Here is a 69567-nt window from a genome sequence, read left to right as displayed (position 1 = left end):
CTCTGGCCTCCAGGGGAAGATGATGAACTGGACTCCCAGCAGAGGGACGAGGAGGAGGGTGGCTCTCACTGCCTTCATGTAGGCTGTGGACTCGGCACAGTGGGTCTCTTTCAACTTGGTGATAAGAACCCGGACGATGTTCAGGAGAAAGAAAAAGTTGACCTGGGTAGGTTGGATAGGCAGAGAAAGGGACAGAAATCTGTCAGGATTTATTAACATAGATTATTTGACGTCAGTTAAATTGAAGCGACCAGCTTTTCATTTATTTCTGACTGGCAATGACTGGCCTGAAGGTGGCACTATGACAACACAAGTTACACGTTGAGGGACAAAAATAATTTTGATTTGAGTTTTTCTCATCTATTTTCTTGCAACACATATGCACGTATTTATGTCAGGTTAGGTTACTCTCAAAAAGTAATTTTTATTTTTTATTTATATTTGGGAATATGGATCTTCCAGAGTGCCTACAGTTTGTTATGAGGTTTTGGGAGTCTTACTCGTAACTTGATCCCGGTTCAGGATTTAGTCTTGACCTCAAAACTCACTGCCGCCAGCGTAATTGAAATGACTGTATTTGCATCTGTGCCAGTGTTTGCATCTTGAGTTTGAGGTAAGAGCACTGTTCAGACCTCTGTTGTAAGCTTTCGATAAGCAGTTTAAGAAAGATAAAATCTGTAAGGAACACCTTATGTGAGAATACACTGCAATTAATTACTCACAAGGAGTGCAGCTTGAATGGGCCCATGAATGATATAGAGCAGGTGTGTGTGAGCGCTGATCCAGCACCTGAAATAAACACAAACAGAGAGAAATTGTGAGATTTTACAAAAAACAACATAACGCTTGTTATCCTGAATTAAAGCTCGATAGAGGCAGACTCAGAAAATAAAATGGCTTGATGAGGCAAAATCAATGTTACAAATCCTCTCTGCCTAAAAACAGTGCAGAAGAAGGTCACACACACACACACACACACACACACACGCACGCACGCACGCACGCACGCACGCACGCACACGGCCACGGCCTTGATCTGGACTCGTAGGACTTATTTTATCTGACTACAGGAGACCAGCAAACTCGCTACGTCTTACTTGTCGTTAAAAAAGAGCCCGCGGGCCACAGCATACGTGATGGCAGGAACAATGGGAAAACCTTTGGACAGAGAGAGACAGGAACATCAGCTCAACCTACTGAACCTCTACAGAGACATGAACGGTTCATGTCAAAGGTTACACAGCCAGCATGTGCGGATTGAAAATAGAGGTTTATATTTGGTCATTTTGTTTTAAAGCTGGGAAAATGATTTTATTTGTATAATTTTATTGTGGTAATTGACATTTTGTTGAAAGTTCATATGCACTTCTCAGGTAGCTTAGCTTAGCATAAAAACATAGGAAAATAGCCAACCTGGCTGCCTGAAAAAATAAACAAGTAAAAAAATTCACAACATTTCCCACTAATGACACTGGCCCTAGAAGCTAAAGCTCATTACAGGCACGTTATACCTCACAGATATAAAAAGATGTGAGGCTTAGAGACATAAAAGAACTAATACTAAAACACTACATACACAAGAGCTGGATGCCTGGATGAGAGCTGAAATAAAAAGGCCACTTATCTAAGTGCATACAGCCTGCAAGGTTATATTTATGTATTCAATTATGCGGGAAATATGATGTTTTTTCAGTACAATAGAAAAATTCATGACTTTGCAGATTCCTTGATTAAATGCATGGTGCAATGCATGTTTAAGCACAGTGGTTTGGAAGACCTTACACAACTGTTAACCTTGAATCTTCCTCTAGCTGTGACCCCGTACTAAACTTTTGTAGGTGGCATTTGTAGCGCTCTTTCTAATAAATGATAGCCATAATAATCCACTGGAATGTCTGGAATGTCCACTGGAATTGGTATTGCAATTCCTTCATATTTGTCTCTCCTGCCAGCACATCCTGATGGGCGATGCTGTGAAACTGCGCAGTGAGGAGTGAACAATTGTAATCGTGATGAGGGGGGGGGGGGGGGGGGGGGCGATACATAAAGTCCCACTCACCTGCTTCTTCCTGCACCATGATGCTCATTTCTGAACCACGAAGCACTGATATTGAGACGTGCTTTCAGTGAGGGGGCGTTTGGGGACAGATCGGGTCACCATGAAGCCACACTCTCACCATCCCACGGATGCCCTGTATGGCATTGCGCTTTTTGTAAATAAATGCACTATTTGCCGTATTGTCAAAAGCGTGTGTTTGGCAATGAAGTCCTTTACACACATCTTTATTGCCTTCCCTGGCCACAGAAGAATGTGTCACATATGCCCGTATGAATGGGTGATTATGTTTGATGTGCAGTACTGGAAAATGAAGAGGCCAGTTTCTGCAGGTGGAACAGAGTCAGTAGCTGTCCCACCCTGAGTCCTTTCCATCACAGGCCTGCCTTGCTTTAAAACAAGTTCCTCAGCTAGGGTGAAGCCTGGTGCTATAACTCCAGCAAATCAAACCCCACCGTGACTCACCCCATCCCACGATGTAGTACCAAAAGAGCTTCTGTTCCCCGACAAAGACGGCCACGATGATGAGCGTGTGGAGGTAGATGCCCTCACACAGCATCCAGAAGTAGTTGGAGGTAGACGTGTACTGAGTCAGGACAGCCAGGACCTTACAGCTCACCTGAGGGGACAGAAAACCGGCCCACAGTTTTGAGTGACGCGCAAAGATTTGGACTGGAGTTCGGAGCAAACACGCCGTTAAATTGAGTTTGGGATTCTCTTTTGGTAAATTACTCACAGAGTCGCTGGAGTTGGCTTGGTTATTGGCCAAGTTAAGCGAGAGCCACACCATAGTAACGATGGAGTTCAAGATGAAGGAGAGAAACATGTTCTTGTGGAGGGAGATTCTCTGGCAGCTGAGACTCCTGAAAGAGACATTTTTATTTTCAACATTTTTGGACTGAAACTGCACTATGATAAAGACGTTTTTGTCAAAATATCCCCACAATGGAAGCTATTAACTTTGTCTTTGCTCATCACATTTGTTAGATTTGTTAGACACGAAAAGGGTCACCATACAAGTTCACCTATTTCCTACAAACAAGCAGCGTAGAGCTGTTTGTAAGCTTGTCACACGCAAACTGGACACTGAAATAGGAAAATAAAAAGTAAGAGAGGTCTGTTTTGGGAGTCAGAAGATGCACAAGGAAAGCCCTGGCTCACTTGAAGTATGAGAAGATGATCAGACAGATGACCAGGGAGACAATGGACAGGCCGTGACCAACCATGGCCAGGTAGTAGAGACTGATGGTAAACTGCAGGGATGAAGAGCACAATCATAAAAAAAGGAATTCACAAACAACGGCTTTAATCGAAGTCTATCAATCTAGTTTGTTTTGTTCTCTAAAGCGCTGTAGTCTCTTGAAGCACGTATGAGCCTTTTGGGGAGATTCAGAAAAGAGAACACAATCAACTACAGAAGTGTCCATGTGCAGGGTTTGTGGAACAGGTCCTAAATCCCTCGCATGTCCGGGTCATCCTGAAGCAGGATGCAGGGAGGACTCAAGCGCAGAGTTTTCAATCAAAAGTGCTCTTTATTATCAAACCAATAGACGTGCTCCAACGACGAGGGACATATAGACAATGACGCGACCGGGGACAACAGGCACACAGGGCTTAAATACACAAGGGAGGTGCAGGTGATTGGACACAGGTGGAGACAATCACGCAATCACAAGACAAGGCAGGAAGTGAAGTTAACCCAGGACCACAAGAGACATGAAACTTCAAACTAAAACAGGAAGCGAAGCCAAACCGTGACACTAGTCTTAGCTTCCTGTAATTTCAGTTCAGCAACGTTTTTTTTGATCGGCTCTGTTTTTAATCAAACAATGTTGTAAAACCTTCAAGCACATTGTGCTGCACTTAACCGCAAAGGGCTCATGTTCATAAACTTAAAGACGTGTTGGTAACCCTTTGCAATCCGCTCAGGCACATTGTGTTTTACCTTGCGCTTGTCTTTGGTGTAGGCCTCACACTGGGTGTAGTTAGACCACACCCTGTTGCTTTCCGGGTGGTGGAACCACTGGCCATCAGGATTACACACTTTGGTCACTTTCTCTGTGGAGGCAATATGATAATGGACACAAACGGTAACATTGTTGGTGGTCTCATAGAGGTGATTTCAGGTGACTTTCGGTGCGAAATAGACAATAGAGAGCGCAGGTTTTCACTGGATTGCAAATAAACACAAAGCAAAAAAAGAGCAAAATAAAAGGTGAAAAGAAAACAAAAGGCTGTTCATACACTGGACAAACATGACTTAGACCCAACCAAAGTAAAAGTACGAATCATATAAGACATGTACGTGTGCCTCACCAGCTGGGTCAAAGTCAAAAAAATATCCTGGACACATCTGCATGGCCGTCCCTGGAGTTGTGTCCTCCCAGCACAACCAGCCGTCCCATGTCCGGTCACAGAAGTTACCTGCAGAGGACAGGACATTACACGTGGAATGTACACATACAGTTAGCTATTGAAAGGAGTTTTCAATACAACTTAATGGGACGAGTGCAATTTTCTCCCAGCTCTAGTTTGTGACAAGCGACGCACACAATGTTCCCAATAGACCATCTTATTGGTAAATGCTTTGTTTGTTGAACAGTGTCTCATTTACTCTACGGTGCCCTGTAAAGGACCACCTTGTAAAACAGTCTACACGTTCAAAATGTACAGTTTCCATTCAAAAGACATTGGCTGTTGCCTGTTTTTTTCATCATGACAGATTCACATTCTCTTACTATTCAACTTCTCTGCTCCTGGAGTTAACTATCCTTTTTCACTTAGCACATAACTGCGATAGCTGTGTAATAGGTGTGCGCTTTCCGCGGCACAAATGTCAACAGAGAAAGGCAGGAAAGGTAGGCAGATTTCATTTTGAGTCAGCGAGAGGATGGATGGTATATTTGATCTATTCAACCAAAATGGTTTGCTGCACATATACAAACCATGCGTCTAACTTCAGCTGCCAAACACAAAGCTTGTCAACAATGGACGGAAACCTGACAGGGAAAGGGACAACCACGTAGCATTTCAAAAGCAGTGAAGTACGGAGTGGGAGCAACAGGCGCTGGGAAAGAGACAAAGGGCAAGTTTCCTTTCTTTCAAACTCACTTCCTCTGTTATTCTCTTTCCTTCTCCTTCTCTCTCTGTCCTATTGGGTGCACACATTTATAGTAATAATGCATTTGTCTAACTCTCCTCTTTGTAAAATGACCATGTAATATTTTAAATAGATGTGTGTTAAAGTATGAGTTTTTTTTAAATCAAGTAATAGGAATCCTCCTCTGAGGACCATGAATGTCTTTCTAAAAATAAAAAGCAGCAGAATTACCATCTATACACAATGAACACTGATCCCTTTTAACTAGGGCAGGGCTACCGCATTATTTAATTAGCAACAAAAATTACTTGATCGCTTGTTAACAACAATTATTTTTATTATTGTTATTTTGAAAGGTGTTTGCTGTCTTTTTCTGAATACAGACAAACCATGTATCACAGGAGGGGAAGGAGGGAAAGGGAGGGGGATGTTGGTCAGTATTGGCTTAGGAGGGACGTCATCCCACGTGTCACCTAGGAGAGCATTCGGGGGCGGGCCTAAGACTGCTGTGGCGCTCACATGAACAGCAACAGGGACAGGGACAGAAAAATGAACCAAGTCATTTTTTGGCTGAGATTCTCCAAAGGAAATCCAGTAAAAACATAGAATTCCTGCAGTAAATCCCAGCCGTGTCTTTACTGCTGGACCTCTTCACTTCTACAGGGACACTTGCTACTGAACATAGAATATTAAAAGATAAACTGTTGATTTCTGATGAATTAAAAATGCTTATGCAGGTACATGCTCTGTATGATTGTGGAGGCTTCAAAAATCAAACATTAGCGCCATGGCAGTGTTAAATAGCTTTGGTTTCATATTTGATTTGATTACATTATTTTTCTTTTTTTAAGTTTAAGAGTTTTACAGGAAATATTGTAAAAGGAATACGGCTGTTAAAAAGTATGTTATTTTTGTTTTTCATTAGGTTTTTGAACAAATAAAACCACCATTACCATACCATTAATTGTAGCACTTAAATTGCACTTTCTTGTTTCTTGCTTTCCTGGGTTTGTATCCTTATGGTTGAAATGCACTTATTGTAAGTCGTTTTGGATCAAAGCGTCGGCTAAATGAAATATAATGTAATACTTAATAGAAATTAAAAGTTAGAATCGTTGCCGAGCACCAGCTTTAAATTATATCCTGTCTTTAAACATATTACTTATACTTGTAGTGAAAAAGTGCATTTATTTGAATGGAGAGGGAATTATTCCAAAGTGCTTCAGCACTGCCACTCAGGTGTGCACATTTCCCAGAAATGCACATGATTTGATAAACACCTGCCATTTGCCGGAAATAAAATATGGTACCATTTAGGAGACTTATTTTTGCTAGAGGACATTTGTTAAAGGACATTGAGACAGTCTGCTCACCTTCTTTTGTATAGGGTGGATCGTGGATGATCCTCAGGTAACACTCGAACTGAGCAGCCAGGACCTGTATTTTAGATATTCCAAGTCCGTCGGATGTGTCGCTAGAATTCTGCTGCTGCTCGTCCACAGGTGGTACCAACCCCACATCCTCACATCGGGACACCTGGGTACAAAAGACACCCTACTACCAACAGTTCACAGGGGCCTAACTGTGTGACTATTGCACAAAAGAAGGAAAAATGTTTACTGAGATCAGAAGTGAGTTTTTGGGAACACGTGTAGAGTGTTTGGAGGTGCGAAAAGTGAACATTTGGCTAAAATGTCATTTAGTGTGGAATAATACCAGAAAAAAATAACACTGTATGTGAAATCTAGCTTAGTGTACACGTTAGTGTGTCAAAAACATCAACACATTGACATGGCCGCACTCACCTCTGTGCCCAACGCAAGTGCAACTATCAGAGAGAGTGTCACGATGTTCCACATGTTTCTAAAAGGCAAATGAAAACCTGTAAACTGAATGTTATTTTTTTTATGAACTGTAGTATTTTACACATGCACCATTTTACAAACATGACAGTCTGCAGGCCTGCTAGCTGCTCTTGCTTTGCTTCGCTATGCTTTGAGCCAAATGCTAACATCGTCATGCTAACAACAAAGGAAAAACCTGCTGAGTGGTAGTCACAGTTTAGCGTATGTATTATACTTACACAGCAATTTAGCATTTAGAGTAAGAAAAATGCTAGTTGTTTTTTTTTAAATAAAAGTATTGGTGGGAGTGCCTGGTCTCATATACTGCACATATGCTTTATGCATATTCCTTCACCATGTGTGTATTTCTCTCATCTATCAGGACAGGAAGTGTTCCCCACTCAGGGTCAGAAGAAACAGATGTGCACAGTGAACAGTGTGTTTTGTTATTATTTTGAGGTGAAAAGGACAGAAGTTCCCGTTAGCGTGTCACCAGCCAAGTAAGGGTGAAATGAGAACTGAGCATTCAAAGTCATAAGAGAGAGAGAGAGAGAGAGAGAGAGAGAGAGATAGAGAGAGAGAGAGAGAGGGGACTGACACAGTCTCTGAAAAACCATACATGAAACATACAGTAAAGTGTCTTTTTGGTGGGGAGACATGACAGGCCTTATATGTGTATGAGGGAGGGAAACTGGATACGAAGACCATATTGACACCACATAATAACTTTAGATGAATGCAATACATGGATGGAAAGCAGAATTGGGCTGCATGTGAAGGTCTTCAAGTTCAAGGCAAAGAAGCTTATTAAAACCCGGCCGTCTATTTGTAATTGGTTGCAAAAGGCGAGCAGTAATCTGAAATAGTGGTGTTCCCCAGGATATTACATTTACGCTGTGCAGATAACAAGTTCAACAAGTTAACCAAACAGCAATTGTTAGTTATTTCAGAGAACTGTGCATTTAAAGATTTAAAAAAACATATCAAGGACACTACAGACAAACCTATGAAATTATCCACTTTAAGAAATGTCACAAATAAAAAAATGATGCATGGGTTATGATAAGTGGTATGACACCGTCAAACCTGTAGGGTAATATAATATATATATATATATATATATATATAAATATTTTATCGCAAGATATTTAGAAACGTAATGGCTGAAGATTGATTTATATAAGCAGTAACAAAAATTCATGCAAGAACGCTCGTCTTTCAGGATAGAGTTAGTAAAAGAAAATTGACATTTCAGCACACAGAGAAATAATGGAAAAACGTTTTTTTGCATTAGGTGAGTGAAGGTTTGGGGAACCGCTCTGACTAATAATAATCATACATTCTTTACTTTGCCTTTCCTTTTCTTTCCGGAAAAAAAGACAATGCACAGATTTAACTGAAACACAGCTTTTAAATTTAAGTGAACATTCAAAGCTGAATTCAATACATTCTCAGTGAATGTGTATATTGGTTCTTTTCCAGATGGAATGATCTGAAAAGATAAGTTGTTTTCACTCAACACAAGAGGCAACGGTAATCTTTAAAACGTTTGCCGTGGAAAAGTCGCATTCATTTCCTCATGTATCCTTATTCCAGTCTGTGTGTGCAAAGCTAAGCTAACGGGCTGCTGTCTAAAGCGTCATATTTAAAGGTCAGACATGACATTGGTATTGCCTCTTCTCATCTAAGTCTCACCTAAAATGCACATATTGTAAGTCGCTTTGGATGAAAGCATCAGCTAAATGAAGAATGTAAATGCACAGCCTCGTAATGTGTATAATGCAACGCCGCTACCACAGAGACTATTTTATTGTTTTATTGAGCAAAACTACTTGGCTCTCGTGTAACTTCATACCTAGCATGTGCAAATTAAAACTTTTGTTTTTAATTGTAACTGTAAATAAAAAGGATACTTACACACACAAACTGACTTATGGTTTGTCTTTCTGGGAACAATAAAAGCTGAAGGGTAACTGCACTCGTCGTTTTCTCTGTGCCTTATTTTGTCCAGGGTCATCACCTCTGATTAACAATGGAAGTGTTCCACAGCAGCAGATACGGATGAATTGCTAGACAAAAAACAAGCACGCAGACAACATTAGCCTCTCTGGTTTTCATTTCATTTCATTGCATGTCCTGTTGGTCAGCTTCATCCTGGAAAGTGATTAAAGACATTAATACAAAAATCCAATAACCCTTTGAAGTAAAAGTATACATTGCCTCACCGCCAATGATCTGAAAGTAAATCACTAATACTTGTTGGTGTCTCCCAATCCAACCACATTCCTTTAAAGCAGTCTTGATGTATTTCTGCAGTGTGTCGTCAAAGATCTGTCGTCAAAGCTGGTTCCCGGTGCTGGGAGCAGCGCTCAGGGTTGAGCTGCAGAAGTGTCTCTCGCAACCGAGAACCCTGAACACGAGTGATGTTTCGACTGTCACTGTGATGAAACGGAAGGACAGCGAACAAACTCACAATGCTAATCAAAAAGTCCCTGTGGGGGGTTAAATATCTATTAAATGTAAAGACAATGTTTTCATTGGATCAAGGAGGGACACCAGAAACATGTTATATAAAGTCAGTGTGTGAGCCTCAGGATCTTTAGCTTTTTACTAAGAAGCGTTCCATGGGAGACAAACCTCGACTGCGGAAATGAAATGTGCTCAGCAATCTCCTGAGCCAGTCAGTGTCAGAGGTATTATGGCAGGGCTTAGATGTTCTCAGGAATGCCAGAGGTTCCAGTAATGTTCTACTTCACTCTGAAGTGGACATGTGTATATATGGCTGTATATAAAACACTAAGTGCACTTCTCCAGGACTGAATTCTTAGGCTCACTGGGACGTACTTTGGCATAGACAAGATACTCCCTGTCACAGTCAAGTGGGCCAGCAATATCATCAGTCTATATTTTTTTTTATATCGAGACTGAAAGCATTCTTTGTTAAATCAGAAGATTTAGATTTGTTTCATCCCCCTCATGTAGGATTTAATCTATTAAGTCAATGATAAACTGCCGTCATTTATTTGCACACCCAATTTCTCCCAAGCTGCTCCACCCCTCTAAATCAATCAGTGGCGTCCTAGATTTCAATTTCCCAGAATCTCTTTGTGGTAGTTCTCCATTCCAGAAGCATAAGTGCTACCGAACTCTGCATCATTTGCGGATGATTTCATCCAGTATGATGTTACATTTTCTTTGACCTAACTCTACTGTCCCTAACAATGTCATTCTTAGTATAAGTCTCTTTGTTTGGTATCCACCACAATGTGAAAAGAAAACATTGTGGGCCTCTCAGTGTACATTTAAGTCCTTCCACATCCTCAGACCTCACTGTGAGAGTAGTCTTCTCTCATGGGATAATGGGCTGGTGGGAAATCCACATATTGCTGTTTAGCTACACCCGATTTAGCTCCATAGGCCATTGCACCCAGCGAAAGACATGGCAGTGCTGCTGTGACATTTGTCCCGACCCGGGAGGTCATTACGGCCTGAGGTACTAATTTTTCAGAGAAGACGGACTGGGATATCAGCGGGACGGACGTGCAAATATGCCTCAAACATTTTGTAATTAGATGCAGTTGTATCAACATCATATCAGAGTTCATTTGACGAAATCCAGGCACAAATATATTATATCTTTTGGGGAGCACAGATTAAAAGCCTTAGACTGACATGAAAAATAATGTATGAGCCTTGAGAGACTGTAATTTTTCTGTTCTCTGGCAACAAAAGAGAAAAGAACACATTATTATCAAATGATGTACTTTTTAAGGAAACCAGTACAACTCCAAGGAACAATTGAGTGCTGTGCTGCAGATGGGAGTGTCCGGCAGAGATGTGATAACAAACCACAACGACAACACAAGGACCAAGGACCAACAGCAGCAGAATAAACAGCCAATCCCCAAAAGCTGAACCAAGAATGAGAAACAACAGTGTTTGACTCGCAGCAGAAACCCAAACCACAAACTAGGACTACAATAAACAATTATTGTAGTTGTTTCTTGCTGAAATGAATTCCATGGAGAAGTTTTTTAATAAAGCCGGCCAATATCCCAACTTGGGAAGTTGGAAGCAGAATTGTAGAAATTAGAGATTCATGGAAAATCGATTATTTTAGAATAATTATATTTCCACTAAATTGTTTGTTCCATTTCCTATCTCTTTAAACCACAAAGTCTACTATCAGTGGTGTAATGCACATTTACATCATCAAAGGAAAACAACAATAGCTTACAAGAATGCAAAAGTTGGCCTTCTTCATGACAAACGTTTTTTAAAGTGGAACAGGTTTACCATTCTGGTTGTGAACAACAACAACAACAAAATTCCATGTGTCATTATAGCTTATTTACTCTATACGGCTGTTTTGACTGGGGACTTTCCCACACAGTGGTCAGGCCCCTAAAAGGGGTCACAAGATAAATCTGAAGGGATATTGAGGTGTCAAAGAAGCAAAAACACAGTGATATTAGAGCACACACAGTCATTTTAGTGGCCTCTTTTTTTAGTGGAATCTTTTCTTGTTTGTGAACTATTCTACCTCTTGGGCCTTCATATATCAATTGTCTTATAAGTTTTGTTAGACAATTACTGTTTGATGTAACTGCTAACAAGTAGACACTGTTTCATTGTGACAGGTCACAAGCTAAAATATTTTAGAACTACTTGGCTAATCTTTAACAATTGTAGGTATTTCATCAAGGTACCACATGTTTTTTTGGTGTGAAATCTTAATTTGAAAGGTTAAGCATAACACTGTGACCTGTAGTGCCACATTCTAGACTTCTTTGGTGTAAGTTGCTGATAGATTTAGTCTGTAGAGATGTCTGCCTTCTTTCCAATATAATGGGACTACATGGGAAATAATCATTTTCCAGAAAGCTTGACCAGGTTTCACAACAAAATCCACAGACTTGGTTGTGAGCATCATCATAGAGGAGATCTTTTAGTTCAACCATAATCCCCTCCCAAAACTACTCAAAACGTTGCCTGTGGATTACTTAAAACTACTTTTTTTTACATTTTTGCCACACAAGTTGGGTGCCATTTAGTCTTGTTGTGTTGGAGAGAGGGCAGACATCTCTATTGCTGATATCTGCAACCCTTGCACTAAATAACACTCAGACTGATTAATAGCACTGCAGGGAAAGAGGAAAGAGAAAGGATAGTTGAGTAACTACATGGATCTAATTAGTTTCCGGCACTATGACTTGATCTCACCTAGGAACGCTCTAAAGGGGTGGCCTGACCTTGCACCATGCATAACAGATATTTCTGTTCACTTCCATCTCTCTGTGTTCAAGAACACATTCAGCAGCCCATTTACTGTAAGCTGCATCTTCCCCTCAGTCAAAGGGAAGCAGATTTAGTTCAGTCAGTGTCACTCAACGAATCACCGGATGAAGAATTCATGTTGAATTCTCCCTCAGGTTCTGTTAAATAAGCTGCTGTCTGATGGCCCACACACACACACACATATATATATATATATATATGTATGCCTGGGGAGCAGGAGGAAGGATAAAGGTTAAGGAGGATCGTCCTCTGGCGTCCTGCAACCACTTCCTCCCTTCACCCCGTCTGCACGTTCCAAACAGGCCAACAGGTTAAAAATAAGCCATTGTTTCACAAAGGGACATAGAAAGGACTTTGGTAATGAGGAGACATGGTCTGTGTTACACAATCAAAAAGTCAGGATGTTCATCACGACATAATTACATTATTACCTCAGAAATATTGTATATGAAGTAGGTGCAAAATGTATGATTATTTCAATTCTCACTCAGATGGGCTCCACCAGCCAAATACTTTTAACGCTAATTTAAAAACTGTTTGCTCAAAGACCTCCTGTGGTCGTAGTGATTAACATAGACAACTGATCAAGCCTAGTGTTAGAACCAGAATGTAGTGTTTGTTAAAGTTTATCTTCAGGGGAAACACTCGCAGTTCTGACATTGAACACTGGGTAGAGCATTGTGATCAACAAGGGTGTGAGCAACTTGTTGCTGTGTGTCGGAGGGTGTGACTTGCATGCTCAGATTCATTGGCATTAGAACAATACTTATTGTGTTATGGTGGCAGTGTAAACCGTAATAAGTTGATCGAAAAAGCAACAGCGCACTGGTCAAGGATCTGTTTGTAGCCTAGAACTCGCCACCGATCAAAACAAATAAAAGAAAATACCCTAAATATCCACAATGTGACATCGCAAATATTTCTTTATCTGACCAATCGCTCCCATCTTAGAGTTTGAATTAATGCAACGCTCCCACAGGTCTTCATGATAGGAGTTCCAGTAATAACGACGATCCTGTCCTGTTCCATGTAGCGGTTTCATGCGGCCTGTAACAATCTTGTACGCCACGTAAAGGCTGAAACTAGCTTGAAATGAGATGAACGTGAGCCATGCATTGATTCAAGTTATCTGTGCTGCAAAAACAAAACAATTAGTTGTAACAAATGGTTTATAGGATTAAAGAGGTGTAACTATCTGGAACATGAGTTGATCTGCATATGCTGAAACATTTGTTTTCTATGGTAACGTGGTGCTGTAAAATTTGGTCCTACTGATCACTCCCGAGAGCCGTCACATCACACACACACACACACACACACACACACACACACGGATTTACAACATAGAACCGGGCTGTCCACGTTCGAGTGATTAAGGACTCAGTGATTTTCCCATAGCTGGACCCAAATATAGCTCCCCCAGCTTGGAGCAACGCCATGCCTTGTCTTAGTTTATTTCTCGTCCCTGTGGGTTACAAAAGCAGCAGGGCACGCGCACAAGAGAACACAAGCACTGAAGCCCTCCATCTGAGCAAGAACCGACGGCCTCTGCCTTAGGGCCCTGATATGACAGCCCCCCCAACATCAGTCAGTGTGGGAGCCAGCACACCCTGACACAGTTCTCAGATATGGTCAGCCTGACACCACGCTCATCAACAAAGCATCTACTCTCTTACTTTTTCTCAGACCCCCACCCAACATCGCACAAAAGAATAACCCAAACCCAGTCTTTCTTTGTCGCTTTCTCGACTTGGTCAGGAACACCCCTCTCCGTAAAAGTGATTTATTTTTGTCACCAACAAGGTAGCCGTCATTGTTGAAGCAGTCTTGAATCCCTGACTGTCAGCTAGGATTTTCTAAAGCTTTGAATAGAGGGAGATGATATTGTTCATGTCAATTAATCGATAGGAACATCTTTGACGTTCTTAACTCCTCTACATTTGTTTGTGTTATATTCCCTCAATCTAAAATAAGCACATGTTTTTTCAGGTACTGGTATGGTGAGGGGGGGTGGTGCATTAACTGGAGAGTGAGTTGGAGGTTGGGGACCAAAGTAGCTGCCAAAACACTTATTAATACACTGTTAGCTGCCTGGCAAGAGCAGGCTGTCCCAGTCGAGGAGCCGCTGGGGCTCCGATCAGGGGGGAAAGTTTCCCACGGGCAGACGCCAGGGTCAGACTGTGTAAGGTCTAGGAATTCAGAAGCTAAGCGAGGAGCTGGTCTGAGATCAGTGTCTTTGACCACACTTGGCAGAGGTGGGGTAAAGGGTGTACCTGAAAACACTCCAAAATGGAGCCAGTTACAGACGGGAAAACAAAGCCAGCAGGGAAATAACCTCTGCGCTGGAAATAAAAGCTTACCAGTAAATTACGCAGAGGCCAAGGATGGTGTGACAATAATAATCAGTGAGCGATCCGTATGAAGATATATATATATATATATATATATATATACAGTATATATATATAAAGCAGACTGATAGACTGTGTGGTCTTCTTCCTGTGTGGATCCAAGAGAGAACCTGTTCTTGTTAGTGTGCAAATGAAAATGAAAATCACTGAGGAGAAATTCAAATTCTGAGAAACAAAGCACTCGTCGGGCCTGCCGGCCTGATGCCAATTCTGTAACATGTATTTTAGTTAAATGATTTATTCCTTGCTAATATCAATGAGATATACATTATTATCAAAGTATTATTAAGTGCACAGATGTACTGAACTACTCGGTTACAGAAAAGTGCCAATATTTGAGTGACTTCTGCTCTGAGAAGCTGCTTAAAGCTCTCTGCTTCTGCTTCATTCACCTCCATCTTTTACGCTACATGGGACTCGTCTTCCACCTGCTGTGTTTCACATTAGTAGAGGCAAGCTCTCTCTATTCAACCCTGATCTATTTCTATTCATATACTTTTGCAACTGTAGAGGCGGGCATCGGGCCAACTCAAGGTGTGACCTCCCCCCAACCTGCATTCATCCTCAACGATATACTCTGTGACCCCGTACAGAAAAAAAAACTACACACCGTTATATTCATTTGGTGTGATCATGTTTTTGTCGTGTCAATACTTTATGGTGCCTCAATGGGGTTTGTGATGATAAAACACAGTCCTATGCTATTCATAAAAGTTGTTTTAGACATATTGTAGTGGACATTTGCATTGCCATAAGTCTCTTTCATCCGGACCTCTTATGGGCATGTGTCATGTGAAGCTTCATTAAGTCGCCGGAATAAGTGACGCCTGGATTGTTCCGGCAGTTTTTTGGGATGTTTTTTTTTTTTTAAAGAGAAGACGCAGTGACTCGTTGCTTACCTTTTCTGTGAGGGAGCCGTCAACGTGTCTTTTACTCCGAATATTGCCATGCTCGCGAGATGCGCGCGGAGAGGAGTCTCATGCTGCCCATCTGACAACACGCACCAAGCCACAGCTGCTACTGCGCACAGCGGGCGGCGCATAGTTCCCTGGGATCCCTTTCAAATTAAAACAATAAAGAAGCTAATTTAAAACAGGCTGCTGCATACGTTTTCATCGAGCACACACGTTCAGCTGTTTCGGCACAGTTGGAAGAACCGGTGGAAAATGATTTGTTGATCTTTAGTGTGGCTGCATAAAAACATTTCATGAAATAAAACATGTGTTACATTTTCCAATTCAAAGTATTCACAATTAACCAGAAGCAAATTCATCCACTTAAGGATTAAAACAAGAGGCCGGTAAACTTACTTACGTTACATTTAAAATGATGGTTGAAGGCAAATAAAAACATTACTGGTGATAATAACATAACATGGTAGTGTACTATTGTATTTCCTGCTTTCTGAAGTGACACATTAGACGGCTTTATTTTGACACAGAGGAATAACTTCCTGTGTTATCTTACTCGCCTGCGTCAGTCGGATCCAGAAAACGATCGTTTCATATTTTCCTATTTGAGGCTCAGTCGTTGTTTCAGTAAGGCTTCAAATGAACATGTGTGTACTGGATTGATTCAACTCCGTTAAGAAACAAAAATATGTATTACGATCAAGGTATCTTGGTTAACTTAGTGTCACACAAGGCATGTAAGCTGAGCATTTAAGAATATTAAATATTATCAAAAATGATACAAAATTGCAGTAGTTATAATATTAATAAAAGAAATAGAGGAGGAAGAACAACAACAACACCAATTAAAGACGAATACAAAGACGAAGAATAGTATTTAACACTCAGAATAACCACAGCAACAACTATAATAATAATAATACAAATATGAATAGTACAATCAGTATTATTATAATAATAACAACATGGGAAAGCACCCGCTGTACTTTAAACCGAAAAGCTAAACAAAGTTAAATCACTTTGAGGTATCTAATGTGACGTTGATGTCTTTGTTTTGATGTTCTTGAGCTTTTTTATTGATCACAGAGGTGATTAAATGAACTGTCAAAGTCCCGATTGAAAATAAATCACGATGTATTGTCTGCAGCTGCAACCAGCAAGGGATATTTTTCGGTGAAGTACAATCATGCCATCTACTGTTAGTTGGGGGCAGTGGGACAGCGTTGTCCAACAATAATATAATAAGAAAATAAGAATAAAAAATAACAAATGGACGATGCCATTCACATCATCCAGTGTTATAACAGGTTTAGTACAAAATCATTCGAGGACTATAGCGTTTACTTTTTATAAAATATAAATCAGCAAACATTTATTTACATGCATATATATTATATGTATTATTTATTATAGTATATTCATAAAGATAGTAGACTCATAGGAATGATTGACAATATGTTATTCTCCATAAATTACAAATTATATTTTCCCTTATATGGAAAATATTTATTTTGGTTTTAGTCTGGTTTAGACTCACGCAGATTCTGTCTTGTATATACATTAACTTAAAGACTATAACAAAAAGGGAGTCCATTGCACTTGAATTAAATACCTTACACATGAGATCCGTTCGAGAGATTTTTTAGCATACTTCAACAGGGAGCCCCAAATGCGTCATCGTGTTTACCGACCGGCCATTGGTCCATACTATCCCAACTCCGGTCCAATCACCACACAGAGGGGTAGTAGCATGCGCCCCACCTTGTTTCGATCACGTGACGCGAGTTTACGAAGATGGTGGAAGTTTATTCTTCCTTGAAGTGAAGCACCGACTGCAATCTAAACATCCCGCAGACGGAAGGCTAGGAGTTGCACGCGGCCTTTCTAGTTTGGTTTTACAACCTTCTTTCGGATTCGGGTAAGTGATTTCAAAAGATGACATGTCTCTCCGCTGGTATTTATCTTTAGTTTCCGTAGCCGTTAGACTTTGGGATTTGAAGCCAGCCATGATGATGACACTAGCTAGCAGGCTAGCAGTTAGCTCGGCTGGGATGGCAGTAGCCTTTCCAAACAGGTGAAAGGCTGAAATTCTAACGTTACACACCGTTTACCGTCAGTGCCGCTTGCTGACCCGGACGCGCTGCTCATCGCTGTACGGCTAACCGATAAGCGTTAGCTCGCAACCCATTCTTAGTTGGATTATGTTTACGTTATGTAATTTGTACCAACATTCGGTAGTTTGGCCTACCAAAATGGAAGTTTTGAGGCTTAACGTTGATTATTACGAATTGGGTAAATGTGGTCAATGACTAATGAACATGCCGGCGACTAGGTTATTCCACTTGTATTGAAGTGTGTTGGAGTAGTTTCGGTTAATACGTGTTCTAATATGGAGAGAAGAGCACGCCTAGCTCTGACGTCCGCTTATTTACTGGTGTCACACTCGTTAAGGTTACACTAAGCACAAATTAAACGTCTTGGAAATACATTACAGCACCCACACCTCAATTTAGTACATTCCGATAATATAATAGGAAGGTGACCTGCCGTTCATATAATCGGAAGGTGCCTTCATATTTAGCGACCTGCCGTTCGGATGATGGGAACATGGCGATATTCAGAGATGCATGGCAACTCCAAAACAACAGAGGGACGTATGTATCGACCGCGCATGCTATATAACTTAACTAATAAATAAAACGAGAACCCTTAGCACGGCGAACGGTTTGGCCGGACAGGGGAGGGGTTGCGGGGGTCGGGGGTTAGTAGTCGGTCCGTTGGCCAAAATGACCCGTTTCAGATTTTCCGATTAAATAGAATCCCTTTGTGTTCATTTCTAAAGCCTCGCATAACTTTATTTAAGACACTGCGCTACCTGCAGGTCGCTGTGATCCTCAATAAAGTTGAGAAAAAAACATTTACCCCTGGTCATGAAGATACTCATTTAACGTTACATGGAACTTACATGAGGAGGAGGGGGGTGCTTGTCGCTAAATACCAAACAAAAAAGCATCCTACCACCGACAAAGGGTCCCGCCACCGACCACTTTGCGCACTCGGCGTCACTCGCTGCGAAGCAGGAACAGAAACTACATATATCTTCGCTTGAGCTGAGTGAACCAGATGTAAGAAATAGGTTGCTGATACGAGCACGATAAATACATATCGAGTACGATTGATGAACGTCAAGCAAACAGGAAATAAATCGAAAGACAATGTTTCTGTTGTTGCCCTTTACTAGGCTGCCACTGTTGTTGTTGTTAACATGCCACATCAAATGTTTAGTGATCTGCTGATTTTGCTGGTCCGCCCTGCTGTTTAAAATGATTTTACCATTATTAATCGATGACAACATCTACAGCATCTCTTGCCCTGCTGCCCCCCCCCCCCCCCCTTTCATCTGAAACCTAATTTGTGATCAAATCAGGCTCTTAGTAATTCATGACGTAATATGCTGTTGTTTTAGTGTGCTTTAGGTTGAATCCATGAGTGACCTTAATTGGAACAGTGTGAATGACGTGGGATTCTTAACTACTGTTTCCACGTAGTATCATAATACATGAACCTGTTATTTTGCTGTGTATAGTAAGTAGGTCATCATGACAGTTTGTTTTGGGTCATTGCACCATTATTTAGAATGCTTAGTCATGATGTAAATAAGGGATTTCCATAAGTTACCCAGTACAAGGACCGCAATGTCTAAAGAATACAATTTTAGCCGAGACCAGTTTGAGATATGTCCAGGAAGGGATACTGCTCAAAGTGCACAGTTCACGTGCTCAACATCCAATTAACGACAAAACACGTGGTCTACATGAAAGGGAATAATGCCATTTGAGCTCAAATTTAATTTTAAGATCACATCAATATCCGTACGCTATTCAATGGTCTGTGGATGACATTATTTAGCTGGCTAAAAACAACAACTCCAAGCCAGGCCATTGTACAGTTTAATATTCCACAAATACATGTCTTTGTGTCTTTTAAAATGCAGTCGGCGCGCTCGCAAGGCAGCCAAGTCGGCAGTTGCGATGAATTATTGACGGAGCCTAAAGCAGTAGCCAGAGTGAAAGTTTCCCAAGGAGCTCCTCGCTTTCTTCTGCTCTGCCATCATGTGTGTACTGGATTGACTGAGGAACATGCAATATTCAGTGACGCAGTGACCACGTCCGAGGAAAGATCACAAGACCTGATTCCCTTTTAGGGCCCAAGGCTTTTCTCTACAGCTTTAGATGGATGTTTCTAAAATATTAATAGCATGCATAACAACATAACGCTACAACTAACCATGCACTGTGTTTACAATTGTATAGTTTCAATTTGCACTCAGGTGTGTTTTGGCTTTCGGATCCAGAGCAGGAGCATAGATACGGGCTGCATTTTGGAGTCCTTTTGAAGTCTAAATTGCAGTGCTGGGTGGTTTATACAGGCAGTATTTCACAGGTTGCCGGCTTGACCTTTGTGCCCTTTTATTGTGTGTTTCGCGTGGCATTTCATCTGAATGCTAACTGATAGTGGCAGGCTTGTTTCACTTCTTATTTTGAGTGCTGTCTGTTCTTCTTATCTTATCGTACTCGATGCAAATGTAAACAGTTGATGTATATACTATTACAGTCTTGAGGATGGAGGGGGATTTGTGAATGTAGCCTCCCCATATATTACGTTAGGTGTTCCAGATGCGACAATTGAAACATCACTTAGAACACTTTTGTTTAAAGCGAAGTATGGTATTTTCCCGCCGAAGAAATAGGAGCTTGGTATCACAAAAATACAGATAATTTCCTTTAGCTGAGGGCTCCATGGGGTGTCATGGTGGGCCTGTGAGCTTTGTCTGTGACAGACATGGCAGCAACGGAACAACATTTTTTGTACGCTGTCAAATGACATGATTAGAGAAATAAAGTGCACTTAATGAACATGTATATGAGTTCATTCTGATGCAAGAAGAACTGGAAGAGAGCTTTTTGTTCAAGTTAAGCTTCTATTGGGTGGGTCTTTGGTTAGTCAACACCATATATTTTTTATATGTGCTCCCTTTGTGTGTGATGGATAAATACATATTTTTGACTGTCCTTTTAAGGGCTAATGACCCCAAAAAGTATGGATTGAAGTAGAATATTTGGTTGGATAAAAACATTTTGGAAATGATAGCATCCTTCCAAAACTTCCAAAGTCAAGATACATTTAGACTTTTGTACTTCCAACGCTAAGGATGAGTGGTACTACTGTGCAGCAATACTGTATTTATTGATGATCAATTTATTAAGAATGAATAGGAAAAAATAGGATTTGAAGGTTAATGTAAAATTCAAATGTCAATATTACGAAAGAAGCTTCAAAATATTCTGCATAGCTGTTTCAGTCCTTGCAAGTCTTTCATTTTTCAGGCTAACAGTACTTGATCTAAATGATCTCATCTGTATGCCCCACTCTAATGATGTGTTGTCTGTGCTGCAGGCCTCCCCCCCCCCCCCTAGCCCTATGTCATGGCAAGTGGAGTCACCAAGACGAGCACCCCCAACGGTTACCCCATGAAGGCACAGCTACAAATTATCGGTAAGTGTTCAGATCTCCTCTTTCATTTTACCTTCGTTACCAACACTATTTTGGTTGAAAGATGGCAAAAATATTAAAATAAAATAAAATATTTCTTTTAACAAAAAACTCTTGGGGAAAATTTTATTGACCTACTTTTGACTTTTATTTACCTAGTTTCAATGCTATTGTGCGTGCTGGTACTTTCACACTGGGCTTACTGGGACTGAACAGGACGGAGACATCGTTAATGCTATGTATTATCACCTTGGCCTTTTCTACTCTGCCGCAGTAAAAGCCTACAAACTGAAACCTATTAAGGAACCATTTCATCCATTGCATGGTTCTACGTGTTTGTCAGCAGGTTTTGGGGGATCTTAAAGGGTTCTTAATCCATGTTTGAGGTATTGGACACGGTGGGATGGTATAAATTAGAAATAAAAACTCTGGGACTGGGGGAGTGAGCTATTGGCTAATATATTATACATATTAAACGTTAAAAATATCCTTGAATGAAATGCCTGCCTATCCATAAAGAACTTTTTTTGACTAGTTCATTTTTCTGTAGATTCTTTAAAAAACAGAAATTGTGCCATCATTTGAGTCACCTGTGTTGGTTATTTAAAGAACCACTTATGGAAGTTGTTGTTTTTCCATTTCTCCCTTTTTTTCTCCACCAACATGCCTTGAATAACCGTTTGCCTCTCTGTTCCAGTGCTATCAGCAAAACTCAAGGAGAACAGGAAGAACTGGTTTGGTCCCAGTCTCTACGTTGAAGTGACAGTCGACAGCCAGTCCAAGAAGACGGAGAAGTGCAACAACACCCACAGCCCCAAATGGAAGCAGCCGCTCACTGTGTGAGTTAAACTCTTGCCAGTTGTCACTTGATCACGTTTATGATGATCACAATTTAAATTTTCTGTTGCAACTCATCAAAAGAGGTATTTAAGGCGAGCCAGACCCGTGTCGAAAATGCAACCGTTGTGCTGTCTACATGCTGGTGATGTGCCAAATCAGACACCCAGAGGGAATTGCAATATTTTATTGTTTACAGTCAACATCTCGGGGGCAATATAGTCAGCTTTGATAGACATCTTAACCTACTTATTCTTTTAGCCTAGTGTGTCAAATGGTATTCCACAAATCTCCAAACAACTGTCGCAATCAAAAGGTTGATTTGTTTTGTCCTGATATTGCACTTGTTGAGTTCTATAACTACTGTCCTTTTGTTGAGCCATCATTGACACTGAAGGTTATCAAGGAAAATCCAGTTTTATTAGTTAGAAAGAACTTTAACTTGATCATCAAGAATTTGCTTAGACTCTGGTAAAGGAAACTGTTAAGGAAACAAAAAACGCCAACAGGGCAAAGTGATGGCTGAGGTACAGCTCCAATGTACAAACATTCTGTTGATTTCCTCAGTGTCTGCTCAAGACGAAGCGTCTCTTGAAAAGAGATACTGCTGACTGCAGTATGTGGAGTAGCTAATCATCATTTTCACTAGAAAACTCTCCAGCTACCAAAGCATACAAAATATAGACTTCCTTATTTTGCATTAAAGTGCTAGTCTGGCATCTTATCTTAATCAATAGGTTTTCCAGCAAAACCTATGTTTTTTTTTTTCCAATGAGTCATACGCATATGGTCTGCAGTTTTAAAATATATGAAGATCTGCTATCTCCAACACTTACTGGAAAATGTCCCACAGTGGTGGGAGAGCGTGCCCTGACTCCTTTCTATGTGCTGTACATTTGGCACCCCATGTGACACACACACACACACACACACACACCAAATATCCTCTTGCTTTGGGCCTGTCATGGATCTTCAGCTGAGCTCCATGACCTCCTTGATATTGAGCTCTACAGTGTCTCTTGCACCAACGGGAAGGGCAGGGGTGAACTGGTTATTATGTAACAGGTGTTTACTATGGGATGTCATCGGACCTGTGGCTGTAGGGGTGTGTGTGTGCCTTTTTTTCCTGCAGTTGCTAGCTGAACTATCACAGTGATGGTTATGGACACTCGTTGTCCCTGAATAGCCTGTGGGCGTCATTGTCTGTGGGCTGAGATAAAGACTGGTTGTGTGAGCAGCCACAGTGGCTGACGAATGGTCGACTCCTAGCCACTTTCACTTCTGTTTGTTTTCATCCGCCGGATGGACTGACACTGATCTGAAAAAGCCTTTTTTTTAAACCCGTGTGGCTATGAATTACACCGCTCAGTTTCGCGGTACATGGCATCGAAAAGCTGGGGGACGGATTCTGCCAGAACATTGAGGAAATGTTGCCATCTGACCCTCAGTGGACGCCCGTCAATCTGAGTGCATCAATGCGTCGTTTGTTTCAACAGGATTGTGACTCCGTTCAGCAAGCTGGTGTTTCGCGTGTGGAGCCACCAGACCCTGAAGTCCGACGTGCTGCTCGGCATGGCCACGCTGGACGTCAGTGACACGCTCAAGTCAAACGACCTGAAAAGTGGGTGTATGATGTGTACACACACGCACACAGTTGCCGACTTGTCTCATTTCCCAAAGCCTCGTGGATGAGCTTGGCCCAGTGTCAAATAATATAATGTAAAAATGTAATAATAATATAATTATGTAAACTTTTGACTATAATCCAAGGAATCTTCATTCGCTTTTGACATAGCGTGTGGGGTCTTTCCTTGTTTTTTTTATCACTGGAATGGATCTGTTGGTTTTGTTGGTTCTTCTTTTATTCATTTCAGCCATTTGAATGATATTTCTAGAAATGTGAAAAACACCACATTGTTTGCGCAAGCCGATCTGGTATGTAGCTGTTGTTGATGACATTTCATGTAGAAATGAAAACTTTCTATTGTGATGAAAAAGCTTTTCACCAATTCGGTATCTGAATTTTTCACTGCAAAGAAATGCGTCAATAAGGGACTTCACTTAACATTACTCAGAGGCTGCTGTTTTTAGTTTTGTTCCTGGTAGATTAGTAACATAATTAATGTTGTTTGTCTCTCATAATGAGCCCATTGAGTTCCTTGCCTGGTAATGTTTTATGCACAGGCCACATCCAGCAGCGCTAATCACATGCCAGACAGCTGGTTGAGGATGCAGCAGGAAAATAAGCACTGATCACCATATCTGTAGCTACTTCTAGGCGTGAATGGGACCAGCTGAACTAAAAGTGTTGTCTTGTTCCTCACATTTAATAACAGCATTGATCAGAATTCAAACTGAGATCACTCTCCGCACAAGTATGAGACCGCTAGTATTATCACTGACAATGTACAATTATGTTGATTTTTTTTTCTCTGATGAAAGGCAACCAATATTTAGAAGTTACTGTCTTGAGAGTGAGACTTAACACTTTAATTTTGACCTGCCAGTTCAAAGGCAAAATTCCAACAGAACAACCATCAAACATTTCCTTTTGTCTCCGTCTCAATGCAGTCTCTGAGGTGGTGCAGACCTTACAGCTGTGTGCGGACAGAGACCAGTCCGACGTGGTGGGAGCCCTCTCCGTCTGCCTGGATGGCATGACCGTCGACTCGGAGGTGTTCGCCGCGGCCGACCATCACAGTGAGTCGCTGGAGGGCCACGAAGGGGGAGGAGTTCATGTCGGAGGCCTGTTTGATGTGTCATTTAAACATGACGTGTCGGAAAAACGCGGCTTTATTTTATTTCTGTGTGTGTTTCGTTTCAGGTACATCAAATGGGAATTCACAACCCAACGGGGATCCTGCCGTGAGGTACAGCGTCCATGCTTTTCCTCAAGTCCGGTTTGGCTAGTTTTTGCATTTCTGTTTTATCGCCGCTCAATCTTCTTTTCTTCTCCTTGTTCACAGGCAGAGTCGAGACAGCTCGCCGGCGGTGGACGGCATAGAGCAGAGGTCTTCTCCTAGCGGCCAGAGGTCGGTGAGCAGTTCAGGGTCTCCGTCGGTGCCATCGAGGCCTCTCCGGCCACCCAGGCCGTCCAGACCTCCACCACCGACCCCACACAGACCCGCCTCTTCGCCAGGTCAGACATTTGCTCAAGGAGAGCGGTGATAAAGACTAGCGTTTTGCCGTGTCTCCTCTTAGTCTGAGCATGTACGGTTACATTTTCAGCGTCTTCCAGCAACAGCTCCGCACCGACCGACGGCAGCGATGGCCAGTCGGGTTCTAACACACCGGTGCGAACAAGGGCCTCGGCAGCCCCGGAATCAAGTCCATCGACAGGCCCCGACAGGAGCTCCAGGCCGCCCTCTGGAGACAGTAGTGCCCCTGCCGCTGCCCCTGCCGCTGCCCCTGCCGCTGCCCCTGCCACCGCCTCTGCTCCTGCCCCTGCCGCCCCTGCAGGTGCCGCCGTTCCTCCAATGGTCCCTGCCGTCAACGCAGGGCCGCTGCCCCACGGGTTAGCTATTTTTTTTATTTTTTCAGAACTGAGGAATTTATCTTGCATTAAATCATTAATATCATAGTTGGCGCTAGTATCTGATCTCACAATGTCTGAGCAATAATAATATAATATGATATATTGATCCAAAAGTACTGGGTGGATGAATGGAACTATGTGCATATGCAAAACTAGACTTCTGGACAAATTTTTCAGTCTTTACAAAAATAACCTACGACAGGAACCAAGATCCATAGCTCATGTCTGATGGTGGAATTCTGATCCATTGACAAAATATCAAGCAGGAAAGCTGGTTATTCCAGCATTGTGAACTACTGACATCCCTGTGAGAGATTTTGATCGACAAAGCGTCTCAGAGATGGAGGCAATGTCTTTGTCCACGTGTTAAGACCTTAGTGACTAGTGTGCGGCTACGTCAGCAGTTCAGGGTCGAGCATCCCATGCTCTCTTTCTCTGAAACTCTTCATTTCTAAAGAAAACGGGAAGGTGCCAGATAATTGTAGCCAATTGTTTTGCCTTTCTCCAGAAATCTGCCAATCCACTTGAATTCAAATATTCTGATAGGATATTATAGCACCTAAAATAAAGGGCCTCCCCGGAACACAAGGAAGTTTCACTGCAAACCCATTAAAGTAGGGTAGTCTTTAGTTGAAGCAGGTTGTTGCACAGCCAGCAATAAAACAATCGGCACACAAATTACATTGTGGTTGTACAGTGAGGATTGTGGGCTTACTGGTTGGTTTAGTTTTAGATATTTAAGATCTCTTCACTAAAAAGAACAGGTACCAAAAGAAAAAAACACCTGTAACCAGGCAAACGAGACAAAAGTGAGGGTGGAAAACTGTTTTCAAACAAATAGCATGTCTTTATTTTATAAAAAAGTGACATGTGACCTTGGCTGTAGACAACCACACAGGTGTGCCAGGACTTGATGTGGTTGACTGACTCAAAGGCCCATCGTCGTTGTTCTTTTCTGTCCATCTCTTTATTTCCATTCAGACTGTAATGCCTTGAATACTCCTCTTGAGCTGTTTCAATGACATCCTGACCTCCACTGGCTTTTCTTCTTTGTAGTAGGGTGACTCACGCTGTTGTGAATCCCTACGTCCTCTAAATGGCCAAGGAGGTGCACCATCTTTCTCAATGTTATCGCCGTTGTTTCATCTAGATGGGAGCAGAGGGTGGATCCGAACGGAAGGTTGTATTTTGTCGATCACGTGGAAAAGAGAACATCGTGGGAGCGCCCTGAATCACTGCCCCCTGGGTAAAAAATCCCTCCCCCTCCCCATACAGGATTACCAGATACTGGTTATGTTATTTAGCAGCAGCTGCTCGCCACTGTACCTGTATTCCACCAACTGCGACGTTTTCTGCATAACTCTAAATCAAATGAGTATATTGTGTTAGCCAAACCTCGGCATCAGGATGATGATGGACACAAGCTTGCCAGTCTATGAACTTTCTACTTTTTACTTCAAGTATGTAGTGTGGCTGCCCTTACAAGTATGCAACATACCACTTTTCCATAACACTTTTATCTTTGACCCTCTTGCTGATGTGTCTACTCCGCAGAGAACTGTGGGTCGTCGAGATTTGACATTTTGTGTGAATCTAAGTCTTTTCTGCCATACTTAATTGTGTGTGTGTGCGTGCGTGTGTGCGTGCGTGCGCGTGCGCGCGCATCGGGGTTTTCGAATATCCTAACTACCATTAAAAAAAAAAAAACTATGTGCAAAATGTGACCGGATTTAAGAGAACATCACAGTACTTTATTATTTATTATAAGCAAATGGGTCCACGTTCAATACAGCATGTTATAAAGGAGGACCATCTCTTGGTTGAATGCAACAGTACGCACCATGTAAAGACAGCTGTAGATGTAGGCACTAACCAGTAAAAAGAAAAAAGTGAGTATGCATGAAAGTATGCAACTTTTGGACCTCCTCTTGTTGAAAAATAACTTTGAAGGCCAACATAGTGTTTTACATGAAACTGTGGTGACTTTAAGCTGAATCACTTTTTTTAGTGATTGAGGTCCACACCCTGCTGACTGTTGATTTCAATAGACCCATCACCGCAGCCATATGAAATGTCTCTGTTTAATTGAGTAATTTGCAGAGGGCTGATTGAGCCCTGATCATCCACTACATTGATAATTGACTTTATACTTGAGTGGAGACACATTTACACAACTTTATTTACCCACTTTTAACCAACATATTTTGATTAGCTTACTTCCACTTAACTAGTGCATTAATGTGGATCCATAGCGGCCTAATTCACCCTCGTCTTTCTGAAAACATATTTGCGTATAAACTTTTTCTACCTCCTCCTTGATACATCTGGTAGTAATATATATATATATATATATATATATATATATATATTATTTTTAATTTGGATTCTTAAGCTCCACAACAAAAAAAATCCTATTTAGTGTAACTGAGATAGAATAACTATTTTGAATATTGAATATTGCGTACATTTTTTGAGCCAGTCCACCCATATTGACCGTCTTCCCTCTTAATTTGCCCTCAGCTGGGAGCGCCGCGTCGACCAGATGGGTCGGGTCTACTTTGTCGATCACATGACGCGAACCACCACGTGGCAGCGCCCCACAATGGAGACGGTGCGTAACTACGAGCAGTGGCAGCACCAGCGCAGCCAGCTGCAGGGAGCCATGCAGCAGTTCAACCAGAGGTTCATATTCGGGGTGAGACTTCCTCTTTTATCAAAACAAAAATAATATCACTCCCCATGTATATAAGACCTTCAGTCTGTACACTGGGAAACCTGATGAAGGACATCCTGAGAAAAGTCAAGTGAGAGAGTTCTTTACATGGTACAAGCCGGGACAGGAGCTCCTAAAGAGGAAGCTGACCATGGTGAGGAGGGTAAACAGCTGAGCTACACAGTATTACCATATTTACTCTTTATATTGCTTCTTATTGTGAGGATATAAACATATGTTGAGTATTTCAACATAAGATTGTTTGATTTTGTTCAAATAAAGTCCAACAGACCCACAACACCGGCTGAGTAACAAAAAAATGAACACCGTAAAAGGGTTAAACTGGAACATGGTATCTTTTACTGCAAAGCAGCCCGGAGACAGCGATGCGTCTCCTTCATGAGTTCATGGCATTTAGTGTTTGCAAGTTACAACTTTGCTTAATGTTAAAGGTTCAGTTTTCTGGTAGTGTTATCACTGCACATTTAAACCCCTTTAAACCCACATTTAAAGTAGTGACATTGTCTGTTTCACGTTGTTTGTGACATTACCTGTAAATAGTTGTATTGTTCAAGGCAATATTTGTCTTTAAATCTAATGATTTGTTCCGATAACCAAAGTAACTCCATCTGTCTCCCTGTGCATCACATCAAACTAGACTGTAGATGTCCGTTGGCTGTATTTTTCATCATTACTAATTTCTCTGATTCTCTGCTGTGTAGCTACAAGACCCAGTGTCTGCCGCTCCGAATAAGGAGTTTGATCCTCTTGGGCCTATGCCACATGGATGGGGTAAGATCCGAATGACTTTCACAAGGTTCTGAGTCTGAACAATGTTGATTTGGATTTTCATTGTAATTAATTTATGTCAAAGTATTTTTTATTTTCAGAACTTTAAATGTTTGTATAAGTTAAGTAGTTTTATAATATGAGCTCAAATACCAACGCAGAGTTGTAGCTGAATTGCTTTTAGACCAATTGGCTCACTAATTATGAAAACACGTCTGCATGTGAACCAGGCTGTGATCTCATATACAAGAAAGTTAAATACAACGTTGAACGTTTTTGTGTCCAAATGAGTGCAAGTTGATTAGTATCTTCTGTCTTTTCAGAGAAGAGAACGGACACGAATGGAAGAGTTTATTTCGTACATCACCCTACGCGAGCAACACAGTGGGAGGACCCACGGACACAGGGGTCAGTTTGCATTACCCACATCGGCTCTTTTCAGATAACCGCGCAGTCAGCACCACACTCTCATCTGACATGACTTCGTTTGCGTATCATTTGCGGCTCTCCCTTCATCACTAAATGTTGATCTTATGTCTATTGTTTTCTCAGTTTGCTGAACGACAAGCCACTCCCAGAGGGCTGGGAGATGAGGTTCACCGTAGACGGTATTCCGTACTTTGTGGACCACAACAGGAGAGCGACCACCTACATCGACCCTCGCACTGGGAAGTCCTCACTGTACGTCCACCTTTTTGTTTTCCCCCCCCTCAAAAAGGTCGCCGCTTGAGAATCACAGAGAGGCGTTGATGGGTCTCTCGACCCAATTGGATAGACCAATAAAAGCATAACTCCTCGTAGTACCTTAATGTTTTTACAACCGAATTCTTCCGGTATTCAACATATTCTGAAAGGAAAGTCATGATAATTGCTGGTGAGAGTAATTTAACTCCAGAGTGATGCCTTTGCTCAGGTGCAGGGAAAACCTGAAAAATGGGAATAATAATGTGACAATATAAACCAACAGGAGCTTAAAGGAGACGTCGGCTCATTTTCAAGCACATACATATTCTTTGCGGGTATCTTCTGGGGAAAAAAAATAATGTTTACGTGCTTTAATGTTCAAAAATCCTTGAATATATTTGTTTTCACCCTCTGTCTGAGAAGCTCTGTATCTCCTTTTGGGATACACAGTTGATACTGCTTTAAGGTGCTTCTTTACCTTCTCAGTGAAAACGGACCCCAGATCACCTACGTTCGAGACTTCAAAGCCAAAGTCCAGTACTTCAGATTCTGGTGCCAGGTAAGGGTCGAAACACCGTGAAGGTCTCCTTAAGTCTGTCTGTCTTCCAGCGTTCTCTATCCGTACGAGTACCACGAGCATCAGTGCAGATTTAAGTTTAGTTCATACTCAAAGTAGTGAAGCGGGGCGCAGGCAATACAAAAGGACTGTTTACATGTCTCTGTTTACATGTCTCAAATCTACATTTCAGTAAATATTTTGCAGCCATGTCAAATTGTTTGTGGGATATTTGGCTTGTTCAAAGGCAGTACAGTAATCTTGTCTCATAAACGCGAGATGAAATTTTACAGATTTTTACAAGCCCTCTGCCTTTAAAATCGTGTCTTTTTACGGAAACACTTTGATTTTATTTCATTTTGTTTGTGCGCCCTCTGGTGTTCCATACGGTATGAACTCCTCCATTCGAGCTTCTTGCTGCGCAGGCTCACACGGCGCCACGTAGCTCGAGTACTAATATATATACATATATGTTTCATTAAAGGTTGCTTTGTGTTTTGACATTGTGACACGCAATGTCCCAATGCAGTCACATCATGGTGCGGGGGAAAACTGTGCAGTAGGTCACATGTCATGTCACAGCAGAAAGCACATATGATGACTAAATGCCTCTGGCGCTTTCCTCTTATCTTCAGCAACTGTCAATGCCTCAACACATCAAGATCACGGTAACCAGAAAAACCCTGTTTGAGGACTCCTTCCAGCAGGTACAGCCGCCCTCACTGAACACTGTGCAGTTTGAATGTGGAAATGCCTGTAATAATTGATATGAATTTATAATATTATATATTCATATTTTGGAATGGTAATCTATTTGTGCTGCACTGAGGGGGATACAACTTAACCTCTTATTTACAGAAATCTCCATGTTTCTGTCACAACAGAATGGCAATAGCATGTAAGGGCTGACATTACTGAATGTTTGTTTAGTCAGATGTTGAGGATATTTTACCTCATTATTGTTATAGTTAAACATTACTTTTTATCTGTCTTCTGTCACACTGACATGGTTACTTAGACATTCGACTGCTTAACTTAATGGTAGATCCAAATGTTATTAAAAACTCGACACAATGTTTCCTATTTAGATAATGAGCTTCAACGCTCAAGACCTGCGAAGGAGGCTATGGATCATCTTCCCAGGAGAAGAAGGTCTCGACTACGGAGGCGTTGCAAGGTAAGTTAAAAGAAATATGTGAAAAATGTTTCATGGTGTTTTCATACATTTTCTTTCAGTTGCTTTGGTTCATCGGTAATTATTATTTGGATTCTCTGACTTATTGTCTCACCAACCGAATCTCCTTGAGCGGATTCTTTACTTCACAGGATGTCTCTGAAATGTGTGTCACCGTTTCCTCATTAATGTGGTGTCCTCTCTTGCAGGGAGTGGTTCTTCCTGTTGTCCCATGAAGTTTTGAATCCCATGTACTGCCTGTTTGAATACGCCGGGAAAGATAACTACTGTCTCCAGATCAACCCTGCATCCTACATCAACCCTGACCACCTCAAGTACTTCAGGTTCATCGGACGCTTCATTGCCATGGTAGGTCTTTTTTTCTGTAACGTAGTATGGCAAGACAGATAAGTTGAAGAATAGCGTGCATGCTTTGTGCCGTGCAACAAGTGGGCGCTCCATGTGTGTGTGTTTGTGTCCCCTCAGGCTCTTTTCCACAGCAAGTTCATCGACACTGGCTTCTCACTGCCTTTTTACAAGCGCATGCTGAACAAGCCGTTGGCCCTCAAAGACCTGGAGTCCATAGACCCTGAGTTCTACAAGTCCCTCATGTGGATCAAGTGAGTCCAGAGAGCCACGTGGGCGGCAGGGTTTTGCTGCTTTACTGTTAAAATAATCTTATTCCGTGCCAGGAATTTCAGTTGTAGAAGATGAAATTTCAGAAAAACAAACCCCTTAGATGAAGCCCAGTTTGAAAAAGTAAAATACAGCAAATTTAGTTGCTCAAGTGCGCTTGGAACATAAATACTTAAATTTGTCGTGTTAAGATTTAGAGAAGAGCAGATGGTCCTTCATTAGTTAAAACTAGGGCCAGGACTCGATTAGAAATATTAATCTAATTAATTAGAGGCTTTGTAATTAATTAATTGCATTTTAATTGCATAAATATTTGACCTGAGAACAGTGAGAAGTAATTTTTTTCACATGGATTTTTATTTTTGTTCAACCAATTCCAGCAGACAAGTGTAGCAATAGCATATTTAGAAATATAGTACTTTCAGAAATTCAGGTAGCCTACAGGTAAGTAGACCTTCTGTAAACTATGTTTTTTTAAGTAGACCAATACTTTCAAGTACATTCAGAACATTGGTTATTTTTTCAGACATGGTCTTAGTTACCCTGGTCCTTAAACCAGTCATCTGGTGGAGTGTGGGTTGGGTGTGGGTCCTTGTACTCGGAGTCGGGCTAACGTCCACGCTAGCTGCTAATTGTTTTGCGTTGAGGTGATACTTGAGGCTCGATGCGAATTCCTTGTTGCACAGCTTGCACACAACCACGCTCTTATCGACGCTTCCATCCGTGTGTTTATTATAATAAGATTTCCCATTCACGGGGCCAACCGACACGGTCTCGTCAGCTTCTTCGTTCATGTTCACTGTGGTTTGTTGTTGTCTGAAGTCATGAACGCTAGTTGGTGCTCCAGTATAATCGGTCCTCCAAAACTCATCCAGTGAGAAACGTTCCGCGGTGCAAAAAATAAGTGTAAAAATGCCTAAAAAATGTGTTATTTTTTGTGTAATTAATTAATCTTAATTCACATTGTAATTAATTAATCTTAATTAACGCGCTAAAGTCCCGGGCCCTAGTTAAAACTAATTTAAAACGTGTACATTCTCTATACAGATATTTCACCAGTCTGACTTTCAGTAAAGGCTTCAACCTGAAACACACATTTAAAATAAATTTAAAATAAATCAGATAACTTGGATGGGAGAAATGTGCTTGTTCTATTTGTGCAAATTATTCCCATTTTTAGATATCTGATGCGTTTTTATTCATTGTCAGTGAGTTCAATCTGACTGAAAACTGACGAGCTTAGTGAAAGTATTCTTTAAGACCAGAGTATCTCTCAGTGCTCGAGCAAATCTTCAAAGTCTGGCAACTTGTTTTAATTTTTGCTGGAGATGCCTGTAAGTCGGTCCTAGCTGTCTAATGAATGCCGTACGTCGCCATAGTCGTTGTTCCCTAAGCCTCCGTGCTGTTCTTCAGGGACAACAACATCGAGGAGTGTGGGCTGGAGATGTTCTTCTCCGTTGATAAAGAGATCCTGGGCGAAGTGTCCACCCATGAGCTGAAACCAGAAGGAGGAGATCTCCAGGTCACCGAGGAGAACAAGGAAGAGTACATCAGGTGCGTTGTTGATAGGATGCATTCATTTCCATTTCATTCACTCCGGCCATAATGTGGCACACGATGTTACTGTACTCATTGTGCTGTGAGTTTGAGGAGCCGTGACTTCTGACTGTTTGCCTGTGTCTGCCCCTACAGACTGGTAGCAGAGTGGAGGATGTCCAGAGGAGTGGAAGAGCAGACGCAGGCTTTCTTTGAAGGCTTTAACGAGGTCCTCCCTCAGCAGTACCTGCAGTACTTTGATGCTAAAGAGCTTGAGGTATGGATTGCTCTTTATGTGATACATGATGTGTTGTGGGACAGGGACCTGTCTGACATCTGCACATCTCATGCTCTCAATTGAATGTATGTGGGGAATGAGAGATCTGATTGAGAGCTGGTGAAATATGTATATGTGTGTATCACAAACGGAATATTTTGCCCTGTTACAGGTGATGCTGTGTGGTATGCAGGAGATCGACCTTGGAGACTGGCAAAGAAACACCATCTACAGACACTACGCTCGAACCAGCAAACAGATCGTCTGGTTCTGGCAGGTCCGTGTCCATCTGAAGCCGTCACCCTTTAAACCTTTTACTGTAACGGACATTAAGGAAATGGAAAATATAGGTTTAATGACTTAAAAGGTCCAACATCATTGACTATGTTGTGTGCATAAATACATTAGGATAAAGACTCATCAAGACTATCAGCTTATGTAATTATTTGTTGACAGTTTGAAGCCTTTGTGGTGGTACTTGTTTGTGGATCTGGAGATGTTGTGGGCCGTGCTAAAGGGACACTGTGTATCCAGTTGATCTTTGTTGTTTTTTGCCCCCCCCCCCCCCCCTCTCTTGTACATTTAATGCCTATTCATTATTTTTATTTTTTTAAAGGAAAAACAACTCTGAATCCCTTAAGCCGTTTTTCCTTACTCCTAGTCCTTTATGCATGCTGCTGAATGAACCCACTTTGTTCTGCAGTTCATCAAGGAGATGGACAATGAGAAGAGGATGAGGCTGCTGCAGTTTGTCACCGGTACCTGTCGTCTGCCTGTCGGAGGCTTTGCCGACCTTATGGGTAACTTTATAACCATATTAAGTTTAAGTCCACATTTAGCTGAAATGTGCATCTAGACTTGAGTGTGCTAAAGCTTCGAGGACTTTATTTATATATACACACATTTGTCTTTGGTTGCTGTCTCCTGTCTCCTGTCAATTACTTGAGGAGAACTACCTTGCTTCACATTAAAAAAACTTTACACTCTTTACCTAAGAGTGTAAAGTTATGTATCTCTGGGATCAGATGGATTTTGTCTCAGTTTCTTGTAACTGTCTGCCGATGGTGTGTTGAATTGCTCCAACTGACCCTGTGCTCCTCTTTGCAGGGAGCAACGGCCCCCAGAAGTTCTGTATTGAGAAGGTGGGAAAAGAAAACTGGCTCCCCAGAAGTCACACGTGGTGAGTTCATGCAAGCTACACCTAAACATGCACCAAAGTGTTCATTGTTACTCGGCTAAGCTTCGGTTCGTACTGAGCCCCGCTATAGTTTGATTGTTTCCCCTGACATAATCCCATCCAGACTCGAGGCAACAGGGGTTTATGGGTATTAGGAGAATGTAGTTCTTTGTAGGTCACACATAATGACCCATTCAGGTCTTTCCTAAAGACGTTGTACCGGTTGTATTTCCCAGCTTCAACAGACTGGACTTGCCGCCCTACAAGAGCTACGAGCAAATGAAGGAGAAGCTGATGTTTGCCATCGAGGAGACCGAGGGCTTCGGACAGGAGTGAGAGGAACCAGGAGAGTGCAGGAGCGCCGAGGAAGAAAGACCTCCAGTGTTCAACGGGAAGGGTCACGTCAGTGTCTTTGACGACCTGATTTCTTCCTATTGAGTTGCTCTGCATTATGGGATTTTTGAGAAAAATTTGGATTTTTTTTTTTTTTTTTCATCTGCTTTTTGGCTGATGGGCCTCCCCCACCCTATCCTCAAATATTTAATATATCAGCTTCTCTACTCTTGGCTAAAGATGATCTTATTTTTATTCTTTGGTAACAGGTGAAAATAGTAAGTGATTGCTGGGCAGTAGTGAATTTACAGTGTGCCCCCCAAATAATGCTTAAATAACAGACAATCTTGGTGCTGTAAAGACATTTGGGCGTCATGCCTGATGTATACAAGCCCTTCTTCTGTTTCTGGATCGGTAGTGTTTGAAATGTGCATCTCTCGTAGATTTTTTTTAAAAGTATATTGCCTTCATTATTTATAGTGGTGGGGACTTAAACAGACTTAAACCTAGTTTTATAGGGACAGAGTTTGTAAACTGTGATGGGAGAGAGACTTCTTGATTTGGGGTATTCTAGGACTAAAGTTATTCCTCTTTATATAGGCTTCAAACACTCTTTCATGGGGTGGTCTTGTATTTTAAGATGTCTTCAGTGTATTGAGTAGTTGACTTAAAAGAAACCAAAATGCAATTCAAACCAAAAAACACTTTAAAAACATACGTTGCAGAACTCTCAAATAAATGGCAAGTAGCTCCGCATACAAATGTAGCATTTAAAGGAAGGCAATAGTTATAACCTAATTTTAACAATGAACAGAAGTTTTTTTAGAAACCTCTTTTTTACACTTAAAGGAGCAGTGTTTTAGGATTTAGCAGCATCTAGTGGTGAGGTTTGCAGAGTCAAACCACCTGTGAATGCCCCCCACTCCTCTAAAACATGCATTGCCATATCTAGAGCCTGTGATTGGTTGTTCCCTTATGGGCCACTGTAGATGTCCCTGAATCCTACACACTTGACATTTTTTAAAGGAAAAATTTCGGAGTATTTTCTCTCCATGACAGTTAAATTTCCTTTTTAGAGACAAAGATGCTGCTTCAAAATAATGTCTGAAACGCAGTGAAGTTATGCACATGGCTATCCTTTCAATTTTTGAGCATGGGTTCATGACTCAAGATTCATCCTGGTTGAAAACCAAAAACACCCGGTGGCGTGGTTGCTCATTTTGAAGTATCCTTTAGAGTTGGATAATTCCACACTGAAACGACAAGCGTGGTTACTTAGGAACGTGCAGGAGTTGTTGACCTGTCAAAGCACAGCACTTTAAAAACAACAACCATCCCTCCACTGTCTTCACCTCAGCCCGTGGGGTAACCAGTCCTGGTTGTTGGGAACTCTCTGCTCTTTGTTTTCCACATGCGGGCTGAGACTTTTGTCATTAGCCCTCAGGTTGCCTTATTTTCCTCATTTGGGCATCAGGTTTTTACCCAACTGATGCCTAGAGATCATTGACCATGTGCACTTCATGGTCAAATAGAATCCCGTGGACTCTGGTCCCGGTGAGTCCGTCTCGGCGCCGCTGTGGAGAAGTAAGACCAAGACGAGTTTGATAGGTTCTTTTGATGAAACCGCACTGGTGTGGGAACGCTGAAAGCCTTTCGCCGATGACATGCGGCCTTTTTCGATTTCTAATTGTGACTCCAGCTTGGATAACAACTACTGAGACAAAATCAGTGTAACATAATGAATGTATCGTGATTAAAAGTTGATAGGTAAAGTTGCCTATTTAGCTTTTTTTTGCGGGGTATTGTTTTAATCTTTGTTCTGGGTCAATCACAAATTAAAACTCCCTGGAACATAGAAATGTGTGAATGTCATAACTCACTGCTTTTTTGCTTGTTTGCCAGAATACTCCGTGTGCAAATAAACCACTGTCACTCTCCTGTATATGAAAACAACTTGTAAATGGTGTCAATAACACATTTTCTTTTGTAAAAGAAAGTTTTAAGAGGTTTATGGTAACACTATATTTTCTTTTTCCTGGTTAATGACTGATGTACATGAAAGATATGTATTATAGAAATTGTCACCTTAATAAATTAAATCAAAAAACCTTTGTGCCTTGAATTAATACAATCATTTATGCCATACCAACATCTAGTAGTCTAGAAAAATGTAAATGTAATTTGCAAAATATATATTAATATTGTCCGTCCTTCCCATCTGGTCCTGTAGCCGTGCGTCCTTCTCATCTGAAAAGATTGGTAATTGTATGTGATGTGTTAAGTGACACTTTGAAGCGACTTGTGTTAATGTTATTAATAAGTATGGTCTTCCCTTTGTCTGGGAAAGAAATCTAGACATTATGAAGAAAAACACAAAACAGAATGAAAGCTGCAAGCAGCGTTGGACGGGTCCTCGATACTTCTTGCACGTCGGGGCACTGGCCCAACGGTTAAAAATGCGGCCGAGTACGCTTGCGGCCAAAGGACGAAGCGTTCGCAAGTCAGTGGTCGTTAAACGCGTGGAGCAACGCCAGGAATGCAGCTTTGCAAACTTTATCTTTGACATTATCATGGTCTTAGGCCCTTTATGTCAACATATAACCAGGAGCTTCTGATGTACCATTAAGAAATTAAAGCCCCTCATAATACCATATATGAGTCAATTTCCTTCCATATCTCAATCACCAGACTACATTTGGTCATTTTCAGATTAGGTTTAAAAGGAAACAATCAATACTGTCATGACCATTCCACTTCAGGTTGATAGTACACATCCCCAAGGTGACACCTATGGATAACCATCCCAAAATAAAAGCCTCTCAAATTACCATACATGACCCAAGATTCCTTGAAATACTACTATACCTTGTGTATTTAAGCCCTGTGTGCCTCTTGTCCCCTGTCGCGTCATTGTTATGTCTACCCGTCGTTGGTGCACGTCTCCTGCCTTTCTTTGGAATAGAAGAAGAGCACTTCTTTGGAAACTTGGAACCCTGCGTTTGAGTCCTGCCTCCCTCAGCCTGCACCAGCACCCGTATGGGACAGACACAGTATAAAGGCAGCATGGAGTAATGATACTCCGATTTACCATGGCAACCACCACCAACAATCGGTTGCCATACTTCAACCTTATTGAGCTGTGAATATTAATATAAGCGTACGGCAAACCCGTAATTAGAAAAAAAGTAACACAGGCTGGGCAGGACGGCTGAGAGGAGCGCGCTCTCACCCTTCTCACCTGTGGCTAATTAGCAATCTGGCACTGGTTAAAGCCTGCTCTCTCCTGGGATCTTGTCAGATGATTGCCTCTCCTAACGTGACGCTTTTGCACAGCCTACGATCGGTACCAGGACCGGCTCTAGCCCAATGGCTGCCCTAGGCGATACTAAAATTTGCACCTACCACCTAGGCCCACATTGAACCATATCCATTCTATGTCATCATTCTGATATACATTGTTTTGTATGTATTATACTGTAAATTTATATTTGAATGTACTACAGGCAATATACTGGTCTCAGAACATTTTCATTTTTAGTGACTTTGGAACTTTACAGACACCAACAATGGGCGATGGTGGCGCATGGAGTAGTGGGATGTGCTGGGAGCTGCAAGGTTGGCGGTTTGAATCCCAGCTGCTCTGTGCTCCATCAGGTCCAAGTCCTCCCATGCAGCTTCATATGGACCTGAGACTCACTGTCTTCTGTCCTACCCAGGGTTTAACCACAAATCATTCCTCACCCAGTTACAAAACGCTGTGTTAGAAATGTCACATAATATAGGAATGCAGGTTTTCCTGGAGCTTTGAGAGTGAAACAGCATTTGAAATGAAAATCAGGAGTTTTATGCATTTTGTAGCTTCTTCACAATTTCTGTGTCCATTGGCCATAGTCCCTCCAAAGACTATCTATTGTCTACTGTCTATTGACTACCCCATGCATGCACTACTCTCTTTTTTTGTCAAAAAGTCAGTAGACTCCACTCTATTCACAATATGTCCCCTTCAAGACTTTGTACCTCTACTACAATCCAAAGGAATATGTTGTACTTCTTACTCCACTGTTTTTAATATATATATTTAATATATTCAATTCATAATACAAATTACTTTTACCTAATTTTGTAGGCACTATTTCTACATGTAGTATTTCTTCACTGTAGTATTACTACTTAAATGATCTCAGCTTGTTCCACTACTGGTCCTCTTTTGAGTGATCATGCAGAGTGTCACTGGACTAAAAGGAAACAGTAAGCAGCTACTCCTCTTTGTATCTTTGATGAATTAAATATTTGTCATCCACAGATACCATATTAAGGTGTACAAAAACTTAAAAATTCACCCAATTCCATCTGGGAAATTGCGCCCTAGGAAATAGAGGCTTTAGGATCTTGAGTTAGTGTTTTGAGTATTTTAAAGGCACACAGATTTTATCCATAGAAGGGAGATGTGGTTTTGTTTACCAACGGTTTTATTGAAAAAATCAAAGAAATTAAGAAATGATTCCCAATCCAAGATAATTCTAGCTATCCATCCGTCAGTCGAATGAATAAATGTAGACATTTGAATATACTTATATGTATTATTAACATTTTTTTAGCATCTTATAGATATAACAAATTAAACATTTGATGACTGTATGACAACAAATCCAGAGTTAATCTGTATAGGCCTTTCGAGGAAGAGGTAGAACAGTAATACACAGCTGTAGCTTCTTGACCATTAACAACCTGTGTGTGATTGGTTGGACATGAGAGACGGGACATCTGTTGGTCATAAGCGGTCCCCATCCATGGGGAAAACAATCCCTTTATGAGGCTGACGAATAGAAGGGAATGGTGGAACACTGCATAGTCCCATAAAATGACTAAATGTTTGTGATTCACAAAAACATTACTGATATTTAATTATTAACATGAGAGGGCTTTTTATTATCTGGTCCAAAGGCACCAGTGCACACTCCGATCTGCATCTGCCAAGCGGCTTGTTCCTCCCTCACTGAGAGAAAAGCACTCTGCGAGATCGCAACTCTTCGCTGTCCTGGCTCCCAGATGGTGGAATGAGCTCTCTGATGACATCAGGACAGCAGAGAGCCTCTACATCTTCCGTCCAAAACTCAAGACACACCTCTTTAGACTCTACCTTGACTAAAACACTAGCAAACCGTAGCACTAACAAATGGTAGCACTTAAATTGTACTTATAATGGCACTTTTCCATGACATGTTTTGAAACTGCTTATTTGATGAAAAATGTACTTTCTTGTTACTTGTTCTTCTGAGTTTGTATCTCTATGTGGAAATGCACTTATTGTACGTCGCTTTGGATAAAAGACATGTAATGTAATGCAGACATTAAGGCTCTACTTAATAAAAACCTCATTTGAGCTCCTTCACCACAGCTTCCTGGAACATAACTGTCACGGTTACCTCGGACAGCACCCAGACGCAGACCAGATCAGTTGGGGTGAAACAAAAAGGTTTATTTTGTTGAGTCGGATAACAAAAAAAACCACCGGAAAAACACCAGTAGTCCGCGACTTTCTGGTTCCAGGAGTGGGCCCTTCACAGAATCCTTGACCATGAGAGATATGGGCGTGTCAGGGGGCCCGAAGTGTGGTGAGGCGAAGTCCAGCAGGTTGACCGACGGGTCGTAGAAGGGATGATCTCTTGGCGGTGGGTTTCAGGTCAACGGCACGGACCAAAGATGTTCAGGAAGACTGCTTGAAGACTGAAGGATGGAGGCTCAGGCCAGGAGCTGGAACAAGAAGAAGGGTTGAGAAGGTTTCAGAAGCTGTCTTCCAGGATGATAGGTGCAGGCCAGGGATGGAGGTGGCTTTGGAGGGCTGACGGCTGGAGGGTTTTAGTTGCTAAAAGAGGCTGTATGCAGTCCTATACGGTTACTTAACAAATCGCTCTTGTCACTCTTATGAAATGCATCAACCACGAGCAGAGTGCATTTCGATGTTAAATATCAGAGAAATAGTGTATGGAGCATGTAATAATACATTCATAAGTAAGTATGTTGACTACATTTGCACGTGGTTTCCAAATAAAAACATTTATTTCAGCGTTCCATGGCGTTCTCAGCGCCATCTTTTTCACAAATTCCTATGTTAATCTTCGACGATTTGTTACCCTCAAACCAAAATAACAGTGTTTTAAAACATCTACACTAATTGTTGACACACCCCAGAGATGTCCCGCGAGATGTAACACATCCCGCCCCTCCAATAATCATTTTACACGGAGAAATCCTCGACTGAGTGTCTTTGTCCATCAAATCGTATTTCTTTCACCTTTAAACTCAATGTGTCTTACTCATTTGTAACCTGGGGACCCTTCTAAGGATGTAAGGGGATCAAAACGATGTCTTACTTGAACACCGAAGGTTCCAATCAGCCAACTTCCTTCAGCAGGTGGTCGTCCTCGATGCTCCGCCGCTCCTGAGGGCCTGTTTCAGCCTTGTCTGTGCTCCACAAAAGATGTTATGTAGTCGTTCACTTCTCCAACAATATTTGAAAGATTTAGTTCTCAGCAGTTTGATTTCACAAGAGGTTTAAAGTTCGTGTTCAAGTCAAAGTGCAAAAGGAACGTTCAGAAAGTGCGCTGACCTTAAATACCCTCGGTCGGGTCATCGTTCGGTTGCCATGGCATTTTAGGCGTGCGTGCGTACGTGTGATTGAGCAGGGCAGAGTGGTATACTGTATATCTAATATAGATTTAGTAAATACGTATTCTAGTGTTATTTTAAGTCTTCATAATCATTTTCACTTTACTTTATTTATTCTGCCAGCAGATCTTGTCTAATCACTCATTGGTTGGCAAAATGTGGGACGACTACAATACATCTTCTTTTTTTCAGTTCATCTTGATTGACGTTGGATGGAGGAGGAGCACAATGATTGAGGATTTATAGTGACTTATAATAAGTTGAAAATAAATACATAAGTGTTGGTAACGTTTTACCAGACAAATTAAACTATGACTTATATAGTTTATTTAAAGAAAATGTTATGGCCTGTTTTATTCTCTAAAGATTTAGAAATGGAAAGTTTTGAATGAGATCAATACATCTCTGAGTGAATTCATCAAACTCTCAGCTGTATTTCTCTGGATTTCACCTAATTAAAAACGGCTTACTTTGGATGCAAATATTTAAAGGTTCAAGGTAGTATTGGTGTAAAGTTTGATCTGGTTTATGATTAATATGGTCTGTTAAAAGAAAACTATATAATTCATATTATACATTTCATTTTGGTCATATTCCTAAAGTGGTCTTGAGTGTTACACTCTAGAATGAGTAATGTAATTATTTAGGTGTTTCTTTTAAATACATTTAAAAAAATAACTTAAAGGAATTTCTTTCACTATGTATTAATCAATTTAGTCTTTTTTAATTCATGTAAAAACAAATTCAGCCATAACTTAAATATGTGTTAGTTATCGGGTACAATGTGTTGCTTTTCTGAATGTCATCTTGACTGCATCTTTGATTGAGGTAACCCATTTCCCCACACTAGACTAACTAAGGACTACGACAATGTTTGTACCGAACTGAATTCAAACTTGACTTACATGATTGTAAGAGCCAAATGCCGTTTGTTTTCAGGTTTCTATGTTTTCTTTGATCAACACTGGGTGGCGCACTTTGCAACGTTGCCTCCATTATAAAGAGGGCAAATACAGTGCGGTTGGGAGGACGTTTGAGCCGGAAAGGCAAAGGGTCTTAGACCGCTTTATGGAAAATAATAGAACCATCGTGGATTATCAGGACAAACGTCAGTCTACACGCGTTTTATTTAGCACAGGGCACACGAAGTGAGCGTACCATATAGCGTGTCAATCACGCCTTCCCTTTCCTAATCGATGTAGACAAGTGTTGCCCAGTCACAACTGCTTATAATGGCTCTTATCTATGACAAGTTGTAAAACGGCTTATTTGATGAAATTGCTCGTTCTTGTTTCTTCTAAGCTTGAATCTTGAAATGCAGTTATTGTAAGTCGCTTTGGATAAAAGCATGAGCACTACAGAACACATGAGTATCCAGACATTAGTATTAGCATCAGATAATCTGAGATAAAATATTGGATGAATAGGACAAATCCCAATGTGTATTATGTTGATGTTGAGCTAAAGGCAGTTGTTTACAACTCATGTCAATCTAAAGTAGATTTATTATTTACTATTTTATGTGTAACGCAGGAGATGGAGTTGATGAGGCAAACGTGATGAGGTTAGACAATCACAGTTAGTATGATTACTGGCTGCTAGAAACTTATTATAGCTAAACTCTGAAAAAATGCATTCACAAATGCATACCTAAAAAAAGACGCAAAGGAAAACTTTGATCACAGCAGGAGTTGTTGTGATCCTCAAAACGGTCATGCTGGGTCTTCTGACCCAATCAGTCGGTTATTACCAAATGTAGGTCATTCCAGCAGCTTGAAAGTCTTGTGACATCTCTCACATGATGGATGAGGGAATGGGGAAGCACGCACCACTTTGGAAGTGTCCACATGTATGTTACTTACTATCTACTTTTGGACGCCTTCACCATGTGGTCCTGCATGTAATGTAAAGAAATGTCCAAGTATTTGTGAAGAAGAAAGCTGAGCAAAAGTGGGTTCAACAACAAAGAGGGAGAACATAAAATAATGCACTTTTATAATCAATAAGAGAAAATGTTTCTATTTTATTGACAAGACGTAATTTGAAATGAACCACCGTGGCTTAAATTGCACAATAATTGGACACGTGTACATGGAAAAGGTCCACAGGTTAATTTGGCGATATAGATCTGCCAAGTATCAAACAAGCCTGCTTACTTTACAGTAAAGTGTAGAAGTGCGTTTTAATTTAACGTTTTAATATAAAACAAAAAAAGAATAAGGTCCCAGACTTGAAAAAGAATGGATGGTTTGTTTGGTCCAACATGCTTATCTACAAACACTGCTGCTGCAAACAGTGTTGGTCATTGCTCTGAATCTGATCCAGTGCCATGCCAGCATGCTCCACCCTGTCCTCCTCCTCCTCTTCCTCCTCCTCCTCCTCTTCATCCTCCTCCTCCTCGTCTTCATCATCCTCTTCCTCCTCCTCCTGTCCTTCAGTGCCGCTGATAGTCATTGCAGCCTGACAACCCTCATCATTCCTCCTCCCTTCATCCTCCTCTTCCTCCTCCTCCTCCTCCTGCTCGCGTGTTTGCACCAGCTCGTGGCCGTCCTTTGAGCTGTGGTCATTCGCTCCGTCATCACGGCCCGCCATACTCTCTATTCCCAGGAACCGGCTTCTTCTCCCGTCGTCCTCTCCATCCTTCATGACCTCGTCTCCCTCCGACTCGCCGGCGCCTCCTTCAGCCGCCGCGCCGCTCCCTGCTGCAGGACATTTGTGATCTCTGTAATAGCTCTGTCTGGTGAAGCCCTTGTTGCAGGTGGAGCATCTGAAGCGGTAGTTATCTGTGTGGGACTGCTGATGCTCGAGCATGTGGGCCCTGCGGCTGAACGCCTTCTGACAAAAGAGACACTTGTAGGGTTTGATACCTGGAGGGAGGAGAATCAATGCAATAATATCATTTTGATAGAATAGGAAAAGGGTTTACCTGCTTTCAGGTTTTTCTTTATGTACCGAATGAAACCGCAAACAGAAGCTTCATTGATGCAAACAATTCTCATTAATGCTGCTCTTAATTTCTACTTTGACCTAGTGGCCTCGTAGACATGCCTTTAGTCTCAGGTAGGAATATAAAAAAATTATTGTTCAGCAATATTTTCACATTTTGGTGACCACCAACGTGTAATGTCTTCAATCGGAACACCTCTTTCTTTGTTTTATGATCACTGGTGACGTTCACTCACCTGAATGTGACAGAATGTGGGCCTTGAGTTTGTCCGGCCTGTTGAACTCTTTGGTGCAGCCCACATGTGTCCTGATGACAAAGGAGTACAAACAGCATTAAATTAAATGAAATAACTTCTAAGAAGAGTTAAGACAGTTGGAAAGACAGTAATCCAAACAACACAACAGAACAATTTGAATGATGAAAAGAGAGAATCAAGATAAATGAATAATAGTTTTTGTTTCCCATCAGAGAGCCTCACCTAAAGGGACATTTGTATTTCTTGAAGGGCTCATGGATGAGCATGTGTCGCTTCACTTTGTCCTTCCTGTTGAACATGGCCTCACAGAGCGAACACTTGTATGGCTTTTCACCTAGAAAACAAGATCTCCATCAAACTCACACTCATATTGATGCCTTCTAAATGATGAGATATGCATGCGTGGACCGATGTAACTCAAGAGTTGAAGTGCTGAAACTTTTTTAGCCAGATGCATCAACTCGTCATTATTAAGCTTTTATTGAACCATTCCTTCTTTAAAAGAATTGCAATTAAGAGTGGAAGTAAAAGTAGTGCAACCAAAAGCAACTAAAAAATCAACGGAGATTGTTACAGCAAGAATATGAACACCCTCAGCCCCCGACTTAGCTACAGAACCCGGCACTATCAATGGCAGGGGGACATTGCTTCCTGAAGGTTTTCCAGACCTGAGTGGATGCGTGTGTGCAGTTTGAGGTAGTGCTCTGTCTTGAAGGCTTTCTTGCAGATCTGACACTTGAACCTCCCTCCAACGCCGTGAGTGGGGAGGTGGCGCCGAAAGTACCTCTCGCACGGGAAAACCTGACGGCCAGCAAGAGGTAACGGGTCAGACGATGCGACATGAAATATGAATGCCGTGTGGATGTTAAGCAAAGGAGACTGCTACCTTTTGACAGTGTGGGCAGGGGAAGTTGTGCGAGGCGGTCAGTAGATGATGCTCCAGTGCCTCCTGGGTAGAATATCTGCTTTGACACTTGACGCACCTGAGGCGAAAAAAAAAGGATGCTGGAGTTCTTCATTTTATTCTCTTATAATGAATAAGGAATGAACACAGCTGTGAGTGATCCAACCAACCTGTAGATGCTGGTTTCCTTGCGTGTGCTCTGTTGCGGGCAGAAGCAGTGGGAGTACTGGTGGACTCCCAGTTCGAACAGCGAGGGGAACACCTTGCTGCAGAGGTGGCAGCGGTAGGTCAGCTGCTCCTGGTGCGTCCTGATGTGCTCCAGGAACTGATCCAGCTTCTGGAAGGTCTGGGAGCAGGACTTCAACACACACTTGTAGACCTGTGGGGGGAAGTGAGCACAATGCAAGAAGGGAAATCCCCAAAACGAGACAAAAAAGGTAAGCGAACATAAGGGGTCTGCACTCACCTGCTCCCCTTTGTGCTGGGTCAGGTGAGACTTGAGCTGGAAGTAGGTCTTAAACTTGCTGGCACAGAACTGGCACTGGTAGGAGCTGTCTATCACCATGATCTGTTTGGTTAGAGCTTGGCACTGCTGGTCCTGGTTGGACGGCACCTGCATGTGTGCCTGAGGTAGCCCGTCCTGTGCGGCCTCCTCTCGGCCGTGCTCCGGGTGGGTCGGAACCTCAGTCGCACTCTCCTCCAATTCCACTGGAGCGTCTGTAATTGGACACATTAACCCGCTGTCAGCTGTTAGTCTGATGCTGGATGAGTGGCTGTCATCGCCTTTATAATTAGATCCAGCAATCACTTGGGGCTTGAAGGCAGCATTTTTTTAGGGTTAATGTGTAGAGTTGTTGTTGTTTGAATAGGGTGTAATCCCATAGCTGAGTGTATGTGTTCATCAATACATATTGGTGAATTAATATCGTAAACAGACATTACCTGTGTGAACCACCTCTTCCTCTGTTTGTGTTTGACAGATCTGCTGCTGTGACCCCTCCTCCACCTGTGCTTCACCTTGCTGCTGATGCTGCTGCTGCTGCTCCCCACCCCCCTCCTCCTCAGTGGACGACACTGGTATCACCTTTACTGTGATCGGCAATCTGGACACAGTGCTGGCCGCACCCATAGGCCACACCTTCAACATAAATAGTTCTTACATGAGTTCGGAGAGAAAAAGAGTGTTAAAGTACAGTGTGAATGTAAAGCATGATTTTCAAAGCTAGGGAGCATGTGATGCCAAAAGAAAAGCACCATTTTAATGGCATTTCCACTTTGTATTATTTTGCAATGTGAGGTCCTGGATGCCACCATGTAGAAGTTTAGGTAGTCTAAAACTCTTATATACAACTCTGATTTTACACACAATATGTTGCCACAATATTATTTATGTATAGAGCACATTTGTCAGGTGGCTTGTGTGGTTTCCCGTGTTTTAAATGAACTCTTGGAGCCAACGTTAACTCGATCAGAAAACCAGCCTGACTTTGTTCAGTACCTTGTGTGTTTGCATGTGTTTCTTCACGTTGGACTTTTGGGCAAAAGCTCGGCCACAGACAATGCACTGAAACGGTTTCTCTCCTGTGTGACTGTAAGAAAGAAAGAATAAGTTAGTGGAAGGGAGCGGAGCACCTTGTGATAATCTTTATTTTAGATATGACTGTTCTAACCATGCTGGCCAGTAGCTCACCTTCTAATGTGCTGCTGAAGATCAAAGTTTTTCGAGAAGATTTTATCACAGAAATTACACTTGAGCTTTGGAACTTTTCCTTTCAGCTGCTCTGCTGAGAAATTGAGTAAATCAATTGTTGTCATACAATCATCGGCGTACATTCCGTATCCGGTGTCAGTATGCAGTCACAAGCAGTTTCATTAATCAATTATTACTTAAACTAGTTGAGTATACATAGATGTGTTTTATTCAGTGGTGCAAGCCGTGACTGTAGCAGTGTACTTTAATGTGTACACCCTCACACACCTGTGGCTCCATCAGAGCCCTTTTTGCTGCTCCTGGATCGCTTGGGGATGATGACCTTTTCGAAGTCGGCCAGCTCCGTCAGGTTGGTGGTGATGCTGCAGGTCTTTGTTTTGGCGCCCTGCTTCCCAGGGCTGTAGACGCGAGGGGTCGTGTATGATTGGCTCTCCACGCACTGACTTGGCACCTGAGGGACACACAACGGGCTCAGGGCTCCGTCTTGGGACCAGAGAGTCTAGAATGAAGTGGCGCGCCATGTCACTCACTTGTACGGGATGAAATGGCTGGAGCCCCAGGGTGTGGATCTCTCCGCCACCGCCTCCACCCATGTTGGGCATAGTGCTGTACACCTGGACCACTGAGTTGCTGTGGCTTGTTGGGACCTGTGAGGCGAGCGGCTGCTGCAAGGGCTGTCCATCAGGCAGGGGGTGGGCCGGCGTTTGGCTGGAGGGGAGAGGGTGGGAGGACTGTTGCTGCTGCTGCTGCTGCTGCTGATGCTGCTGCTGCTGGTGATGGTGATGGTGGTGATGGTGGTGGTGGTGCTGGTGCAGGTATGATACACCAGCCGTGTGCATGCTTAGGTTGCTCTGCGATCCAGAAAAGGAAGCAAATAGATTTGATAATAGTGCAGCGAAAATGTCTGTACATATTCTATGTAGATTGTACAAAATTGTAATTTTTTGTTGTTTGCTCTGCATCGTCTCACATATTTGGTGACTTCTAATTGAATGTGTCCCGTTACACCTTATTACCTGCACAGGCGTCTGCATGGCGGCCATAGGCTGGTCGATGGAGGTGAGGGCGGAGATAGCCGACATGAGGACGTCGTCGCTGACCAGCACGTTGCCCTGGACCAGAGTGTGTGTCAGAGGGGACGGGGGTACTGTGATGTAGGTGGATACCTGATGAGGAAGTGTGGAGTGTAATGCAAACATGATGGTAACACAAACGTGAGAAAACAGAAAACCCACTTAGCTAAAAACCGTCATCACAGTGGGAAATTCTAAATGTTTGTTGTAGTCTCAGAATATCTAAATAAATGTGAACATGTCTTTTACATACATTCAAATTAATTTATAAGATGCCTTTATTCATGTCAAGTTACCGATGTTTAGAGGTAAACCAACAACATGTGACCTAACCTACTAACTGATTCCTCACCCAAGTTGACATTGGTGGACCCCTTTTATCCAGCGGCCACCTTAAAACACGCACTCACCTGTCTGTTAGTGGAGGTCTGTGGTCCAGAGCTGATGGAGGGGACCGGTGTGTAGGCGTTGGTGGAGGCCAGGGACACTGTGGACAGGGAGGGGATGCTGGACTGGCACTGCTCCCTCTTGTGTGTCATGAAGGCAGGCAGAGAATTGAACTGTTTCTTACACTTCCCACACAGGAACACGTCCTCGTCGTCTGTTACGAAGCATAAACACGACACGTTTGAGGCATGCCGTAATACACGCAAGAGAAAGGTAAGCGCTGCTTAAGAAACATCTGCAGCCTCAGTAAGAATCTGAATAACCTTTATTCGATCTTGGATGGTTTGGTTGTAAGCTGTAATTTGCTCTATTTTCTGTACCTACCCATCGACTGTATAGTAGACGTCCCGGAGACATTCTGATTGTTGGGGTCAGGAACTCCACCTTGGCCGTCCAGCAGAGACTGGACCGCCAACACCGTCTGGTTGTCCATGCCTGAAGAAGGAGAGGAAGAAGAGGAGGGTGGAGAATCATACAATAATTCTCACGCTGCAAACAGACCCATTGTATTCAGGCTACGTAACGCTAATTTACTAAAGCTTTGAAAACATGAAGACTGAAGGGAACTCTTGTTTTATTGTTAATGAACTGGAAGGATGTCTTCGTTGGTTAACTTTCTGATGTAGTATGAAAGATTAGTCCTTTGGATCAAGATCAGCAGCTTTATAGCGTGTTATCTCTCTAATGACCTCTTGATGTATTTAGGGAATAATTTCCCCCCAATATCATAATAATAATGAATATTACCTCAGGATACTAATATGGGTCGCTGTAGATGAAATAGCAAAAAACACAGACACACTATCATCCCTCATAGTAGGCCTAGTGACATTACAGTGTTCAGACATCCTAAAGGGCCTCCTGCAAAAATGTCAAATGCAGTCCGAATAGCAAGAGAGGAACACGTCATCGTGTCATTTAGCCCGCGACAGAGGGACCACATTCGTAATTTTAAAATATGTCCATAAGGTTCGAGCAATAAGAAACCTGTGTGTTTGTTTACAGTCAGTCACTCCCCCCTCTGGGATGTTTTCATTGTTAAAACTAAATTCAACGCATTTATATCACTGTGTGGTTACCCATATTCCCAATGAAACGACCCTGGTGTGTCGGGGTTGCTTAAAATGCACACACACTTTATTGTAGTTGTAATTACGTGGTTATTAACAAATAATGCCTACCTTCAAGTACTTCAAATATTGCTTGCGCCATCTTGCAGCTCCTCTTTCTGCGCAATAGGCGCTCGACTAGCAGGGTCTGTCTGTTGAGGTGCGCCTCGTGCGTTCACAGGAAAGGGCACTGAAAATACAATTATAGTATTTGATTATTAAATAAATGTTCCATCTGGATGGATAGGGTTAAGTTAACACTTACCGATGGGTGGTTGAGCCTTTTCGTTTGTCTAAAGCCATTAGAAATGTAAAATAAAAAGTATTTTTTTCACTACAAAAGCATCTGGTCATGTTTCGCTAAATCAAAAAAAGGGCATGACACATTTAAGTTTTGAGTTACGTCAAGCATATCATCTTTAAAGGGTAACATTGTGCGCGATATGGAGTGAGAGGTGGTACGTAAAAATGAGGAAAAAAATACTAATGTCTGGTACTATGTTTTTTATTTGTTGGACGTGAATGCACCTTCGTATCGATGACTGTGCCCTCGATAGAACGACAGACAGATGTTTACACCAATCAGAGACCGTCTCTCCTGCCCAACGGAAAGTGGTGTTTTTTGACCAATGGAGCTCTTCGCATTGAAGCACGTGCCGGTTTCGCGGCAAAAAAGATTTCGCGCGAAAACTGTCCCAGTCTTGTTTAGATGTGGATCAGCTGGGACAATAACAACAATAACAGCCGTCAACGGGGTCGCAACTGCGCTTTTATACATGAACCGCGCCCGTTGCGAGGAACCGACGGACCAGCGGCTGCTTGTTTAGAGGATGAGTTTATATTTTGCCGGTTTATTTGTTACATTTCCAGTTTTGTCAGACTGCTTCCTGCGTGCCCCAACTAAACAAGGGGGCTGAAGAACTGCAGCTAATAATTTAGCTAGCATGCTAATCCGCCTTATATATCCGTATATTTGATATCGGGTAATATTCCGCCGAGCTCACTGTTGCATCATTACATTGACTTTCAAAAATGCGTTTGGACTTATTGGTGACGTATTTTGCATCGTAGATATTTGATTCTGATAGCTCACTCCTGGAATGCTGCTATAAAGTTGTAATAGCCATTTAACAGACCCCCGTCTGACGTGTGGCGATAAATACTACCGTTTGAATGCCTTAGTTTGAATGAACAGCTAGTCGGCGGCCGCACTTGTTTGTTAGTTAACTTGTGTCGGTCTTTGTTGTCGGGACACTAGCTAGCCGTGTTAGCAGGCTCGGTGGTGGTTGTGTTGAGGGCAGTGCGGCCAGGCCTCGCGGCTCTACTGTATCGTCACTGACAGGAGAGATGAAAACAAAAGATTAGCCTGCTAGCTCGCTAACCCCCCCTCCCACGGGGCGTCTATCGCAGCCACGGCCCACTTCACGGCTCTTACTCTGGTAACATGTCAGCGGCCGAGCCCCGGAGGTCGTAGCTGGAAACAATAATCGTTTATTTGCCAAATTTCGTGTCTGGCAGAACCTCCTGTGTGGCCGTTTCACCACAAACCTGATAGTGTTTTTCACCAGTTAGCTTACTCTAGGTTATCATTCATGTTTAAATAATACTAGTAATAAGTAGCTTGAACAAAAAGGAATATGACGCAAAATAAGAAAAGGAGAACTTAAAAAAAAAAAAAAAAAAAAAAAGAAATGCTGGAGCTGCCTGTAATCGCCTTGAAACAAACTTTGAAAAGGTTTCATCGCTGCTGGTTAAATCCTCGGATCACAGCCAATCCAAGTGGTTGCTGAAAGTCAAACTGCAGCCTCTTCGCTCGCCCCTGAAGTCCAGTGGAGCGGTGACCCTGGTGACCCTCCACCATGTCAGAGACTCTGATCACGGGCCACACATCGGAGGATCTGTTGGTCGACTTTGAGACTTTGCTGAACTCCGGGAGCATCGACCTGAGCGACAACCACCAGATAGTGATCATCACCAGCCCCAGCAATGAGGGACTCCACCCGGTCTCTGCCCCCACCAGCACGGGGGAGATCCTGCTGTTCGCCACGCCGCAGGGCACCGTCGACGTGGGGGTCCAGGACAAGAGACGGCCAGCTCTGGGGAGACCTCCGGTGAGAAGAGAGTGGAGGCGAGGGGGTTAGGGGAAGCTGGGTGAGATAGGCGTGGCGCTGTGCTTGGATATATTACGTTGAATTGTTTCCACGAGTGCACTAATATCCACGGGACACAGCTTTGCAAGCGTGTCCACCTGTTGCTCCGAGACGTTCTGCTTCGCCTTCAGCGGGCTTTTCTTTTTCAGCTGTTTTCACCTCCCTCCTCTTAGTGCTCAATACGTACATCATTACAACCCTTTTGTAACTCTACAGGTAAAGAGGAAGTTGGACCTGGACAGCGACCATCAGTACGTCAGCACAACTCGACCATCCATAGGCCAAGCACCACCCTCCACACCCGCTCCTCCCAGAGGTACACACACACACACACACACACACTATCAAAGCTGTTTGTCCAGTCCAGATTCATAGCTTCACTACATGCCCTACCATCTACGTGCAGTATTAAAAGGTGGACAGGGTTGTGTGTTTTCAGTGCTTAATTGACTAAGCACTGTTGTTGCAGTCATTGTGGCGACTGTGGGTGAGTGGGGAGCACAGTCGTCCTCCAATCAGAGGGCTGGCGGTCTGATCCCAGGCCCGGCTAACCTACATGTTGATGTGTCCTTGGTAAAGACACTTAACCCCAGCATTGCTCCTGTAGCTGCGACTACAGTGTATGAATGTAAGTTACTGATGGGCAGGTGCCACTGTGTATGGTAGGTCCTATCATCAGTTTATGAATGGATGTGAATGGGTGAAGGATGTACAGTCCATTTACCATTGTACTTTCACTAGAATCTATAAATTCATGTCTTTAGCGTGTTTTTTTTTCTTCAAAAGGGTAATTGCAAGATTTGTAAAAAGTGGATTCTTTATCTAGATAAAAATGAGAAGTAAATGATGATATTTATTTTTCTTTCCAGTTCCCCGAACCACGACGGAGAAGTCCCGCTACGACACCTCCTTAAACCTGACCACCAAGCGCTTTCTCAACCTGCTTTCCCAGTCAGCCGACGGCGTGGTGGATCTCAACTGGGCCTCACAGGTCCTGGATGTCCAGAAGAGACGCATCTACGACATAACCAACGTCCTGGAGGGAATTCAGCTCATCTCCAAGAAGTCCAAGAACAACATCCAGTGGCTGTGAGTGTGCTTCTTCAGTTTGCTCCATGAAACATTAGCAAAGAATCACTTTGAGTGTAACGACATGGCTGGTACGTTGTGTTTGGAGGATATGCACGTCTTCATTTTTACACGCTGTCTTCCCCTGCAGGGGGAATCGAGTTGATGCGGCGTTGGTTTCCCGCCAAAAGGACTTGCACGGAGAGGTGTGCGACCTCACGGACGCCGAAGATCAGCTGGACGAGCTCATTTCCAAATGCAACCTGCAGCTCCGACTGCTCACCGAGGACACGCAGAACAAGAAATATCCTTTTCACACACTTATTTCAAGTTATTGGTTATTTCAATTTATTTTTAGACCGTGTTGCAGTCTTGGAATAACCCCCCATGCTGCTGCGTTGGGTTCCTTCACCGGTGCGTTCATCACATTGGGATACGTGCGCTGCCAGGACTTAAAGAAGTCCTTTGATTCCCCGGACCAGCTGGTCATGGTGATCAGGGCGCCACCAGAGACCCAGATGCAGGTTTCAGAACCCAGCAAGGTAATGGCCCCTGTTTCGCCTTTTAGTCACTTTTTAGTACAAAATAGTACAACTGCTGCACTTAAATTCAGCAAATGTTTCAAAGTCTAGCAAAACAAATGTTCGAGCACTGCGGTTTTCAGCTCACGGTGCTCGTTCGCCTCCGTCTCCCAGGGTTACCAGGTGTCGCTGAAGAGCACTCGGGGTCCTATCGACGTCTTCCTCTGTCCGGAGGAAAGCTCCGGCGTCTGCAGCCCCGTGACGGGAGGTAGTCCCTCCAAACCCGACCCGTTGCTGGTACCGCCTCCAACACAACCCACAGACCAATCGCAAGCCAGAAACTCTACAGCAGCGCTGGACGCGACTTCGTCGTCACCGGCGGCGTCACCGGCGGCGTCCACGTCGTCCACGGCGACGGCAGCCTCGCAGCACGACCCCTCGTCACTGGTGCTAGGCGGCGACGCAGGTGAGCGTTTCCCACTGTACAGAAGTTTAACATTTTCATGGAGGTCATCTACGGCACAAAAGATTCCTCACGATGGGGGAAAAGTATCAATAGACACCCCTCTGAGAACAAGAAATATGACATGAAAATTAGAGCGCCGCCGGCCTGTGTCCAACGAGGACACTCGAGAGCGGGGCGAGGTCAGCGGTTCCATCCCCGACTCCTACCGTCTTGATCAAACGAATGTTACTACTTCTAGTGTTTTTATTTTTTATTTTCCGCCACAGAGTCGCTGCTGGGAGGCGACCCCTTCTCCGGCCTTGGAGAAATGCCCGATTTCAACCTCTCGCCTCTCTCCTCCTCGGACTTCATGAACGCAGACGGAATTCCTCTCCCACTGGACGGTTTCATCAACCTGTCCCCCCCCCACAGTCACGACTACCACTTTGGACTGCAGGACCACGAAGGCATAAGTGAACTGTTCAACTGTGACTTTGACGACCTGTCGCAAGTACTGGGCGACGTTTAGTTGGAAGGCCTCTCCAACCCGTCCTCAGGTACCTGAGTCTTCCAGAAGAGGGCTCGACATCCACATTTCTTTGGCAAAATATCTGTCAAAACTCCAAACCTGATGTTTTAATTGTGCGGTGTGGGTAAAAATGATTTGTGGGTTAGTTCCCGTTTTCCCCCGAATACTGCCTGATTCCAAAATCTCTATATTCTAACTTATCTTTGGCCATTTGACTTTAGACAAAGCTTCAGTAGTGCTATTTAAATTATTTATGTGAATGCTATTATGATCATTTGTTTGTATGTTTTATCCAGGTGGATTGTGCAGTGGTTTGAGTCAGGACTCATAGGGCTGGTTTCCTTCACACAGAATAGTTTACATGCGACGTCCGGTCGTCCGAAGGGGAGAGGTTGCATCCCGCTGCTGAGCGTCTTCAGACGGGACGCTTCAGAGCGGCGCCTAGAGAGCACAAACGTTTCTCCGTCGATAGTTACAGACGGACTGGTTTCCCCGCCCCGTCCTAAGGACTGGTCTCCAGGAACCAATTAACAAAGTAGTGATGAAACAGTTTAAGGTTCATCTACAATTTCCTTTCAAACTCACCGACAACTGCATTTACTGGGATATATATGTGTATATATATATACATATATATCTGAATTGCATGAAGGGAGATGGTGGAGCTTGACCCTCATCTTTCTTCAAATAAGTTGTAACCCAAAGGGCTACTGTGACTTTTTCGACGTGTGTGATTCACTTTTCTTCAAAAGGCCGCTCCGTCATGTGGCTTGAAGGGTCCAGATGAGGTTTTGTTGGTGTGGAGGAGAGCAGGTGGCGATAGTTAGCGAGTGACTAAACGGCTAATGCGGAACGTGCCGTTCTTCATTAGTTAGCTCAGGTGTTCAGAGAGGAGGCGAGTCTTAATTCCGAGTGTAGCTCTTTTCGATGCGTTTGGTAGGTTGATGGTAGGTTTTGTGCAGGTTTAGATTAATGTGTTGAAGACTCAGCGTGCTTTTAGAAGTTTTTGTTGTTGTAATTTTAGGGGTCAAAGCAGGAGAAGTTGGGTTACTAATGGGCGATGGTGGCGCACGGAGTAGAGCAGTGCGCTGGGGGCCGCAAGGTTGGTGGTACGAATCCTGGCTGCCCCATGTGCCATGTTGAAGTGTCCCTGAGCAAGACACCTAACCCCTAATTGCTCCCCAGGCAAAATGTAATGCATGGGTTATAATGCAATGTAAGTGGCTTTGGATAAAAGCGTCAGCTAAATAACATGTAATGTAAGTTAATCAGATGCCTGTAGACCAATCTCCCCCCCCCCCCCCCCCCCCCACCCTCTCGTGTGGCTCCCAGCGGGTCCCAGACTCCCGATCCAAAGGGATCCTCCCACAATCTGCACCGCATGTTTTTAAAAAGATGAAGCATTCCGACATGCTTGTTCTTGTTCAGCATTTGCACTTCAGATCGGTTCAGAGAGTCGACTTTCATGAATCAACGGCCTGTGGCAGGGATGGATTCTCTTCGCCCCCCGAGAGGATCCATCCCTGCTTGTTTGTCCTCAGCAGCCACGCCCGGCTGCATCTTCACTTCCACATGCATCGATTTCTCAGTCGAGATTAGCAGCAAAACGCCGAGCTGTTTCGTCATCATGTGGAGAGATGAAGCGCCGCTGCGCGTGACGTTCCTTCTCGTTGTCCTCTTTAACCTTCCGGCGTGTTCTAAGTTATGTGAGTTAAGATTTCAAATTTGTTTTTGTTTTTATTCTTGGAGCATCAGGGCTTGATATGTGTGCTAGTGCGTGTAATTGTTTGTCGAACTTCCTATTTATCTTTCTTTAAAAGGGTTGGTGGTTCATAGAAGAAATTGTACAGAATTTTACATTAATTTGTCTGACAGGAAGCGACTTCACACCGATGCGTTTATTTGGGGAATCCAAACAAATCATGAATCGACATATGTGTCCTTCAGTGGCGAAAAATAAGTCTCCTGTTTTGTAAATATCAGTAGCACCTTTTTTTAATGTTTTGCAATGAGAAGATATTTTTACCTTGTTGTGCATGTGCAACCTTTTCGTTGCCCAATGATTCATACAAATAATCAGGAATACACTTTATCGTTTTGACCGGACCGACCGACGTGGAACATAATAATTTCACACTGTCTCTCGCTGGTTTAGATGACGGATATCTCCCAATGTTGCTGACCTGAGGTTGTACATGTGTTGTCGTGTCACCCTTTTTGTGCCTCTAACTGTCGCGTGAATGTGGGAACAACTTGTTGCTACAATCACCTTTTACTTCCTTTTCCATTCGCTGGTCAGATTCAGTGCATAACAACTGAAGAAATGTTCACCCGGCAGGTGCTACGAGCCTCTCAAATGTCTGTTTGTGACCCTCGGGTCGTAACGTACGCGTGGTCTCTCTCTGCGTTTAACTTCCATCCATGTTCTGATCTTATGCATCGCCGTCAAACTTAAATTATTAATGAAAACAAATCAAGATGTGTGCAGAAGTAGGGAAAGAATGTGTTTTGTGTGTATGTGTTTTTTTGGTGGGGCAGGGAGGGGTTGAAATAAATCACAGAAAAACACCTAAAGAAAACTGGGAGCAGAGTTCCTCATGAAATATATACGATCAGAGCTACACGTTCTACACATTCTCTCTTCTCTGTGTGTGTGTGTTTGCCACTCATCTCCTTCAATGGGCCCTTTTGGTTTCAGATGCAGTCTTTTCCAACTAAACTTGAGAAATGTCTTTTGTCAGGTTTAGACAACAAATGACCTAAAAGTAACAAATAAATCACTGTGGGCTTCTGGTTTCACTCGGGACACAAACTGGCGTTTCCCTCTGCAGTGTCCACTTTGTAGACTTCCTGCTGATTGAAGGGGTTACATGCAAACATAAGTGACTTTTTATGGGTCACTGCTGGATGCACATCAGACACACCTCAAGTGCAACCAATTTGTGTTGATTGCACTTTGAATGCCTGTTTCAGTCTCTGTTCCAAGTGCTTTTAAGGGAAACCTCCTGAAATTTTAAAATCAGAAATTTTGGTTTAATTGTTTGTTTATTTGTTTTGGTATTTTTTAAAAGATTTTATATGACTACATATTGGGTGAAAAAAGCACAGATTTGTACTTAATTGTCCCCCGATATGCCCTTTTGTATAACAATATTTTGGAGAAAAAAATAAATAATGAACTATTTTGATTTGTTCCATTTTGTCCTTGTATTGCACAAAACTGAAACACAGCATCCCATTGAATCATTCGTACCCACCGCTCATGACTTACTGTAGGAATGTTAATTTCATCAAACTGCTCAAATTAGTTTGATTAACTAAAGTCAGTCACATTGAGCACTTTGCTGCCCCTCATCCCTATGATTAGTCTTATAACTCTTTACTGTCTTATTACTAAAACCTATTTTTTCTTGAGGAAATATGCCATATGTTATTTTATTTGTGTGTGTGTGTGTGGTTTTCACTTTCATAATATGGGAAGTTCTCAACATAATTAAGAACTACCCAATGCGAGTGACATGTCACTCCACTGCGTCACATTTTTATAGAGAAAGGTGTGAATGGGCTCTTTCCTCAGAATCCGGTGCGGCCCAAATACGTCGTACAATTGTGGATTGCCACATAAAAGACGGGATTGTGTGTCAGTGGAAAGGCGGAGCCTGCTTGTCATAACTTCAGTGGCTGGCCACTCCTCTGTCAGACCATGGATTGCATTCAACAGACTACGGACGCTTGGGGTGAGTTCACTCTGCAAAGCATGCTTACTTTAAGAAAAAAGCACTTTGGACTTCCCTTAACATTTTTGTTTGATTGTTTTGCTGCCATTTCTTAAGATATATGAAAGTACCATTTTATATTCCTAACTATGCAAAACTCAATCACATGCACGTTTTATTGCAATAGAAGTCCTATATCTTTCTGACAGTCTATTCTACAATAATCTGTATGTTTGTTTTCACTACTTTGTCAAAACAAGTTGACATCACGCATATTTTAGTCACTGAGGTGCAACTAGATGTAGAAAGACAGGCTGTGCAGTCCAAGTCGTTTTTGGCTGCAATGCGGAATGTGAGGACAGTCTCACAAAGGTGTCTCTGTTCAGAGTAGTTTCCCAACATGTGAACAACAATGTAAAAGAACAAAGGGATTTCTAATAAGAATCAGAGATGACTGCTGGCTACTTTTATGACTTCATCTCCAAAACCCTTCCCGAAGAACTAAGCTATAAAAAATGTTTAATTCATCCTAAAAGTGAAATGAGGGTCACTTTGCGCTTCAGATTAATTGGCTATTTGTAACGAGTCATGTCTTCTATTCCCAGGCTTTGAGAGCAACTGCCAACTGAAGTTTGTCAACTTCGAGGCTCATGAGAACCATATTTCCCATGAGACAGAGGGCCTCAGCAAAAAGCACCTGGTGGTGCGCCGAGGGAAACCTTTCAAACTCACTCTGCTGTTTCGCAGCCAGATGTGGAATCCTCGCAGCGAGAACCTGGTCCTGGAGGTTTGCCTAGGTATCAAAGATAGCATTGTGTTCACATTTTAAAGCAAAACCCTAAAAGCAGCCAATTCGAGGGGTGTTGGTGCTACAGCCGCATTGGACAGTGACAATCTTGCCTCATATACATGTTTGCACTCAACGGGCTCGTGGCCGGCGACCACGATTTGGTCTCCCGCGTGTAACTGGTCCTGCATCCGACCTGCAGGGTTGGTGCTGACGGAATTTGAGTTACCATCGCTAAGTAGCCGAAGGTCTCGATGCGAGCAATCTCCCAGCGGCCGGGAGGAAGAGGATCAATAGGAGTGGTTTTCTTGTCTCTTTCAAAACACTGGTTGCCCGAAGCTATGAGTCATTTCAAGTGTATCATCAGAGCCATCTTCCTTGGAACGAACACGGTGAAACTGGTTATGATCACACCCGAGTGTTGTGTCGTCCCCGCACAGGTAATCGGTCAGAGAGGATCCCAGTCCAGTTCTCTAAGGAGGAGTACCAACCCCACAGCTGGTCAGCCAAAGTTTACCCAGGCGGCTTGCACCTGAAGTCGGCCGAGGTCCACGTCTGCTCCCCTGTTCAGTCCTCCGTGGCTCTGCATCGCCTCCTCTTGCACCTCGAGACCCGACAGACTAGAAGGAGCTACTCGGTTGGCGATTTTGTGCTGCTCTGCAACCCTTGGCTGAAAGGTGGATCCATGAAAAAAAACAATGAGCTGCCGTCTGATCAATACTCCTCCACTGGTATCATTATTGCTGTTGCCTTGTTAAAGAAGGTGATGTCCACCGCTGCTATTGCCTTTCAGATGATCCAGTTTACATGCCAATGGATGTCCAAATACAAGAGTATGTCAAGAGCGATTATGGGGTGCTGTACATGGGCACCCCTCGAAGCATTGCCCAGCGGCCCTGGTCGTTTGGTCAGGTAGGCAACGCCTGGAGTGCGATACCTATAACCGCAGTGTCGTTTTGCAGGTAAAGTCACATGTGATTCTGTTTCCATGTGTGCAGTATGAGCCTGGGGTACTTGAGGCGTGTCTGACGCTCCTGGAGGTCACCCCTCAGCACTTTAAGGACAAAGACAAAGACTTCATCCGCCGAACGGACCCCGTCTACCTCAGCAGAGTGATATGTGCCATGGTGAGAGACAACATTCATGCTGTGTGTGTGCCACAAATACGCGAAAACACACACACAGGCATGCTTTGCCTCTCGCGCCAAATATTATCAACGCCACGACTGGTAGACGTTGAGAGGAGAGCTCAGTGTTGCGTCTCCTCCCCTCTCCAAGGTGAACAGCAACGATGACCTGGGTGTTTTGGAGGGGAAGTGGCAGGGCGGCTACAAAGACGGGGTCAATCCCACGGAGTGGAGCGGCAGCGCCGACATCCTGCGCCAGTGGGTCTCATCCAACTGCGAACCTGTGCGCTATGGCCAGTGCTGGGTCTTTGCAGCCGTCCTCTGCACAGGTACTTTGGATAATTAGGGAAAGTCACGGGGGACATTTAAGGGTAAGTGAGCTGCCAACGTTGGGCTCACTCAGCACATCGACGTTGAGTCGGGTCACAATGCTATGAGAGGTTTTTACAATTTCCCCGATGGGGATTTAAACGTGTTTTAAGCGATTATAGTGTTTCTCGCATTGGTCTGTTATTGATCGGCTTAAACCTGTTTCAAAAATCAATCATTGCTAAGATGCTACCGCCGTCAACAAAATGGCAAATCAGAGTCAGCCAATTGATGTAAAGAGGACACTGTAAACACACTCATCCATAATGCCCTCTGCAAGCAGGCGGTGGGATGGAAACACATGTAAGTTGTGTACTTATTTCGGCACGATGGGTGAATCTACCAAGGACCCAAGAGACTATTTCATTCACATCAACTAATGTTAATCTAGTCCCACTCAATTCCCGCTTGTTGAGTAATATTTGCCTGATTTTGTCAGTGACTCTTTCATGAACCTTCCTTGTTTGAATGAACAAATATATTTTCACTCAATTCTATGGTAAAAGACTGACTGACTTGTTCTTGTTCCCAGTGATGCGAGTGTTGGGGATTCCCTCCCGGGTGGTCACAGTGTTCAACGCAGCCCACGACGGCGACGCCAACCTGACAATTGAAGAATTTTACTCGAGCTCGGGGGAAAAGCTCAACCTGTCCAAGGACAGCATTTGGTGGGTGTCTCTTGCTCTCAAACACAAACATACCAATTGGTCTTTTATTTGTTAATCATGAAAGAGCATTCGACTAATTTCCATTTGAAACAACTAGTATTTGCAAATCAAATGATGTCCATTTGTGTGTGTGTGTGTGTGTGTGTGTGTGCTCCTCGCAGGAACTTCCACGTGTGGGTGGAGTGCTGGATGGCGAGAGGGGACCTCGGTGCGGAGTTCGGCGGCTGGCAGGTGGTGGACCCGACCCCCCAGGAGAGGAGTGCAGGTGGGCCGACGCTGTCAAGTGGATTGAAACATTTCATTTTGAATGTCCCCATATTCCTTTGCGATTGGCCACTGACTATCGACTATCGACGCGACCCTCTCTCTCTCTCTCTCTCTCTGCAGGGGTCTTCTGCTGTGGCCCTTGCCCGGTGGCCGCCGTTCGGGAGCGCTGCTACGAGGCGCGCTACGACACGCCGTTCGTCTACGCCTCCGTCGACGCAGACGTCGTGCGGGTGATCGTGCGCGAGGGCAGGGTGGTGGGCAGGAAGGTGGACACGGAGTCAGTGGGACAGCTGATCTACACCAAGAGCCTCCATTCAGACGCGCCGGACAATCTGACCGGGACGTACAAGGGCAGGAAGAGTAAGAGCAGATCTGAGTTGTGTGTGTCTGTGTGTGTTTGTGTTCTCCACATATTTGACACAGCTTTCCTCCACATTTTCTTTCTTTTTTCAGCGATGCAACAAAGAGTCACCATGACGCTGTACAGTAGCGCAGGTCAGTGGTTGTGATAAAGTGTCCCCCTCCACCCTGTGGAGGCCATTTGTTTCCACCCTAATATGCAACAAGCTTTGATGCCGTTGATTTGTTCCTCACTAATTCCATCTCCCTCCCCCCCTACAGCAAGGTGTTCCCTCCGATCCCCGCCAACGGGCCGTAAGCATTCGCTCTACTCACACTGCTACAAATGCAACACGCCACATTTACTGCAGCAGTTTGCCAGCAACATAAGCCGTTCACATATATCACAGTAGAAGAGTTGTATGGAAATGTAAAAATTTAGCAAAACCTCCTCAATTGTGCAGAAAAAGGTGTTTTGCCTCGATGGAGAAGTGATGGATTTAGTGGCTCTGTAGTACTAAAAGCGCTGATAAGTCGTAACTTAATGTTCAGTTTGTGCTTTTCTTATCTGCAGTATCCTGCCAGTTATCTCCGCAGGAAACGGCACCCGCGTTGGAGGTGTCCCTGAGCATAGATGGGGTGCCGTCAGTGGGTGAGAACATCTCCATGCGTGTGACTGTCACAAACCGGTCAGCCAGCCCGAGGCTTCTGATGGAGCACCTCAACGCTCAGCTGAAGGCCTTCAATAGCAACCCGGAGAGGAGCTTCTGGAAAGCCCACAAAGAAGTGAGCGTACAGCCGGGTGAAGGTGAGGAGAACATCCCTTAGCACCACTGTCCGATGCCGTATTGGATATCTTCCTTTATTATGCGCATACAAGACGGATTATTTAGAACTTCTCATGTCTTTTTTTTTTTTGTCTTGCGTGTTCTCTGCAGTTCTGACGCTTCACCACATCATCCCTCCGGCCGAGTACGAGGCGTTCCTGGCAGGCGAGGACATTGTGAACGTGGCGGTGGTGATCAAGGACAAGAGGACGGAAGAGAGAGTCCTGGCTTTCCAGGAGTTCAACATCAGCTCACCACAGATCAGCGTAGAGGTACGGCAGCTACCTTCCTCCGTCGTATCTCCTCTCAGTTGTGCTCGATGAGATGAAGTTGTATCAACAACTTCCTGTCAGATAAGTATTCTGCATCAATTGCTTTTTGGTCTGCTGTTCTCCCTCACTGAATCGTATCAGTTTATGTATTATCACACAGAATTCACAAAACATGCACAATATGTCTCTAATCAGTTAGTGACTACATTCATATTCAAATAAAGAATCTATACAAAATAGATTATTAGCAGAATAAAACTTAAAGCTTTATTCTTTCATGCAAAATTGAATATAGAATATCATAATAAAATGATAATATATAATTTCTTTCTTTTAATATGTTCTCCCTTCCCTGTCCCTACAGTTTAAAAAATATATTTCTGACCTAAAATAGCCCTAAAAGCTTCCCCTTTTGAGCACAATATTTAAATTCTACTTTAGATGAATGATGAGCAAATGTGGTTGTGTGTGTCTTTGTGGTCATCATTTAATTTAAACAAATCCATTTTCTTGCTGGGTTAAAAGCACTGCCAGAAGATCTTTTAATTTTTTGAATATTATGTGTGTATATATATACTGTATATCCACGCCGTTCTGCTTGGGCCATGTGCTCACCAGCATAAATGCTTTCTCCAAAAATAAACAAGAACTTCAGAAGAGAAAAAATGAAATGTAGTCTGTGCTGATCTAAGACAATCTGTTATACATTCCATACCTTTTCTATCTTTAATCTAATGACCTCCACTTATCACAAGGCGTTGGTGTTGAGCTCTTCTCCAAGTAACCATGAGTTCATTGTGTGTGTCTGTGGCTTCCACACAGATTGAAGGAGGGGACAGCATCCAGGTGAATAAGAAGTACACGGCCCGGGTGTCCTTCGTCAACCCTTTTACCAAAGTCCTGAGTGGAGCTGTGCTCACTGTGGAGGGATCCGGCTTGTTACAAGGCAAATGCCAAGAAAGGTTGGTCTGTTTAAGGAAAAACACTACAAGTGATACTATTGACAGGGTGTGGAATGCTGTGTGGGAATGCTGTCAGGTATGTGTCCGCAGGAAGTTAACCTTGTTGCACACAAATGCATCGTGCACTGATCGCCTCATCGATTCTGTATGCATATCAATTCAGAGTTACACTATCTTTATTGGCAACAGCTCACTCTTTTATAATGGAAAAAGAGAAAACTGCTACAAACAATTAAAAAAGTGTGTGTGTGTGTGTGTATATATATATATATATATAAAAACAGCGTAGTACCTGAACGTATTACCAAGAAATATAAAGAAAAGACTCCAATCAAAATGTTTTTTGTTGTTGTTGTGATGCTCCAACATCTTAGTCACTCTTCACACATGTCCTCAGACCTAACTATGCTACATGCTACGAGCTCAGACCTTGTGTTTTCTCTGGGTTGTCAAGTTTGTCGAGACTGTCAGACTCGGTAATTTATGTGTTTACCTCCAAATGGCATTGACACTCATTCCAATGTTAAAACGGCTCTATCACCCAGGAATCACCTCATATACGTGTTTTGCCATCTAGCCTCAATACATTTTTCAATTTATGTAACTTTCTTTCCTTTTGTAGTGTTGATACTTAATCTCCCATTTCCTTCCTTTTTGCCTCTTTAATGGCTTTAACTGGACAAACTTTGTAGCAATGAGAGTTTTAAAAGTTTACCCCTAGTTCCCTGGAGTCATAGGGGCATTAATGGGCACAATGAAGCAAACGATTTACCCCAGAGAGGTATAAGGTCGCTAATTAGAGAAAAGATTCAGGGAAAACATCTCCCTTCTGTGAGAGGTAACCCATCACTGTGCTAAAAACTGCAACAATAACGTTGCTTTGGCATTAGCTTTTTGGAGGGCTGGGGAAACCCGGCAATGGATTATTTAATAATTGATAGCATATATAAACAAACGTTGGCCACATGCACAGACCCACACACACACACACACCCTTACTGTATGACCGTTTATGCTGTGGAGCATCAGATATATCGCCAATTGCCCCTTTTAATTGTTGACCCAATATTATGTCATTTAGCTTTGATCCAAAGGGACTTACAATAAGTGCATTTCCATAACCATAAGGATACCAACTCAAAGAACAAGAACCAGGAAAGTGCAATTTCATCAAATAAGCCGTTTTACAACTTGTTATAGATAAGAACCATTATAAGTACAATTTAAGTGATACAATTTTTCAGTGTTTTTAGTCGAGGTGAGTCTTTAGTTTGAAGATGTAAAGGCTCTCTGTGGTCCTGATGGCATCAGAGAGCTTGTTCCACCATCTGGGAGCCACAACAGCAAAGAGTCGTGATCTAGCCGAGTGTTTTGCTCTCAGTGAGGGAGGAACAAGCATCTTGGCAGATGCAGACTTATTATCAACTCAAATAAAACAACAGTATCTGCAGACTGGCTCCCCTCTTTCGTAATTTCCTTGTTTTTTTTCTCTCTTCCTCACAGACTGCTTCTCATGCAGCCAGAGGAGAAGATAGAGAAGGCGGTGACCATCGTGGCCTCACTGGCCGGCACTAAACTGCTCATGGCCACATTCTCACAGAGCAGCAGCTCCAGAGTCGTTTCCAGGAGCTTCCACAAAGTCTCCGTCACTGCTGCATGAGTCCGTCCTCACAAAAAAGCACAGAGTACGCTTGTTTTACTCTCTGGAACCAGATATATTGCCTTGTCTCCTCTAAGTATGAGATAAAGTTGGATTAATTTGATTATTTTAAGTTGTATGTTTTGATTTTATTCACTATGCACACAGTGTCTTCAGTATTTGTTTTCTGAATACATTGTAGGGGCCTCGTTTTGATTATAATGTTGCACTGTATCATGAAATGAAATTGCTAAATGTGGGTTTTTCCCTTTTCAGTGATGCATTTGTACCACTAGGTGGCAGCATTGGCGTTTCAATTTAAAAATTCTATCAAACTGTTGAAACCCCCTAAATTATTCTGTTTGTATACTTCAGTGTTGGTTTCAGTGGTTGTTTGTCCCTAACTGGCTCCTATGAGCATGTGATGTGTCTTCTTTTGTCCATATTAAATCATTCATTATTCTTGTGACATCTTGTATATCTGAAACAGAAATAAATCTCATTTAAAAATTTTAGTGAGTTAAATTAATCTGTAAACTCGTTGATGAAACATGATATTTGGGGAAATCCCAGCATGCACTGTGAGTTGAAACTCTCCAGTGACACCTCTGTTAAGTCATATACAAGCAAACACAACTTTTTCTTTTTGGTTAAAAGAAAGAAAAAAAAATGTATTATGAGGGAAGCTTTATTTTGATTATTAGATCCCTAACTAAAGGTTTTAGCATAAGATTTTTTTTTAATAATCAGTCTGTCCGAAAAACAAGAATCCAACGGCACCCTGTTTATGGATTTAACATTTGCATCAAAATGATTCAACCCCCATTATACGTTTATTGGCAAAATATACAATCTATCAGCTCTTTGCAATAAATGACACAAGAACTGTTTAAGTACTTAAATCCAACTAATACAAGTTTTTCCACAGAAAATGATCACAGAAATGTTCCTTAATCCAAGCCTTGGTGGACTTTGAGGTATCCTTGGGATCATTGTCCTGTTGGAAGGTCCAATGACGCTTCAGCTTCATCACAGACGGCATGCCGTTTTTTTTCCTATGATGTCCTGATACTCCATCGTGCCGGAGGCAGCAGAGCAGCCCCACAGCATCACTCCATGCAGGGTGTTCTTCTCAGCATATGCTTCATTCTTCTTCCTCCAGACAAAACCGCTGATCCACAGGTCCTAAAAGTTCCACTTTTGTTTCATCGCTCCGTAGAAAGATTTCCAAAATGTTGGTGGCTTATTGATCCGGTTGGATTCTGTTGTGTCTTGGATGCTGTGCGTGAAGCTCTTGGGTGTTTGGCAGGCGCCTTGCTGGGCAAACTGAAACCTCAGTGGCACCAAGTCTTGCTGCAGGTGTTTTGCGGTCACTCGAGGGTGTTTGACCACTTGTCTCCTGAGGAATGTGGTGGCAGCTTCCTCTGTCTGCCACGTCCAGGGAGTGTAGCCAGTGTTCCTTCAACTTTGAACTTGCAAACTCTGTTTCCAACTTCATCTCAACATTCAATGCTTTTGCTATCTTTTCGTATCCTTCTCTGAACGTTTTGGACAGTTCTTTTGACTTTGCCATTTTTCACAAACGCAGTCAAACATCACTCTGACCAAACCCCTGATTGGTTGCACCAGGTGTGCTTGGACAATAAAAATACCATTTAGTGTTGAATTTGGATGAAATCAATTTTAACGTTGTTTTGTTGAACTATTTAAACTGTTCTTGTCTACTTTGTTTATTGCAAACAGACAATTCTACAATTTTCAAGACTAATACGCGATGGGGATTGTATCATTTTGATTGCAACTGTAAGGGTCCCGTGCAATGTTTAACTCACTTTAGCTAAATCGGTCGGGGTTTTTTTTTTGCCTAAAAATATTGATTCGTCTAATGTCACATTACATTAAGGCAACCAGTTTAAAATAATGCAAAGGTTTAACGCTTATCTTTGATTCTAACATTTCCCACACTAGCTGCAGAGTCCTCCCTGGTGCTGGAACCACGAGCAGCCTCCCGAGAAGCCTTTTTTGGCAGAAGTTTTGCACCGAGCGAGAGGCTGCTTGTCTTTCCATCAGACAGCCTCTAAAACTGCACTGAGTGGGCTCGGACAAGGGCCCTCCACGGCTCGCCCTGCACTTTGCACAAGTCGATATAATGGGCTTACGAATGGAACGACACGGGCGACCTCAGCTCTTTATTTGGGCGCGTCATCTGGGCCCGCTCGGAGCGGCTCACAGATTCTCCACACGGGCCCACTTGGTGTCCGCGCGGAGCTCCTGTAGGCGAAGGGCCGCTTTGACCTGAAGGATTCCGGGGCTGACGTGCGGCGCCGTAAACAGCTTGTGATCTCACCTCGGTGTCGGGGAGATTGAAGCCGAGGCGTCGGCAGACGGAGACGATAATCAGACTCCACGCTTGCTGATTTTCAGACAAATTAAACGTCAGGGGAAGGCAGCGAGCGGGACCGCTGGGCTGCTTTGAAAAGCTGAGGCTATCACAAATTATTAATGGCTCCCCGTCATGGCCTTCTTCTCTTCATCCACTCGCTCTTTCAGCCATGCTCTCCATGCGTTCCTCCCGTTCTCGGTGTTCATCGCGCCTCTCCCTTCCTTACCTTGTTCTTTGCCCTCAGTCTCTTCCTCTGTCATTTCTCCCTCTTGTGTGCCAATCACCTCTTTTTAATCCCTCCTTCCTCCCTTGTATTCAGTCCTTTCTCCCCTTCCTATCATACACCCCCCCCCGCCCCTTTTCTCCTTTCTTTTTGACTTCACTGATTTCTATCCCTCCCATCCAGCTGCTCTTCATTACCTCTAGCCTCCTTTATCTTGATTACCTTTTCCTCTTTCGCATATCCCTCCTTCCTTTGCATCACTCTACTTCCCTTCCTCTTCATCTTTCCCTCATTCTCTCCAACCCTTGCTTCTTGTTTTCTCACTGTTTTTTCCTCCGCTTTGATTTGCCGCAGTTCCCGTGGCCCCCCCTCCTGCTTTTATTTTGTATTCTCCTGGCTTCCAGGTCCCTGGGTCAACTTCATTTTCTGCCCTGGTGTGTTTTCTCCTCTGAGTGTCTTATCACCTGCACCTTCCCAGTGTATTTAAAACATGTGTCCCTTGTCCCCTCATCTGCGTTTTCTGCTGCGTTTTTTTTTGTGCCAGTTTTCCGTGTTATTCGTGTTTCCTTGACTTTTCCCTGTCACCCCTCACTCGGGTGCACTGGTGTATTCCCAGGGCCTTGGGCCTACTCGCGTCCAGGCACCTTGTGTTTTCTTTTAACAAAGTATTTCTGAGGTTAGAGACATGTCTGTAATTTACTACTTAACTGACACAGGTGTACGCCAACTCCCACGCAAA

At 42.9% G+C, this 69567-nt stretch overlaps 5 protein-coding genes across 8 annotated transcripts in view; 3 read left to right on the top strand and 2 right to left on the bottom strand.

Moving 5' to 3' along the window:
• The window catches only part of LOC119223226 (calcitonin gene-related peptide type 1 receptor-like), an 18784-nt gene extending 3035 nt beyond the window's left edge, over window positions 1-15749 (bottom strand). The window contains exons 1-12 of one of the 2 annotated variants that reach the window (XM_062563255.1): window positions 15609-15749; window positions 8918-9069; window positions 6962-7019; window positions 6530-6692; window positions 4373-4480; window positions 4002-4114; window positions 3218-3309; window positions 2793-2919; window positions 2522-2675; window positions 1098-1158; window positions 723-789; window positions 1-162 (exon numbers count right to left, since the gene is read on the bottom strand). The exon at window positions 1-162 is cut by the window's left edge and continues 57 nt beyond it. In XM_062563255.1, the coding sequence (XP_062419239.1) occupies window positions 1-162; window positions 723-789; window positions 1098-1158; window positions 2522-2675; window positions 2793-2919; window positions 3218-3309; window positions 4002-4114; window positions 4373-4480; window positions 6530-6692; window positions 6962-7015 (1101 nt within the window). In that variant the 5' untranslated portion in view covers window positions 7016-7019; window positions 8918-9069; window positions 15609-15749. The remainder of the gene's footprint in view (window positions 163-722; window positions 790-1097; window positions 1159-2521; window positions 2676-2792; window positions 2920-3217; window positions 3310-4001; window positions 4115-4372; window positions 4481-6529; window positions 6693-6961; window positions 7020-8917; window positions 9070-15608) is intronic. The other variant, XM_037480404.2, reaches the window with a different exon arrangement.
• Window positions 15750-17400: 1651 nt separating this feature from the next.
• On the top strand, window positions 17401-36097 carry itchb (itchy E3 ubiquitin protein ligase b). Its single transcript, XM_037479678.2, has 24 exons — window positions 17401-17538; window positions 21078-21176; window positions 21871-22012; window positions 23507-23631; window positions 24582-24710; window positions 24835-24880; window positions 24977-25149; window positions 25239-25524; window positions 26696-26791; window positions 28066-28240; window positions 28981-29050; window positions 29371-29455; window positions 29600-29728; window positions 30218-30290; window positions 30923-30994; window positions 31376-31464; window positions 31671-31830; window positions 31948-32081; window positions 33511-33651; window positions 33790-33910; window positions 34083-34187; window positions 34614-34710; window positions 35018-35090; window positions 35324-36097. The coding sequence occupies exons 2-24, from the start codon at window positions 21107-21109 to the stop codon at window positions 35421-35423; spliced, it is 2691 nt and encodes an 896-aa protein (XP_037335575.2). The 5' UTR covers window positions 17401-17538; window positions 21078-21106; the 3' UTR covers window positions 35424-36097.
• An 8013-nt stretch (window positions 36098-44110) lies between these two features.
• znf341 (zinc finger protein 341) lies at window positions 44111-50693 on the bottom strand. Of its 2 annotated transcripts, none has more exons than XM_037480949.2 (16): window positions 50609-50693; window positions 49752-49862; window positions 49391-49581; window positions 48924-49073; window positions 48438-48758; window positions 48175-48358; window positions 47887-47980; window positions 47695-47785; window positions 47139-47334; window positions 46663-46913; window positions 46367-46575; window positions 46179-46275; window positions 45961-46093; window positions 45515-45626; window positions 45272-45342; window positions 44111-44956 (listed from the first exon to the last, which is right to left on the bottom strand). In XM_037480949.2, exons 1-16 carry the CDS (start codon window positions 50637-50639, stop codon window positions 44361-44363), a joined length of 2838 nt encoding a protein of 945 aa, XP_037336846.2. In that variant the 5' UTR covers window positions 50640-50693; the 3' UTR covers window positions 44111-44360. The 2 variants fall into 2 exon arrangements, with proteins under 2 accessions (XP_037336846.2, XP_037336845.2); XM_037480948.2 differs by having other exon boundaries at window positions 47887-47977; window positions 50609-50686.
• A 502-nt stretch (window positions 50694-51195) lies between these two features.
• Window positions 51196-58404, top strand: e2f1 (E2F transcription factor 1). Of its 2 annotated transcripts, XM_062563249.1 has the most exons (7): window positions 51196-52647; window positions 52903-53002; window positions 53556-53775; window positions 53906-54060; window positions 54184-54296; window positions 54450-54741; window positions 55008-58404. In XM_062563249.1, the coding sequence occupies exons 1-7, from the start codon at window positions 52396-52398 to the stop codon at window positions 55247-55249; spliced, it is 1374 nt and encodes a 457-aa protein (XP_062419233.1). In that variant the 5' UTR covers window positions 51196-52395; the 3' UTR covers window positions 55250-58404. The 2 variants fall into 2 exon arrangements, with proteins under 2 accessions (XP_062419233.1, XP_062419231.1); XM_062563247.1 differs by having other exon boundaries at window positions 53906-54296.
• A 513-nt stretch (window positions 58405-58917) lies between these two features.
• On the top strand, window positions 58918-66813 carry LOC119222673 (protein-glutamine gamma-glutamyltransferase 5-like). The gene is made up of 15 exons (XM_062563245.1): window positions 58918-58986; window positions 59571-59762; window positions 60193-60429; window positions 60546-60664; window positions 60751-60879; window positions 61031-61208; window positions 61781-61916; window positions 62078-62181; window positions 62304-62543; window positions 62637-62678; window positions 62805-62837; window positions 63097-63330; window positions 63461-63621; window positions 64444-64583; window positions 66087-66813. The coding sequence occupies exons 1-15, from the start codon at window positions 58953-58955 to the stop codon at window positions 66241-66243; spliced, it is 2136 nt and encodes a 711-aa protein (XP_062419229.1). The 5' UTR covers window positions 58918-58952; the 3' UTR covers window positions 66244-66813.
• Window positions 66814-69567: the final 2754 nt, after the last annotated feature.

This window comes from Pungitius pungitius, chromosome 1 (assembly GCF_949316345.1).
Source record: "Pungitius pungitius chromosome 1, fPunPun2.1, whole genome shotgun sequence".
NCBI classification, from domain to species: Eukaryota; Metazoa; Chordata; class Actinopteri; order Perciformes; family Gasterosteidae; genus Pungitius; species Pungitius pungitius.
This window is presented reverse-complemented; position numbering and strand designations above follow the sequence as displayed.

Excerpts from the sequence above, each read along its gene's own strand:
- itchb (XM_037479678.2), top strand. The coding sequence starts at position 21,107 with ATGGCAAGTGGAGTCACCAAGACGAGCACCCCCAACGGTTACCCCATG. Across the intron at positions 30,995-31,375 it reads TTGAGGACTCCTTCCAGCAG|ATAATGAGCTTCAACGCTCA; the intron begins GTACAGCCGCCC and ends TTTCCTATTTAG. Across the intron at positions 35,091-35,323 it reads CTCCCCAGAAGTCACACGTG|CTTCAACAGACTGGACTTGC; the intron begins GTGAGTTCATGC and ends TGTATTTCCCAG.
- LOC119222673 (XM_062563245.1), top strand. The coding sequence starts at position 58,953 with ATGGATTGCATTCAACAGACTACGGACGCTTGGG. Across the intron at positions 61,917-62,077 it reads CTGTCCAAGGACAGCATTTG|GAACTTCCACGTGTGGGTGG; the intron begins GTGGGTGTCTCT and ends TGCTCCTCGCAG. Across the intron at positions 62,838-63,096 it reads CCGATCCCCGCCAACGGGCC|TATCCTGCCAGTTATCTCCG; the intron begins GTAAGCATTCGC and ends TCTTATCTGCAG.
- znf341 (XM_037480949.2), bottom strand. The coding sequence starts at position 50,639 with ATGGCGCAAGCAATATTTGAAGTACTTGAAG. Across the intron at positions 48,359-48,437 it reads AGCCATTTCATCCCGTACAA|GTGCCAAGTCAGTGCGTGGA; the intron begins GTGAGTGACATG and ends TGTGTCCCTCAG. Across the intron at positions 47,335-47,694 it reads AACACATGCAAACACACAAG|GTGTGGCCTATGGGTGCGGC; the intron begins GTACTGAACAAA and ends TTTATGTTGAAG.
- e2f1 (XM_062563247.1), top strand. The coding sequence starts at position 52,396 with ATGTCAGAGACTCTGATCACGGGCCACACATCGGAGGATCTGTTGGTC. Across the intron at positions 52,648-52,902 it reads CAGCTCTGGGGAGACCTCCG|GTAAAGAGGAAGTTGGACCT; the intron begins GTGAGAAGAGAG and ends GTAACTCTACAG. Across the intron at positions 53,776-53,905 it reads AAGAACAACATCCAGTGGCT|GGGGAATCGAGTTGATGCGG; the intron begins GTGAGTGTGCTT and ends CTTCCCCTGCAG.